Source organism: Anolis carolinensis, chromosome 5, assembly GCF_035594765.1.
Source record: "Anolis carolinensis isolate JA03-04 chromosome 5, rAnoCar3.1.pri, whole genome shotgun sequence".
Taxonomy (NCBI): Eukaryota; Metazoa; Chordata; class Lepidosauria; order Squamata; family Dactyloidae; genus Anolis; species Anolis carolinensis.
This window is the reverse complement of record NC_085845.1, coordinates 67,602,717-67,664,686: the sequence shown is the minus strand read 5'-3', so window position 1 is coordinate 67,664,686 and position 61,970 is coordinate 67,602,717. Positions and strand designations below refer to the sequence as shown.

Here is a 61,970-nt window from a genome sequence, read left to right as displayed (position 1 = left end):
GACGTTGGTTGACCTATTAATTGCAAGCAATGTGGAAGTCAGCTCTCCGAACAGGCTTCCAGGTGTGACATAGAATCAAAGAAACATAGAGTTGAAAGAGATCGCAAGAACCATCCAGACATGTAGGAATACACTATCAAAGCACTCCTGGCAGATGGCTATCCAATCTGTTTAAAACCTCTAAAGAAGGACACATGCCAAATCCATGACAAAAAATAAACTAGGAAAAAGCAACCATATTGGAAAACAATAGATAATTGAGTTAATCAGAAACAGCTGTTAAAGAGAGTAAAAAAAAATGAACATAAGCAGCATCTAGACAGCAGCATCTTGTAGATATGGGAATAAGTGCAGCTTTATGAAATTCCCTTCATGTATCCAAATTTGGGGGTTCCTCTCCTGTGCAATAGTCAGGGATCACACAGATTCCTTAAGCTGGAAAGATCAGCTTTTTGATACAGTCGTTTTCCAACTCTAATTTGTGAACAGAAATAACAGCTTAAAAAGGGGGCAGATTCAGTTTTCTTCATTCTTCAATGAAAAGTCCTCTACTACAAAACAAAACATGACACTGCAACTTAGCAGAAGTTGTTGCATCAAAGAATAAGAGATCCAAAAAGGTTAAAAGGTAAAGGTTTTCCCCTGACATTAAGTCCAGTCATGACCGACTCTGGGGGTTGGCGCTCATCTCCATTTCTAAGCCGAAGAGCCGCCGTTGTCCATAGACACCTCCAAGGTCATGTGGCTGGCATGACTGCGTGGAGCGCTGTTACCTTCCCGCTGGAGCGGTACCTATTGATCTACTCACATTTGCATGTTTTCGAACTGCTAGGTTGACAGGAGCTGGGGCTAACAGCAGGCGCTCATTCCTCTCCCGGGATTTGAACCTGGGAAGTTTTGGTCTGCAAGTTCAGCAGCTCAGCGCTTTAACACACTGTGCCACCAGGGCCCCCCAAAAAAGTACGTACTTTTCTATTAAACTAAGCATTAGCATTAAAAAACAACAAATGGCACCAATTCCTAAGACAGCCAATGTGGCATAGTGGATTGTGTGTTGGAATAGGACACTGGGAGACCAGGGTTCATATCCCCCTCTCCAGAAATGGAAATCCACTTGGTGACCTTGGGCAAGTCATATCCTCTCAGCCTCAAGAGGAAGGCAATGGTAAAAAAAACACCCAACTGAATAAAGTGCGCCAAGAAAGCTCCATAATAGATTTAACTTGGGGTTTCCATAAACCAGAAATAATTTGAAGGCATACAGCAACAATAACCAACCAACTTCTACTAGACAATTTGGAAATAAACCACTGTCTTTCTGTTCTTCTCAATGATTTTCCCCCTGCAACAAATGATTGGTAAAAGAAAAGCGGGACACTCAGATACAGAATGCTTAAGCCACACATTTTAATACTGGTACTTCATTCCCCCTGATGTTAAAATTCCTGTCACATATAAACCAGTCCTTTTGTCTTCTGGTAAATGTTATGAGGAAACTTGAAATCTCCTCCTAGAGACAGATGGGTTTCTCTGGAATGACCTGGCATGGAATTGTGAACCTGCAAGCAACAAAAACAATTCATCAATACTGCGAATCTACTGTACACATCAATGGGGGCAGAGGGGAGAAATGACCTATGTCTGAAGTTTATGAATGGATTCAGATTTAGCCGCAATTCCCCACTTGCAAAATCTGAATAATATTGTCATATATAATAGGGAATTGGTGCAATTGTGGATACCCATCCTGTGGATATAGAGATCATACTGCACTGGGCATCATGATCTGCACTGGGCAGCTACACAGATGTAACTGATGGGAGCATGAAATTTGTGCTGATGTCCTTAAAATCTACTTTATATATCAGCATGTCTATTATTTTTCAGCACAATGTCAGATAAATAAAGTTATAGAAGGAATTGACTGGCTGATTAATTTCTGAGAGAGAAGAACAATTTTTATTTCATACACATTTCACTCAGCAGTTGAGGATATACTTGGAATATAAAATATTGCAGCATGATATGAGCAGTCATGCTTCACAGACACATGACTGAGTTTATCAAATCTTAAAATAGTAACAAGCAGTCTGTGCAGAGAAATGGGAGGAGAAAAGGGTTCTTTGTTGTTGCTTTCCATTGACAAGGGAGACCTCTGTTGGTTTTTCAGTAGTAATGCAAAAACTATAAATATGGTGTGAAAACAAAATTCTAGACAGGACAATCCTATGGAATGTTGCTCTTGGAAAACAAGTTAGTTACTCCCCAAAGGATGGATTACAAACTAAAGGTATCCATGCATAGTCAATTCATCAAGAAACCTTCATGTTGCTCTATATATCAGTGAAAAATACCAAGTATTTCAAATATAAAGAGATGAAGACACACATCAAGTCTTAAAGAATAAACTGAAATCCTATCTGCTAATCTGCCTTTTTTAATACAGAAGGAATTTAGCTAAAGTTGTTTTGTGCCCCTTGGTCTTTGGGCTCTCTGTAGATACTGCAGCAAAATGAGAGTAAAAACAAAAATGTCACCACTCCAATGTTTTTTTCTTCCGTTTCTAGCAATGCAGAGACTAAAGCCTTGGAAATAATTCATACCTAGATTGTATTCACTTGGTAACTTGGCCTACCCCTTTACTATAGATGCCTAAACCACCTTTCTAAATGCTCAAAACTATTTAGTCACTCTAATACTAGAAATTTGCTAAAAGAATGAAAATTTCATTTGAGTGACAAATGTCTTATTTAGAGGGGGGATGCTTTTATTCTGCCTCCTCCGGAGTGACCCTTCTATCCTTAGCCCACCCAATTCTCACATAAATGCCAAAACAACAAAGCTCCATTTTGTGTAAATTGGTATTTTGCCCTATAACCATCTTTTTAACTCCCTCAATAAAGAAGAGATCTTACCTGCCAACACCCCTTGACCAGTCCACAAGTGGTTAGCAAAATCCATAGACGTCAATGATCTTTTATGCGGGGTATCTGACTGAAAAAGATAACACTTTTATCAATTACAGGCTTTGCCCATCCTATAAACGACATTCACATGTCACAGCAGATGCATTGCAATGTCTATATTAACACATAATCAGCTTGTTCTGGCAGTTAGGAGGAATATGCCAGCGTTTAGTTTTCACCTTCCCCTGATATTGCTTTGAATTGTCAATGCATACTAGGGATGGAAATCTAAGCTCTCACAAGCAAGAACAATAACTACAACAAAAACTCCAGCATACTTCATCCTATTGGGTAAGGTTACAGGAGTCTTATTTTGCAAATTGTTTTTTTTTTTTGGCACATTCGGACTTCTAAAGATTTTTTTCCTAAAGGTATTCCTGCACAAAAAGATTGTACACAAAATTAATGTATCTTGCACAAAATTTTGTGTGTGTGTGTAAAAATGCTTTGTAAAAAATTTACAGAAAGAATTCTGAAACACAAAGAATATCTAAAACACTATGTAACAAAATTTGAAAAATTTTCTGTTCCTGATTTGAAAGTGTTATTCCTGTTTAATTGTGTGGTATTTACTTTTAAAGTAGTTGTTTTACTCCAGAAACTTTGTTTTTGTGGCTGCCACAGACTGTCTTGAATTGGTTGAGATTCTTTATCAGATATTAATTGAAAAACTACAGCAAAATGTGCTGTAGGATGTCCTGTAAAAATTATTTTTGCATTTTAATGAACTTTTTCCATGTTTTTATGATAAAGCTAATTAGAAAATGACGTTTATAACCCGGGAACAAAAGTCATGTCACATAGTGTAATTAATAGGTGTGTGTGTTAAATATGGAGATAAAATTTTAGAGATCGGGCCAGTGAAAAACTGATAAGCTCTGAGCAGAGGTTTTGGTTTGATGGAGGCAGAGAGTATGGAAAGAGATCAGCAAGTTCACATTAAGCTTGCTTGCTATATACTAAATCTGCATGGATTATACAGGCCAACAAAAAAAATCATGCTGTCTTGGTTTTTAGGCCTGTTTTTGGGTTTATCTGGGGCACTAATTCAGAAAATTGCATTGGACCGCATTAGCTTTAGGCTCTTGGGTTTGTTTTTTTTTCTATGGGTGAGCAGGTAAAGAATAGTATGTGGCATATGTTCTGTATCTAAAAAACTAGAGCTGACTGGGGAAATCTGGTGCCATTTTTGGAATCAGCAGGTCAAATAGGTCTAACAGTGTTATATTTTCTATATCTCCATCTATTTTCATTTAATAACAACAACAACAACAACAACAATAATAATAGTACTAATACCCACTTCTCCTGATGACTTGAGGCAGGGTACAACAAAGTCAAAAACATATGAACATAAAATATACACAATAAATTACACAGATAAAAAACACACACACATACACAATTGCACCAAACAAAGATACAAAATTGACATACAGGCCATCCCCGAGTTATAAACATTGAACATGTAAATGATTCCTAGTAAAGAGCAGGGTGAAACTATCCCAAAAAGGAGCATCAAAGAGTAGCCAAGGCTACTTTTTCTTGGGAGAAAAACATCCAATGTGTAGTCTTCCCAATTTGTAGTCAAAAAGGAAAAGGGCAATAGCTGGATCATCCATTAGTGACCATATTAATATCAGTGGCAATCTGGAAAAATGTAACATCCAACTCATGCTTATAAAGTTTCCGTAACCTCTTAACTGATAGTAATTTTATACAATTTCACAGAGAGTGCACAGAAAAATTTATTTCACTCTATGCTTAACTCTCTCACATGCTTAACTCTCTTACAAACTATCAGATACATACCCGGAAAGTATGTGTAGTATTTGGTCTTGAAAACTGATCTATGATGACAGTACGCTCTCTAAGTGGCCGCTGTTCCATGGTATCAGGTACAGCACTTGATATTCTGCTATGAGGAAATCTTCCTTTATGCTAGGGAGAGAAGGTTGAATGGATGAAAAGAACAAACTCAGAACTTGAAAAACATTACTCTTTCCAATTCAAGCAAGACAATTTTTACTTTCTAGTTCATCTTTTTATTGCCCACCCCTCCAAATAATTTTGTTAATATAAGAGTTTCTAAAATTGCTTCAACTTTACCAAATGAGCTTCGTTTTAATTTATTTGAAGATAGTGCACATTATACTATAAAGAGACAAACATAACTGCATGATATCATCTTTAGGACTAAAAATGTTTTTTTTTTCTATTAAGCTGTGTAAGCTGGACACAATGAACTTTTTGTGGATCTTTTGTAAACACATGAAAACACCAAGGATAACTGGACAGATGTAATGCAAAAAAAGTCAGGCTATATACGAGCAGAAAAATAAACATGAAAAACGAAAAATGCAACTAGAGCAGAAATAAAACTCTTAGAAATAAAAGGGAACAGAGCATAATGAACAAACTGAAAGGCAAAATACAGAAGTGTCATGCAGCTGTAAATCATAACAAGTCCTTTGACATGATACAAGAATATAGTTTTTGCTAAAGAAATTGGCCTTCCAGGGGCTCTGTTTATTTTGTTTATTTTTTTCAAGAAGTAATTTTTATTTGAAAAGAAGAAATATAATAGAACAATTATAACAGTATGTAACAAAATTTGATAAGGAATTCCATTCCTGGTTTGAAAGTGTTATTTCCTGTTTAATTATGCAGTACCTACTTTGAAAATAGTTGTTATACTCCAGAAACTTTGTTTTTCTGGCTGCCACAAACTATGTTGAATTGGTTGAGACTCTTATTAGATAGTAACTGGAGAACTATAGCAAAATGTGCTGCAGGATGTCCCACAAAAACAAAGTTTTGGAGTTCAGTACACGTTCCCCATGTTTGTATGATAGAACCAATTAGGAAATGACATGTATAATCCAGGGGAAAAATAGTGTTACATAATGTAATGGAGCAAACAAACAAGTTTTTGGAACATGTAATACTAAAAATCACAAAACAATATTCTACAGAACTCCAGAACTCCAACCAAATACCTATTAAAAATAAATCAACGTAAAAAAATGAAACACACATATACATACAAAAACAAAACTAACAAAAAGACAGATCTACAAACCTACCACTCATTATCTGTTGCCTTTTACCCTATATTAGTCTCCTTCTTTTAAATGACATATAATCACATTTCTATTTCTAATAGCACTGTTTAAAATCTGTCAATGTCTTTACAGAACTAAATATTTGATATATACAACATGCATAAGAACTTCAGCTGCACAACAACCCAGTCATTTAGAGTAGAGTGAGAAATTGCAAGTCCGAGTAGACTACTCAGCCTTGATGGAATCAGAAACGAACCAAGATACCCCACATGTAGGCCCAAGCCTCTATCCATCACAATGCTCTGAGTTTCTCAATTTCAACCAACAATTATAACAGTACTTGTAAATATGTATCTAAATATCTTACAAAGCCTAGCCGGGTTCCAGGGACTGAAAGGTATGGATCAATTGCATCTGCATTTATTGGTGGCAACTTGTTCCGTGTTGTAGGTGGAAGTGGAGAAGACAAGCGATCTAGGGCAGTGCTCCTGTAGGACAGTAAAGTGGATATATAAAATTATACAGATTTCAATTTCTTTAATCACTACAAGAGCTATTCTTAATCTAATATAATGCATGGACAATACTAAAACTCCTACTACATAACAGCTATCCTACATTCTCCCTCCCTTCCTCCATGTGTGTGTGTGAGAGAGACAGACAGAGATAAAGAGAGGGAGAAGACATGCTTTTAAAATCTTACATTCTTCCTATAGCTAGATTCTACTGCCCAGGCTTCTCCCTACAAGTGTACATTCACCAACTGGCATATAGCATTCATAAATGTAACTATTATTATAAAGATATATATACTGCTTCAACATGCCCACAATCATGCATATAATCCAGGGCTATCCAGGCATTTAAAATGCTGAGAAAGGCTGAATTTTTCCAACCTAAACTATGTCTCATTTCTGGTTTCTAAATCTTTAAGTGACATAAACATAATCCATCGTTGCATGTCAGAACAAAGAATTTCAAAATCTTTATCCCAGCTGGATAAAATTATACAGGATTTTATGCATTATCCCTTGAATTTTTGCAAAAAAAAAATCATGCAAAAGCCTTTTTAGAAAACTGTATTTTTAAAATCACAAACACAAATTTTGCAAAAAAAAGTTTTGAAGTAGTTGACCACGTTTTTCAACAGGGTGTCCTGACACATAAAAACACACTTTCTTGCAGAGGCCAAGAAAATTTTGCAAGGAATTTTGACACCCCAACATACTGCTAAGGTCATACTGGCAACTCCAGTTGCTCCTGACACGGAAAAAAAAATACTGGCAAAGAACAAAAACAAATGCTCACAATTTTGTCCCCCTTAGAATTTCATCGTTATAAACACTGATGGTTTTTGAACGTAGCGGATCTGCTGCTATTGATGGCAGCCTACGATGGCCTGCTGTTTTTCTAGAGGATCCAGGCAACATTCGAGACACTGAAAGAACGCTGTTGTCATTAATTCGTCCCAGTCGATTTCGTGCAGAAAGAACACTGGAACCTATACGCTGTGGTTTGTCTTCCTGTTCATTCCTGAAAATTAAAAGCAAAATGTATAGGATTGAACCCTATCGTATAAAATATTATTTCCATTCTCCCACAAAAGAATATGCAGCTCTAATTTTTATATATATATATATATATATATATATATATATATACACACACACACACACACACACACACACACACACACACACCCTGTTTCCCCTAAAATAAGACATCCCCAGAAAATAAGACCTAGTAGAGGTTTTTGCTGAATTGCTAAATATAAGGCCTCCCCCGAAAGTAAAACCTAGCAGTTTTTGTTTGAGAGCATGCTCACCAAAGAGAACACCGGAGCATGTAGGACCAGTAAGTGTACCTACCATAGATTGATGTACATGGAAATAATAGTAGTAACAAGAAATGCTTGATAGGATTTACAGTTTGCCTGGTTATGCTGGTTTGTGATGACAACTACTGTACAGTATATAATAAATGTTCTTTTTTTTTTTGTTTAACAATAAATGTGAATTCTTCTTCATGGAAAACTAAGACATCCCCTGAAAATAAGACCTAGCGCATCTTTGGGAGCAAAAATTAATATATTTTCGGGGAAACACAGTATATGAAACTATCCAACAACAAAAATGAGGAAACAGCACTGGAGAGTGGTGCCTTTAAAATGTTCTGATGCAAACCTTCCTAATATAGGGGTCTCACTGGTGGCTTTTAGAAGATGCATTATAGATGAAAAGAAATCCAAAATATTTTATACCCCTGATTCCATTGCCTACAACATATCTTTGTAAGTCAGGGTTTTCATTAAAAGAAGGAACATTATTTGGATGTCAAAGATTATGTATATAGTAACTTTTCAAACACCCTATCACAATTTTAATGTTTGAAACAAGTCAAATAGGAGTAGCCTTCTCAATGAGATATGTTTTTGTGCAGAACTGAAATTTATTTATATTATATTTGTACAACCTAGATTCACTTCATTCCTTTCCTAACCCTGGGCATCATCTTTTGCATGGCATAATGAGACAAATATATAATTCCTAATGAAGATTATTTCTATGATCTATCTATGTAAATGAAATTAATTTCCAGTGTAATAAAATAAACTATATACAGTTTTAAGCAAAAGTATATGCCTTTTTCGTAGAAGGGTTTCAATGGTTTCTCGGATTCTTACAAGTATCTGTGACCCAAAAGAGGGTAAAAGGGCTCTGTGCTCAAGCAGGAATTAAAAATAAGTAAAGTGTGCATTGTGATACTGAAATGTAATCCCATACATCTTGGAAATACGTACTGCATCTTTTCTGCTAATCCTGAATGTCTCTGCTGTAGCGGTTTAGCTTGAATGGTCATAACACCATTTAAATCACTGTGTGAATTGCTGGGGAAACGGTGTATCTAAAAGACACAACAGAAGAAAATCAAAATTTTTACATGGTCACTTACAAACATGTCTGAGGGCTAAAAATGAATGGCTTAAAATTGAAAATTTATGGAGGATGGCCCATTGGATATGCTGAAGGATATTTCCTATATTCATTTCATGTATTCATTAGCATATGATAACCATGTAGACTTTTCAGCAAATGACTGTATTTTATATAATTTGTTAGAAATTAAGCAGAAAAGGTTTGGTTTCTTCTTGAAGTCAAAGCCACTGGTTTTATTTTTAAAAAGAGTTGAAACAAAATATATTATTGCAAAGGGCAAATGAAAATGGGTTTCTGTCTATGCAGGTGAGGCCCCTTCTACACTGCCATATAAAATCCAGATTACATTAGAGCCTCACTTTCCCAACATAAACGGGCAGGCAGAATGTTGGATAAGTGAATATGTTGAATAATAAGGAGGAATTAAGGAAAAGCCTATTAAACATCAAATTAGGTTATGATTTTACAAATTAAGCACCAAAACATCATGTTATACAACAAATTTGACAGAAAAAGCAGTTCAATATGCAGTAATGCTATGTAGTAATTACTGTATTTATGAATTTAGCACCAAAATACCACGATGTTTTGAAAAGATTGACTACAAAAATGTGTTGGATAATCCAGAACATTGGTTAAGTGAGTGTTGGATAAATGAGACTCTACTGTATATGCTTTGAACTGGATTATATGGCAGTACAGAGTCATATAATACAGTTCAAAGCAGATAATGTGAATTATCTGTTTGATAATTTGTATTATATGGCAGTGTACAATCCCTAAATGGATGGCCCTAGGGGGTCCCTTGCAATTCATTAGGGGAAGCATAATAGTTTAGAGGCTGATGACCATCTGTGAGGAGAGTCTTGATGGTGCCCTTCAGCCTGGAAGAAGGGGGTTGGACTAGATGGCCCTTGGGGATCCTCTCCAACTCCAGTAATGAAAATGTAGATGTGGTTAATGCTGGTTTCAATTGGTTAATATGAGAGACATTCAAGAAGATAGCTGTTGGGATTTTTAAAAAACCAAAAAGCAGTAGATGGATGAATATTTCTGAAAATTGTTGGGGGGGGGGATGATCCCCTGTTTTCTTGTGTCATTGTATAGAAAATTGAAAGAGCTAGATCTTGTAGTTTTTTTTTAAAAAAAACGTTGTTTATAAAAACTTTGAAAATTCCCCAAAACTCAGTGGATAAGTGAAACATTCTGAAATTTGGTGGGCTAACAGTGGTAAATGTGTTCTAACACTGTAGCAGGTTTTATCCCAATAGCTGTAAAACTGCTCCATTACTATAACAAAAAGGAAACAAAATTTCGTTACTCTTGTTATAGTAATAAAATTTTCACTAATGATACTTTAGAAACACTTTAGATACAAAACGCCAGCTCCCCAGTTTTGTAATGACTTTTGAAAAAAAATTATTGATTGCATATGCCTAAATTGGCTAGTCAGAAAGAATTTTACCTGGGCTGGAGCAAAATGAAGGCCAAAAGATAAGCTTCGAGTTTCTGATCCTCTTGATGGAGGTACACTTGATGTATCCACTGCAACACGGGAAACTGATAGATGTGGCAACTTATTTCCAATAACCTTCCGTTTCTCTAATTGCTTGCCATGCTCTAAACCATAATTTAAAATAAATATAAAACAGGCATACATGATCTATTCTAGATTAAATATTGTAATTACTATAATATGCTTATTCAGACTGATGATAACATGCCAAGTTTATTCCAGCATGGTGGAGACATAATACTAGATCGCTGCTTATTATGATTTCCAAATCAGAATTAACCCAGAGAATGTGGAGCAATTTCTCCTTTCTTTTCCTTTCTATCACTAACCATTGTTTCATGAACCAAGACAATATTTATTTAATATTTAATGGATATTATAGTCCTTAGCATTAGGATTCAACTGGACTATATTCATAAAGCAATCATACCCATGTTTTCTTGACTGTGTATACATTAGCATAGGCTATTTATGAATATCTAAAATATGCTTAAAATCTCATTAGACCAAAGAAAGAGATCACATTTAAAAAGTATCCCAGTATAATTTTTAATAGGGATTCAAAAGCTTTACCTCACATTCCCAGTCTCTCACAGTGTCTCTCATAGAATCTCATACAGTTGGAAGAGATCACAAGGGCCATCCAGTTCAACCCCACTGTGGCAGAAAACACAATCAAAGCACCCGCAACAAATGGTCATCCTGCCTCTGCTTAAAAACCGCCAAGAAGTGAACTCCACCACCTGTCAGTCTAATGAGGCTTGCCAAGAGACTGGGAAAGTCTGGCTAGATATATAAACCCTCATAAATATGGTGCTGGGTGAAAACCAAAGGTGTAGACCTGAAAGGCTGTCTGTACTGCTTACTCTATCTGGTATTTGTTGGTGGTCTCCCATTCATTGTGCTTAGCTTTCAAGATCAGAAAAGATCTGGTGCCTTTAGGACATATAGGCTACAATTAGATTTCCTAAGTGTTACCTGTGAGAGAGGATTCCCAGTATTTTCTTATTAATTCTTCCAGTACTTGGATTACATTGCTCCATACACGATCAAAGAGTTCAGCGTCCACAGCGTCTTTGATACAGGCATTGGGGGACACAGGAGGAATGCCATGTTTAATTCTCCTCTGAGCAAGCTGAGAATTCTTTTGCTCCAAACTCTCATCACCCCTAATGATTGAAACAAATTAAAATTTGCCAAACTATGGATGTGAAAATAATCTATTTAAATCACATCTTTAGCATGGATAACAGATCCTTCTGATATTGGTCAGTGGTCAAGCCACCATGTACAAAAAGGCAAGCACATTCATGCATTCTTTCTGGCCATCCTGTACACTCTTTCCTCACTATTAAAAATTGCCTAGCTGGTGAAGGCAGATAATTGGCAGTGGAGAAATATGGGTAGAATAACTCTTAATAGATTGCACAAAGCATGGCCATCACTTCATGCAGGTCTGGCTGTCAATTGTCTAAAAGTGTTCTCCCTTGGGCCCTTCTACATTGCCATATAATCCAGATTATCAAAGCAGATAATCCAAATTGCCGTGCTGCTGAACTGCTGAGCTGCTGAACCAAAAGGTCGGTGGTTCGAATCCGGGGAGCGAGATCAGCTCCCGCTGCTAGCCCCACTTCTGCCAACCTAACAGTTCGAAAGCATGCAAATATGAGATCAATAGGTACAGCTTCATCGAGAAGGTAATGGCAGTCCATGCAGCCATGCCGACCACATGACCTCGGAGGTGTCTGTGGACAACGGAGGCTCTTCAGCTTAGAAATGGAAATGAGCACCAACCCAGACATGACTGAACTTAGTATCAGGGAAAAACCTTTACTTTTACTATTCTTATACTTGGCTATTCTGATTCTAGTTACTTAAGGCTGGATCTACACTGCCCTATATCCCAGGATCTGATCCCAGATAATCTTCTTGTCTCATATTTTCTGGCAGTGTAGACTCATATAATTCTGTTCAATGCAGATAATCTGGGATCAGATCCTAGGATATAGTGTACATTCAGCCTCTATGTGCAATGGCAATTTTTTGTATCAAAGTTCAGGCACATTATTTAAAGACATATACCTATTTGCTTTTACTTTGGTTACTGTTGATATTTTACATCAGACTCTAATATATGAGACCCCTTATTATATGTTCACAATTTCAGCTATCCATGGTTGAAAAACACATCCCCCCACATGTTACTGGGCCTCTAAGGGCCCTTCCACACAGCTATATAACCCAGAATATCAAGGCAGATAATCAACAATATCTGTTTTGAACTATGTATTGTCCGAGTCCTGAGTCAAAGGAGATGCGGGATTTTATACAGTTGTGTGGAAAGTGCCTAAGACTGGATAGACACTGCCCTTTATCCCAGGATCTGATCCCAGATTATCTGTTTATCCCACATTATCTGGCAGCGTAGACTCATATAATCCACTTCAAGCAGATAATCTGGGATTAGATTCTGGGATATAGGGCAGTGTAAATCCAGCCAGAGTGAGCAACTCTTAGATGGAGGATGTCATCCTTTCTAATACTATCATAATCACTAATAATTAAGACCATAAGAAATTGAACATTTACAGTTCCTTGTTGTCAAAGGCAAGATACTCTTCAATTTTCCCTTCTGCATCATATATTTCTTCTTCCAAAAATGAATAAGCAGATGCCTCAGATGAACAAATCCCTGGTAATTCAGAGCTGAAGGCCTTGTGCACTGGAAAAGTTGCAGGAACCAGTTTAGATCCTGAGATGCATAACCTAGAGACAGTAATTTGAAAACACAAGAAAAAAGGGGGGTAACAAGCTATTAAAGTAATATCCTTATCATAAGTTATGAATTCTATGAGAGAAAGCAAATCATATAGCATTTTCCAATAAAAGGAAACAGGAAATCAAATCTAGATAAATAAAAATATAACGTCCATTTGTGGGGACCTCATATCTCCCAAACTAATTACCCAATTGCTATGAAATTTGGACACAATGTAGCATTTGAACTGGCAAATGTTTTCAGGTATTCACATACCTACAATCACAAATCTGTCACACCTGAGACAGATAAAACCATGCCCCTTAGCAACAGCCAATCAGTCTCCTCCTCCCTTAGTAATGGTCAAGCAGTCCCCTCCTCCCTTAACAACCGTCGTAGCAGAAGGCTCCTCCCTTAGCAAAGGTGCTAGTGAAGGCCAAGCAGTCTCCTCCCTTTAGCAACCGGCGTGTGTGGGGCCGCAAGGGACGGCTAGGCCTGCCTACTCACCACTCAGTTCAGCTTGGCAAATTACAGAAAGCCGAGGCTCTGTGGCCTAGCCATGGAAAAGAGTGATACTGAGAGTGAAAATCCTTATTGTGGGCCCCAGCGAGGTGAGTGAGAGATATCACTATTTATTATATTATTATGATTGTATTGAATTATTATTATATTTTATTATTATACTGATTATATTACATCATAATATCTTATTATAACTGTATTATAGTATAATTATATAAAATAATTATATAATAATATCTGTGGAAAGTCCAGGATGGAAGAAAGCATTCTTTTCTGCTTGAGGCAAGTGTGAATGTTGCAATTGGGCAACTTCATTGCCATAGAATAGCCTTGCAGCCTTGTTTCATGTCTGGAATTCCTGTTTTCTGGGTGGTGTTTTGATTTTAGAATACTGGTAGCAGATTTTCAACAATAGGGAGGAAGAGGCACTGGGGTCACTCCCTGGGAGGGGCCTATGGCCTCTCCCAGCAGTAAAATAACACGGTTCGCTATCCTTTCTTTCCCATTAAACCAGACTGGGCCACAGTAATGTGTGGCCAGGTACAGCTTGTACAAAATAAAAATAATGTTTGGAGGAGAAGATAAATTAGGATGAGCAGATTCTTAAGGTAATTTAAACCAAAGAAAACATGTGGTTTTTTTTTAAAAAAAAACAAGAACAACAACAACAACAGGTTGATGGGGGTAATTTCACTATAAAATGACAACATACTCTTTCATACTGCTGATTTCACTCAGGCTGGGTAAGGATCTGGAGTACAGAGAGTTGGGATTTCTGCTCTGATAATGCTGGAAGCCCTCATCTTTGGGGAAAAGAAGCTGCTTTCCCAAGATTCTGAAAAAAAAACCAATGTGTGGTTGCTAAAGAAAATATAAAATGAAAATATGCAATCATTACAGCTGAACCAAAGGTGCTAAAAGTTTAAACCGCACATGTATTTGACCAAAATGTTAGATGGGAGACAATGTTGATTACCAAGTACTGACACTTTTCCTAAGATTTCTGGTCAAGCTGTTATCCCAAAAATGAGTTAAACACATTCTAAATGGAAATATCTTTAGAAAATTGACACAATCCACCCCTTGCATGTACAGGTATGACTTTGGGGATTTGAATATTCATGGTTTTGATTAAAATGCTCTCTCTAGAAATGTCTAGCTGCTCCAGTGTGACTCTATGGCCAACATCCAGTGGAGATTCCGACACAAGTCTTTTCTCAAAGTGTTTCACTTTCCCAAAAATCCTGTGCCCTTAATCCCTGTGAATGTGAAGGTAATAGTAGCAGCAGCAGCAGCAGCAGCAGCAACAACAACAACAATAATATAATACATAGAATACTGCAGATAAAATAAACCATGTATTCTTGCCTTAAGTGAAGTGATCTGTTGGTCCAGTCTTTGCATTCTGCCTTTAGATTCTCAGTTTCTGAACTCACTTTCCCTTCAAACAGCATTTCATCCACATTGCAAAACAACTGATGAACTCTTTGGGTATTTGCTTTATCAAATTCCTAAGGACATTAAAAAAGGCTTTCAAATAAAACTTCTTCACATCCTGAAATTGAATAGAATTTAAATTGGAAAGTAAAAATATAAAAAAGTTAAATATCTTTGCTTAGTCATTAATCAATCAGAATCAGAAGAAGATAGCAATTTAGCCCCCTTCTGCACTACCATATAATCCAAATTGTCAAATCAGATAATCCACACTGCTTTATGAGTCCACACTGCCATATAATTCAGGTCAAAACAGCTACTATAGATTTTATATAGCAGTGCCGAAGGGGCCTTAGATGTGCAACTACAAAGGAACTAAACAACATTCTCAAGTGTAAACATTTAACATTCTCTTGGATAGTAAACTGACATTAAAACAGAGTTCTCAGTACAACCATAAGAGCCATCTCTTGGTTTAAGCTAACATGTAAGGGGAAAGTGCATCACTGCAATCTTCATTCCCCGCTTACTAAACCATCTCCAACAGGGACTCGGAGCGGCTTACATGGGGAGCAAGCCCAATCAATCACATTTAACAACAAAAAGTCATCAGTTATACAAGAAGCATCATAATAAAAACAATTTAAACAGATCATAATTAAAAAACATCATTAAGACACAATAATAAAATGATTAAGTCATCACATGCCAGTAAATCAAAATAGACATACATGAAAGGAATACAAAAGGGAAGATGAATCTAGGTGGAAATCAGATATAAAGTGACCAAGGAAGTTTCAATATAGATAAGGGCCAGGTATAACAGACTTGTTTAGTCATAAGCACGACCAAACATCCATGTTTTTAACTGTTTCCGAGAGACGGCGAGGGTCAGTGCTAACCTAATCTCCATGGGGAGGGAATTCCAGAGCCAGGGAGCGACCACAGAGAAGGCCCTCTCCCGTGTCCCCACCAACCGCATTTGCGAAGGGGGAGGAAGCCAGACAAGGGCCTCCTCAGAAGATCTAAGAGATCGCACAGGTTCATAGGGGAAGATGGGTCACAAAGATAGGCCAGTCCTGAACCGTAATACTGTACAAACTACATTTAACCCTGCACATCACTCTAAATAGATAATTGGGAAACACTACATAGGTGGAAAACTAGATTCCGATGCATTCGAGTCCAAAAGCTGATGACATTATTTGACAATCGTTGTAATACTGATTTTTAAAAATATAGTACAAGCAAACACACACAAACAGGCAAAAACACTGACATTTTCGATTAAGGCTTTTTAGATCCCCTGAAGAGAAGACACACAACATCTATTTAAAAACAGTGACTTACATCATCTCTCCAGGAGTAAACAGAACTTCTTTCTGTAGATGGGCCAGTGGTACAACTCCGGATCCCTGACCAAGAATTGTTCAAGTCTGTAGGTGTTGTTTGCCCACTGGACAAAAGTGATGAAACAGAAGCACTGTGCACATAAACCAAATGAAAATGCTGTTTTACATGCTGGGTAATTGAATTAAATACAGTCCTCTGCCATGCCAAAGGATACTACTACTACTACTACTACTACTAATAATAATAATAATAATAATAATAATTAATAATAATAATAATACTTTATTTTTATACCCTGCCTCCATCTCCCCAAAGGGACTCGGGGTGGCTTACATGAGGCCAAGCCCAGATAAAACAGCAACCAACATACAGTAACATCAGAAAATACAAACAAAAAGTAAATTAACATTTTAAACATAATAATAATAATAAACATATATGTATAAAAGACAAAAAAGATAAAAAACATGGATTTGGCCCCCAAGTAGATAAAATAAAATGTACTGGGTAAAGTGCAGTGAGTGAAAATTGTAAATGAGGTAGATATTTAAGTGCTATCGTCAAATAGAAGAGCAGCTTGACTGAGGGAATCATGTGACTATAGTACACTAATAGGGCAAGATAAAGTGCAACCAATGAGATGGGAGATGGGGAGTTCACTCCCCAAAAGCCTGTTGGAAGAGCCAAGTTTTTAGGCTCTTCCTAAATATTGCCAGGGTTGGGGCTAGCCTAATCTCCCTGGGGAGCGAGTTCCAGAGCCGGGGCCACCACCGAGAAAGCCCTCTTCCTCGTCCCCACCAGCAGCCCTTGTGGCGGTGGTGGAAGCAAGAGGAGGGCCTCCCCTGACGAACGAAGAGATTGTGTAGGTTCATAGGATGATTTACGGTCACAAAGGATGACACTTTTTTGTTGAACAAGCCCTATATGCCTGAAGAGGTGCTATAACAGTTGATACTGGTAACACAAGAAACTGATTTATACTGCCTGATTATCATCAGTTATGTGAAAGCTTGGGAAAAAGGCTAGCAAAAAATGAAAAACCTTTTTTTCTTTCCTGAAATGTACCAAGTAAAACCTATCTCTCTCCCAGCCTCTCTTTCTCGCCTCATTCACACACACAATTAGTAATTAGTGGACATGTTCTGACTTAACCTGTCAGTAAGAATGGTATGAGGAGAAATCACCTGAGGCCCCTTCTACACTGTCATATAAAATCCAGATTATCTGATTTGAACTGGATTATATGGCAGTGGAAATTCATATAACCCAGTTCAAAGCAGATAATGTGGATTATCTCCTTTGATAATCTGGATTATATTGCAGTGTAGAAGGGCTCTGAGTGACTGCTTCCTCCTGCATCTTTGAATACATCTACACTGTTAATATACTGGTTCATTATAACGGAATCCTAGGGATTGTTGTTTTTACAAGGTCTTCTCTGCCAAAGGATGCTGATGCCTCACCAAACTACAAATTCCACGATTTCATGGCATTGAGCCATGGCAGATACAGTGGTGTACATCTGCATTAATAATACAGTGTAGACAAATCCTTTGTGGGGTGCTGCGTAGCCAATGTGGATCAGATCATTGTTCAATAAATGTGATTTTAACAGTTATTAATACGTACAAAGTATAGTTGTCAATGGCTTCCTGTACACTTTTGGTAAATGGTGCTGGAAGGCCATCTTCATCGCTCTCTTGCAAGCACCGCTCTGAGGATACTTTAGCCAAGCCTTTTCTGTAGGAAGAAGGAAAGGGAGGAGAATGAAAACAGATGCAATTGGTTCCTTTATCTTATATTCCACTCCGATGTTCTCTCTCCACCATCTAGATATATAAAATTTCCAAAGAATTTTGAAGCCACTTGGAAAATAATCCCAGTTTTTCTCATTTCCCCACTGTCCTCCAATTTTCCCTAAATGTCAACCAATAAACAATGTCAAATTTCAGGGTTGTTGTGTGTCTTTCGGGCTGTGTGGCCATGTTCCAGAAGCATTCTCTCCTGACGTTTCGCCCACATCTATGGCAGGCATCCTCAGAGGTTGTGAGGTATGGAGAAAACTAAGCAAAGAGGTAAATATATATCTGTGGAAAGTCTAGGGTGAGAGAGGTCAGTGTGAATGTGTGTAGTTAATCACTTTAATTAGCATTGAAAAGCTTATCTGCTGTCTTCTTCCTGCCTCTGGGGCATCCTTTGTTTAGAGTCGTTAACTGCCCTAGGTTGATTCATGTCTGGAAATCCTCTGTTTTTAGAGTATTGCTTTTTATTTACTGTTCTGATTCTTGAGTTTTTTAATACTGGTAGCCAGATTTTGTTCATTTTCATGGTTTCTTCCTTTCTGTTGAAGTTGTCCACATGCTTGTGGATTTCAATGGCTTCTCTGTGTAGTCTGACAAATGTCAAATTTGTTGTACGGCAGTCAGAGACCAAAGTAAAAGAAACATGTAAGGATTTTGTGGAAGTTTATAGCAACAGATGGTTGTATATTCTACTTAAATCTGCAAGAAAACCTGCCTTAGGTGTTCTGTTTAAATACACTCAAATCTGATTTAACTATCGTGTATGTGAGACTTTCTACCATGTTAGTAATTTGAGACTGTTTTCATATTTATATGTACTAGCATATGCAATTGAGGGCTTGATTTAAACATTAGCCTATCTGACAACACCTTTAAATTGAGATTTATACTATAATATCACTAGATATTATTTCACCCGATGGTGCATCAGATTAAACCACTGAGCTGTTGAGCTTGCTGACCGAAAAGTCAGTGGTTTGAATCTGGGGAGCAAGGTGAGCTCCCGCTGTTAGCCCCATCTTCTGCCAACCTATCAGTTCGAAAACATGCAAATGTGAGTAAATCAACAGGTACTGTTCTGGCAGAAAGGTGATGGCGCTCTATGCAGTCATGCCAGCCACATGACCTTGGAGGTGTCTATGGACAACACCGGCTCTTTGGCTTAGAAATGGAGATGAGCACCAACTCGCAGAGTCGGACACAACTAGACTTATGATCAGCAACTACCTTTTCTAGAGTAGTACTTGTAGCATGTAGTACTTAGAGAATCATTATCATGGTTCAGGTGAATTTTCATTCAAGCAAAAATATTCCTATTTTTGAAAAATAGCAAACCGTTTACAAAAACCTTTTATGATCATACATTTTCCAAAACAATATGCACTGGTATAATCATATAGTCTAGAATTTTTAGTCAAAAAGTCAAACCTAAAACCATGAATCAACTTGTTCATGGGTGTACATTAACTCTTATTTTAAATCCCCTTCTCCGAGGCCCCTTCCACATAGCTGAATAAAATCTCAGTGTTTCTATTTAGATGTATTAGAATGCAGATAGCCATCTGTACCCATGGGTTCTGTATTCACATGTTCAACCAAGCTGGTTTCCAAAATATTATTGGGAATTTTTTTTTTTAAAAAAAAAGCCAAACACTGAGCACTACCCTAATGTGTAGGAACCTTAAGATCATCCGGGGAGGCCCTGCTCTCGATCCCACCGGCCTCACAAGCACGGCTGGTGGGGCCGAGAGACAGGGCCTTCTCAGTGGTGGCTCCTCGGCTGTGGAACTCCTTCCCCAGTGACGTCCGGCAGGCTCCATCCCTTTTGAGGTTCAGGAAGAAGCTGAAGACCTGGCTATGCGCGCAAGTGTTTAATGAATGAACTCAGTAGGCATTGACATGGATCGGATTAAGGCTTTTGCACAAGGTCTGATGGATGATTGGTATATATATTTGGTGTTGCATTGTTTTAAATTTTTATATATTGTATTTTACTATGTTATTTAATTATTTTAACTGTTTTATTCTTATTTTATTGTATTATGATGTACTGGTAGTGATCCTATCAGTTGTGTAAGCCGCCCTGAGTCCCCTCGGGGAGAAGGGCGGGGTAGAAATATTGGAAATAAATAAATAAATAGGTCAGTGGTTCTCAACCTGGGGTGCCCAGATGTTTTTGGCCTACAACTCCCAGAAATCCCAGCCAGTTTACCAGCTGTTAGGCTTTCTGGAAATTGAAACATCTGGGGACTCTAGGTTGAGAACCACTGGTGTAGGTGTAATCTGAGTTGTTCACTATTTTATTTACATGATGTTATTTTACCATGCCATTGTAAACAAAGGAACTTGAGCATCCACACAGTAATTCAGCAAACTGAAAGATAGAACAAGTCCTTATAAGAGGTACGAACACATACATAAATGGTAATAATGAAGTGTATGGGGGACACAACATACGGTATTTCATAAAAACCTTTCATTTATATTTTTCAAAATCTCTGATTTGTAAGATAAGACATTTCCAAGATTTCCCGTTACGTTTGCACAACACACTTGCACACTGCAGCCAACACACTAATATATTGCAACACAAAGTTTGGAAAGCTCTGCGTTAGGAGATACCAATGCTTACAGATCCTTAAAGGCTTCACATTAAACATGTTCAGTTTTATATGCAAACCCTGTTTCTCACTTCAAAACACTTGCAGAGTTATTCGTTTTCCAGAAAGGCAGAAATCCCAGAAGCTTCCAGACAAATAACAAGTGACAGTGAGAAATGTAGGAAACTTCTACACAAACAATGCAAGCCCAAGCTGGTGATCTAGATGCCAGATCGGGCCTACATGGTATCTGCAACGGAACTTCCTCAACCGCCTCAGCGACAGCCACACTGAACATGATTTGGTGACACTTGACAAACATCCTACAGATTCCCCTCACTCCTGCATCATGTCTGTCCCCAGCCGTGACATAACACCTACCTCTTTTCCTTGGTGCTCTGGCTGACATCAGCCAGAGCTTCACCGTGCTAAGAGAACTGGGAAGGGGAAAAGGTCCCTTACTGTTTCCCTCACTCAGTACATAGGTACTTGAGAAGAAGGTAGGTGGCATATCACAGCTGGGGACAACCACATTAAGGGGAGAGGTCACACAGGATTACCATTTGTGTCCCTGAGTTGACCAAGCTGGGGGAATATGGGATGAAAGTGATGACAATTATGACTGGTTCCACTGGGATTTGGGATTTCTCCCAACTTAGCTTAACCCAGTAAAAGGCTATGTTAAGGTGGTCTTACTCCTGATTAAGCTGGGTGGATCCTGTGTGACACTGTTGTGGGGCTTATCCAATAGAACACCAACCTAAGTGATCAGTGTAGATGCACTTATTGTTACTATGGCTACAAACATAGGTTATTAAATTTGACTGTCTTACCTTCTTTGTCTCGGCTTCCCAAAAAGAACTGCAATTATCCTTAAACATATGCAAAATATTTTCAATAAAACACTATCTGATATAGATTATTTTTATGCAAAGAGAAGTATTAAATCCTATTCATTTTATCATATTTACATGTTTACATTATGTTTTTTAAAGGGAAGAAACATTTTTGCTATTCAACCTACGTGCACCCATTCATTAACCATTTTTGAAAAATCATGGAAAAGACTGGAAAATGAAATAAATATTTAAATTATCATCCTCCCCTATACATTGCATACGTAATTTTTTAAGTATCTGAAACAGGGGAAGCCCAGTAATCAATATTAAAGGTGAGAAAGTCTAGACCCTCAGATATCGCTCAAGTATAATTCCCATTATCCCTGAAGATTAACCAAGGTGATTAGCATCGACACAAGTTGGAATCCAATGCCATCTAGTGGGTTAGTTTCCTATGCTTTACATCACCACACACATTTTCCACCCCATTACTTATTTGTTGTATTTTTCAAGTTTAATCCTATGCATCTCCTATGTCTTCTACTTCTAAATTAACAAACCTTATAATACTTAAAATAAATTGCTTTTCTTAAACATATTGTGAAATCTATCGAGTAAATTATACTGACAAAATTATACTTCCTTGTGCTACCCATGAGATAAAAATCTAAGCTGTTTTTGTTCTGTAAAGTACAAGTTTGCTTATTCATTTACCCATAACATAGTTACTGATTAATAGGTCCTTCTAGCTGACATTGAATGAAAAGTGCAGCTGATGTTTCCTTATAAAAGATACATACTCCTGAAGAATAATAGCACTTGAAATTATAATTTTAACCTTTGCCATAACATAATCTTTCTTTGTAATAGCTCTATGGGGTCCTTACAGCTCTCAAGTATAGAAAAAGAAATACAACATCTCCCATGTGGATAGACAACCACTCTCAGGACACTTATTTAAATCATACAGAATTTTTAAAATTAGTATCTGTCTACTGGGATGGCTCATCCTATTAAAAGATGTTTCCACATGTGACATGGTACATTAGATTCAGAAAGCCTTTTTAAAGTACTATATGTACTAGAAACAAACAATGATTGCCTTGCATGAGTAAAATTGCATTTAACATAATTTAGTGTCTTTTTCACATTCTATATTTGAACTTCCACACATACACGTACAGAGAAGCAGGATTTTTATACTTAAGTACACTATTTCCATAGCCCACCCTGAGTGATAGTTGTGGGGAAAAGATAGTGAGACAGTAACAATAACAAGACCTATCCATACAAATGCTGGATTTTTACCAGAATGTAATATAATTTGCATAGCTGCCTTGAGTCCCAGTTTTGGCAGGGCATGAAGATCATAATCATAACCATCATCCATTATCCATCGAGTCACAACCTCAGCCTTGGCAGATGCCACATAATTATCCACCAATAATCTTCCCCCCAATACCCCACTCCCACCACAAGCATAATGCATAAGCACGCTGTATCTTAAGGCTAAGATTTATGTTCTATGTACACACAGGTGGGTTAGTGAATGCTGACAATATACCTATCCACTGACACTACACTCACCCACTCACCCACTCACTCAATGCAGACCTAATTTGAATTACCTGGCATGCTGACATCTTAGTCTCACTGTCACTTCTGACTTACCCCAAGATGATCAGCTCTGGTTCTTTCTCTCTCTGCTGAGGTTGGGAAGATACAGGCAGATGACAGGGGTACCGCACCCCACTACTGAAGCGCATGAAAAGCACGGCCTGAGAAGGCTTGCCCCTCCCTCCTCACAAGCCCGGTTCCCTCCCTCCCTTTTTCTCACATTCACGCTTACGCATTCTCTTTCATCTCTCTCCAAGAGAGTGGTATGTGCATGCATGTGTGCCTGTGTCTCAAAGCATGCTGTGCCTGTGAGAATGACTGAGTGAAAGAGAAAACGGGAGGAGGGAGAGGAGAAGGAATGGGTGGATGCAGTACTGGGGTTTCCCCAGGAGCTGTTCCAGCGTTGCTCCTGCTTCATGTTCTGTTCCTGATCTTATTCAAAAGCCAGATATAAACATATCACTGTGAAAAGCAAAACTTCAAAAGCGCTGCATTAAAAATATCACTAGAGACCAAGCATCGGCAGCTGAGCAGAATCTATTATTTCATTCCTTTTTGTGTTATTTTCCTTCATCTATATTTGACATAACCTATTGGAAATAACTGCACCCAGTCTCTGGGCAGATATCCCATTGGAAATAAATGGCAATCATAACCTTATTGAAAAGGAAAAATGATGTCCTATCTATTTGGCAAATGTGAATCTCCATAAACATGTGGAGACCACCTTTTGAAAACCACTAGTCAAGTAAAGCATAACTTTGTTAGAAGTCAACCATCTGAACAAGTGATATTCATAAGCATTCATGTAATGGCACACAGATAACTTAGCAGTTAAACTGAAGAATCATGTCTTTGAACTGCCAAGGACAAATACATGTCACTACAAAAATATATTTGGTTAACAGAGGATAGTTGTTTATTTGCAGTTATAATTGCAATTGCCCAAAATATATACAGTCCTTTGAAACCTTAGTTTAAAATATGCAAACAAAGTCTTCTTTGAAAAATAACATATATTGTTTACTCACAAAGATCTTGTATTAATTCACTATACATGACATTTCTTATTTAGGTTCAGCTACAAATAGGATGTAGTTCTTTGTGTGTGTTGAGTACACAGGGTTCTATATATGCTATTGTCATAGAACATTCAATGTACAGCCAAGGATGATAGATTCGAAATATACTAAATGCTTCAAAAAAGTCTCTAAACCAAAATATAATCAATGTGTTACCAACACACATACATTCATAGAAAGTAGAACTCTATATTCAGAGTTTGTGAGTCCAATGACCACCAGAGTTCATGTTCCACATGGAGGACTGTATAAATCACTAATTGTGAGTCCAAATCTCAACGTCCAAGTTAGTGAATCCTTTTTTAAAAATCCAATGTTTTAAACAAATCCAAGGTTTGTCATCATCTATGACCGGTTTTGACTGTGTAGTCTTCCTCGGGTGGTGGTTATGCAGGTATGGAAAACCTAGAGGAGTCAATTTTCCCATGTAACACGTTCTTCGAGTAAATAAATTCAATGTGTCAGTATCAATGACGGAGTGGACATAAACTCTCCTACAGAGGTGCTCTGCTACTGGTTTGATTCCTTAGGCAAGCACCTAAGGAATCAAACCAGTAGCAAAGCACCTTTGTAGGAGAGTTGATTATATTTTAGTTTAGAGATGTGTTTTTTGAAGCATTTAGTATATTTTGAATCTTTATCATCCTTGGCTGTACATTGAGTACGCAGGGTATCATTCTTAATCAATAGTCCATGGTCTTTAGGTATAGTTGTACTCACTGAAGTCCATAAGTCATACTTCTCTACTGAAGTCCAAGCAGACACACATCTACCTCGACTGAGATGGATAGCAGATACTAAACATAAAATGGAGTCCTGAGTCTGAACATGCTCAGTATAATCACATGTCTATAACCCCTCCCACACCAAAGAGGGACAGTCGAACTGGCAAATCAACATATACATAGAATACAGGTTAGCAAATATATACATTAACAAATAAATAGTGAAATTTGGGAAAGGCTGCTATTTCCAACAATCTAAGGCCCCTTCCACACAGCTGAATAAAATCCCACATTATCTGCTTTGAACTGGGATACAGTAGAGTCTCACTTATCCAAGCCTCTGGATAATCCAAGCCATTTTTGTAGTCAATGTTTTCAATATATCATGATATTTTGGTGCTAAATTCATAAACAGTAATTACTACTTAGCATTACTGCATATTGAACTATTTTTTTGTCAAATTTGTTGTATAACATGATGTTTTGGTACTTAATTTGTAAAATCATAACCTTATTTGATGTTTAATAGGCTTTTCCTTAATCTCTCCTTATTATCCAAGATATTCGCTTATCCAAGCTTCTGCCGGCCCGTTTAGCTTGGATAAATGAGACTCTACTGTATATGACAATGTGGATTCAGATAACCTAGTTTAAAGCAGATATGGTGGAATTTTCTGCCTTGATCTTCTGGGTTATATGGCTGTGTGGGAGGGCCCTAAGATGGCATTGTTACAGACAAAAACAAAGCAGACTCAGCATTATATTTTATTTCTTCGCATCTCTTTATTTTGAAGGCAATATGAGGAAGAATTAGAACAATGTGCAACATTATTTCACATGCTATCTCAGTATGAAAATAGTAATCATTATTAGTAATTTCCCTGGGAATCAGAATAGTGTAGTGGTCTCCATGCCTCTGGAGATCAGGCTTTGAATCCCCATTCAGGCATGCAATCAGTCATCCTTTTGCTTCATTTCTTGATCCTAAATCAATTTTTCCTACAGTCTTTGATTCTGCTTTGTATCCTATTTTTATATTCCAATCACTTAAGATTGACAAGTCCTGATTTGATAACAACTTATATCCGCATACCATAAAAGGGAAACGCTAAAGAATGTTCAAACTTTCATACAGTGGCACTTATTTCCCAGGCCAGTAAGGTAATGCTCAAAATCCTGCAAGGTAGACTCCAGCAATACATGGAGCGAGAGTTGCCATATGTACAGGCTAGGTTTAGAAAAGGCAGAGGAATGAGAGACTAAATTGCCAGTATTTGCTGGATAATGGAGGAAGCTAGGGAGTTTCAGAAAAACATCTATTTCTGCTTTATTGACTATTCTAAAGCCTTCAATTGTGTGGATCATAATAAATTGTAGCAGGTTCTTGGTGGTATGGGGATAACAAGTCACCTTGTCTGTCTCCTGAGAAATCTGTATAACAACCAAGTAGCAACAGTAAGAACAGACCACGGAACAACAGACTGGTTCAAGATTGGGAAAGGAGTATGGAGGGCTGTACACTCTCACCCTAAATGTTTAACTTGTATGCAGAACACATCATGAGATGTGCGGGGCTTGATTAATCCAAGGCTGGAGTTAAAATTGCTGGAAGAAACATTAACAACCTTAGATATGCAGATGACACCATTTTGATGGCTAAAAGCGAGGAGGAACTAAGGAGCCTTAGAACAAAGGTGAAAGAAGAAAGTGCAAACGTAGGGTTGCAGTTAAACATCCAAAAAACCAAGATGATGGCAACCAGACTGACTGATAACTGGAAAACAGAGGGAGAAAACATGGAGGCAGTGACAGACTTTGTATTTCTAGATGCAAAGATTACTACAGACGCAGACTGCAGCCAGGAATTCAGAAGATGTTTACTTCTTGGGAGGAGAGCAATGACCAATCTCAATAAAATAGTTAAGAGTAGAGACATCACACTGGCAACGAAGATCTGCATAGTTAAAGCAATGACATTCCCCCTAGTAACATATGGATGTGAGTGCTGAGGAAGGCTGAGCGAATGAAGATAGATACATTTGAACTGTGGTTTTGGAGGAAAATGTTGAGAGCGCCTTGGACCGCAAGAAGATCAAACCAGTCCATACTCCAGGAAATAAAGTCTGACTTCTCACTGGAGGGAATGATATTAAAGACAAAGATGAAATACTTTGGCAACATAATGAGAAAACAGGACAGCTTGGAGAAAACCATGATGCTGGGGAAAATTGAAGGAAAAAGGAAGAGGGGACAAACAAGGACAAGATGAATAGCTGTTATCCTTGAAGTGACTGGCTTGGCCTTGAAGGAGCTGGGGGTGGCAACGGCCAACAGGGAGCTCTGACGTGAATTGATCCATGAGATCACGAAGAGTCAGAAACAACTGAACGAATAAACAATGATTTGATACACAATCAATTTCCTCCTGAACTCTGGCACAGACTCTTCTTATGCTTCTGAACTTGAAGCATAAACTTGGATTATGATTTTATTCATGAATTTCCCCTGAAATCTTATTAATATGATTCAGCCAGACTTGGATCACATCTACACCTGAAGCCACAGCGACCACAAAACTCATGTCACCAATGTGTGCTACAGAAATGCAATAAAGAATTCAGAACTGGGGAAGGAGGAGAGACAACAGCAACAACAACAGCAACAAGAAATGTCCCAAGGGCATGGCTATGCAGCAGGGGATCAATTGGCCCCAAAACTCCATATCAATGTGCCATCACAGTTCAAGTGGTATCAAACTTCATGAATACTACAGTGGAGATGCACTTTTTGCATTGCATCTCTAGACTGTTTTTGCTACACTTCTACTTGCTAATAGCACCATCTAATTTCATCTTAGATTTTCACTTCTTGAATAAAATGCTCTTACTCAAAATGACCATTCCTGTCTGCTTGACACTGTTCACTCCAAGTACTGCAATGTTTGTATGTTACATGACTTGCTCCACTATTTGTAGTTTCCCTTGATTCATATTTCTCATGTTCCATGTTCCTATAACATGTGTTATGCGGCTTCGGACTTTTGTTTCACTTCTGAGTACATCAACCACTAAACATCCTTTCAGTTTGAGGCCAGTTGTGTCATTAGCCACATAGCTACTCATCGATCCCTTCTACGCTGACGTATAAATCCAGATGATCTGCTTTGAACTGGATTATATGGCAGCGTAGACTCATATAATCCAGTTCAAAGCATACTGTGTGGATTATCTGCTTTGATAATATGGATTATATGACAGTGTAGAAGAGGCCACAGTTGTCCACTGCTGTATCTCAATGGCTTGTTGACTCCCATCTAACCTGGGAGTTTAATCTACTGGCACTATTTCTTTCATTTTGGGTTGTTTCATCATAAGGTTTTCATGGTTTTTATTTATTTCGTGTCAAAAGCATTGCATAATAAATAAGTTTAAAAGTGATAAAATAAAGGAATCACAAACAGCTGAATAGTTTTGGACCAAAAGCAGGCAACAGCAATTGCATTGTCTGTAGCTTTAAACAACTCCTCCTCCGTGCATGAGGCAGAGCATTGTGGGCAAGCATACATATGAGTTGTTGTTTGTTCAGCTCCACAGTCACACAAGGTGGAGGATTCCTCCAGGTAGTGCCAGGTTGTCTTTTGATCTGCTCATTCCGCTTCTCAGTCTGTTTAGGGACTTCCAAATTGCCCATTCTTGGTTTGCCCCTAGAGGCAGACCCTCATGGGGGGCTATCCAGTTGGGATTGCCTGGTTTAGCTGCCCAGAGGGACACCCTTGCTGCTGCTGGGGGAACATCAAGAGGAGTGGTGGTTCTCATGAAGCCCTTTCTTGATTTGAGTCTGGTGGGAGGAGGCTGATAGTCATGCAGTGGGTGGCTTTCACAATGTTTGACCTTATTTCTCTCACAGTTAGCAGCAACTTCCCGTCACACATCAGGAGGGGCAATGCCAGCTAGTTTATAAAGTTTATCAACAGGTGTAGGTTTAAGGCATCCTGTGATTATTCTACATGTTTCGTTCAGTGTTATGTCCACCTGCTTCGCGTGGGCAGACTTGTGGCAAACAGGACAGGCATACTCTGCAGTTGAGAAAGACAAGGCCAGGGCTGATGTTCTTATTACTTGTGGATCTGCACCCCATGCACTGCCAGTCAGTTTCCGCAGGATGTTATTGCGTGCAGCTATTTTGTGCTTGGTGTTCATGCAATGTTTCCTATATGTTAGTGTTTGGTCTAAGGTGACACCAAGATAGTTAGGATGGAAACAATGTTCGAGCTCTTGGCCTTCCCACCAAGTAACTTTCAGTTTCCTGTTGGCTTCACGGTTACATAGGTGGAAAGCACACACTTGTGTCTTGGCAGGGTTAGGCTTCAGGTGGTTCTCTTTGTAGTAGCTGGAGAGATCTTTTAAGGCATTCGTGAGCTGGTTTTCAACTGTTTCAAAATCTTTTGCTTGTGTTGTAAGGCCAAGGTCATCAGCATATATAAAGCTCTTTGTGAGTAGTGGTTGTGGCTGATCGTTCGTGAAGATATTAAACAAGGTCAGTGCAAGAACGCTTCCTTGGGGTAAACCATTCTTTTACTTTCTCTATCTACTTTTCCTGCCCTGAAACTCCACATAGAAGCTGTGGTTTTCCAGGAGGATCTGGGCAGTTTTTGTAAAGTCAAAGTAATATGGTAGACTTTATGCAGCATTTTTCTATGTTGCACCGTGTCACAGGCTGCTGTAAGGTCCACAAAAACTGTTCCCGTGATGCAGCCTTTCTCATAGCCTTCCTCAATATGCTCAGTCAGATGAAGAATTTGACCTGTACAGTTTTTCCCTGGTCTGAAACCTGCTTGTTGTGCAATAAGCTTAGGTTTTCATGGTAAAAGGGATCATCCACCAATTTTACCTCACATGACTGCTTTGAACATTTTGAACATTTAGTCTGGATCCTGAGCAAAAATCCATCTGACATGGGACACCTTTGTCAACATTGTCTTTTGCCTCACATGAGCATGCAATTATACCACAATGGAAAGACAGTGCCAAGCTAAGAAATATTTGCTGTACTGCCTTTTTTTAAAAAAAATAGACTCTGGATTGTTAGGTGGGTATTATTATTATTCAAAAGAGTACATTATTCTTTCATTACCAGCATAAAACTTACTATTTTTCTTGTGTGTGTGTGTGTGTGTGTGTGAAACCCTAGATTTAATAAATCAATCTGTTTTTTCATAGAGATATCTAGTGTTAATAACAGCTTAACATGGAAAAATGAAAAGGGTAGCATGTACAATAATGTTATATTTAACAGGGGGAACACATATACATTAAAACCTGGTCATTATTATGTAAAGAATGCAAAAGAAAACATATTTTTCATTGTCCTAGTGAGATAGCAAAGTACTACCACTATGTGTCACTGTTTGTTTATTATGTGTGTGTGTGCATTCAAGTTGCTCGCCAATTTATGGTAATTTCTCAGGGCTTTCTTAGGCAAGGAATTGTTGTCCCAGTTCTGAAATTAATGTTAGATGGTTAAAAAGCTTTCTCACAGTGGCTACGAAGACTATAATCATTCTATCCTCCCTCCTCGTTTGGACCAATAAAAAAATCTCACAAAACAATCCCATTTTAATGGAAAATTTAACAAAATCTCCCATTTATCTATCTAAAACAGTCATAAATATGGATTACAAACTATACAAAGAAGGATTTTTTTTGTCTTAGGTAATGGGGTTTGGTACACAAAATAAAAAACCACAAAGATGAAGGCCTGATTCAACTGTGCAATTTTCAATGTGAGTCAGCTCAAAATTGTTGTTCTGTGATTTGTACTCCTTGAAATCAAAGGAAATGCATCTTCAGTTCCTTCATTCAGTTGCTTTTCTGAACAACCAGAAATTCACTTCAATCTGCTAAATTATATTGTGTGTGTGTGTGTGTGTTCAGGCTGTAAACAAGAGCCAGAATGATGGGCAACTCTGAAGACCAAGGTTCGATTGTCTGCTCAGCCATGGAAACCCAGAGTGACCTTGGGTGAGCCTCACACTCTCAAGCCCCTTCTACATTGCCATATAATCCAGATGATCAAATCAGATTATCCACATTATCTACTTTAAACTGGATTATACGAGTCTAAACTGCCATATAACCCAGTTCAAAGCAGATACTCTGGATTTTATATGGCAGTGTAGAAGTGGCCTCAGTACCACTAATTGTAACTGCAATCACAGTAAGAAGCTATGGTCATAAACTTTTGAATTACCTTTAAAACAAAAAGTATTATTTCCAAAATATATTATTTCATTGTGATTAGCTATAATTCAGTTCTGACCATGGCATGTTTGTTAGGAAACTAATGTGCCAGTGGAAAAATTATTGACATACATTTTGTTTATAAATAATTGATAAAACTCAAGAAAAATGCCATCAGCTTAATTAACTGTCACAAAAAGAAGACTAATTAGTGGCTTGGTAGAGGTGTTTTATTTCTTTGGGATCAGATAGGAAGCATTTGCTGCAAAAGGATCAAGTATCCCTGAAACAGTAGGGATAAAAGGTTGAATAAAAAATCTTGGAAATGGTCCATGTGCCTCTAAGGATGGATAAGAATACAGTCTTATAAAAAGGTGCAAGCTCTAGGTATCAAGAATCTCTTCATCATGTTACTGATTATGTAATGCCATGGGAACATCTGGACCTTGTTTATCATCACTCTCACTTTGCAAAGTTTGGCTGCTTGGCACTATTATCATTTCTTTTCCATATTATTTCTTTAACCCAAAGGTTCTCAAACTTTTTCAGCAGGAGACCCCTTTTTGAAGCAATTTTTTTTTTCATGAAGCCCCAAGAAATGTTTCTAAATTATAATGTACATTATATATAATGTCTGTGTTTGTGTATACACACCCATTATATATAATATTATATTACACACATTATATATTACACACATTTGTCAGGCATGGACAAACCTTTTGACAGATGGAGAACTAACCTAAAACAACATGAACGAATTCCTATGCCCCCTGTACATACCTTGTTTGCAGTGCAAAAAAAGGAAAGAAAGAACAAATCAATATTTAAAATGAAGAACAATTTAAACCAACATAAACTTAACAGTATTTCAGTGGAAGACCCCTACCACATAGGAAAAGCACCCCCAAAAGAAGGCCACCCAGCCTTTGTAATAGTAATAGGAGCAACCCTGGGGGGCCATCCAGTCCAACCCCCTTCTGCCATGCAGGAAAAGCACAATTAAAGAACCCTCTGAATGGTCACAGGAAAATAAGGTTTTGAAAGCAAGGGTTTTGGCAATGAGGAAGCCAATGGAAAAAGGCTTTTGGGGCAAGGGAGACAAGGGATGGGGAGGAGAAGGAAAAAGGAAAAGCTTGGAGAGGAGAAGGAAGAGGGGGGGAAGGGGGGAACCACAGAACCCCCAAGTATGCTTCGCAGAGCCCCAAGGGGCCCCCAGAGCACACCTTGAGAACTGCTACTTTAACCAAAAAAAGGTACCAAAGAAAGAAAGAAAACATGAAAGGAATGTTTTAAAGCAGTGGTTTCCAACCTTTTTTGACCAGGGACCACTTGAACAAAGACCACTTGAACAGAGACCACTTTAACCAGGGACCACTCTCCAACATTAGTAGCAAAAGGGTTATGAATCAGTTTTCAGTAAACTTTAGATTCAGCTTGGTTATTTGGGGTGCTGATTCAGAAAACTGCATTGGATAGACCACATCAGCTCTAGTTTCTGATACAGAACATATGCCATTCAGTAGTCACCATCTGCTCACCCATAGAAAACCATATATAGAGCTGATGTGGTCTATCCAATGCAATTTTCTGAATCAGCAAATAACCCCAGGAATAGGCCTAAAAATGAAGACACTGTGATGACCCATGGGCCTTGTAGTCCTGCTCAGGACATTGTAATTCCTGATGAAGATGAAAACTTGGGTTTTTTACCTTCCCAGTCTGAACTGGATTCCTCTCAGCCAGATCTTTCCCAGGCAGATCTGGGAACCTTGCACCTGCAAGAAAGTTGTCTCCCAGAAGTATGTCAAACAAGCCCAGAGCCTACTTCTCCCGTATTCTTGCGCCGGGAGTTTTGTAAACAACAGAGAAGTTTGGATTCAGCTTCGCGCAGGAGTGCAAGGATTGCAGCTAAGAATGTGGCCAATTAAGACTGCTTCTCGTGAGAATCTTTGGGGAGTCTCACATCTGGTCTCAGAGTTAGCTTTCGGTTCTGATTCCCAGAGAACTGCTTCGGCGGGAAAGCTAGACTCTATTTAGGTGTTTTACCCGCGTAGTAACTTCGCGGAGTCAATTCGTCAGCCTACGGAGCGAGTTGTGTCTGGACAGCGCGCTCCGGTTCAAGCCTCGCTCCTGCTCAAGCCTTGCCTTGCTATCCAGCCTTCGCCTTGCTTCCCAGCCTTTGTTTATCTACGGACTTTGCCTTGTTTCCCAGGATCAATCCTTGCCTTGTTCCACGGATTTATCAAGTTATTCCACGGACCTTGTTCTTGTTCTTAGTTACCTTGTTCCACGTTCAAGCCTTGTTTCAAGTATCAAGTTATTTCCTAGCCTCGCTCAAGTTTCATGGACTAAAGGACCTTGTCATCTCCCCTCACTTTGCTTGGCAAAGTGAGTGTTTCGGTTATTGGATTACAACTTTGGACCTTAATATTTCTTATTGGACATTGCTTTTTTGGACTAATTCTGACCTTTCCTGAAAGGTCTAATTCTGAACTATTTTCTACACTTGTTTTTATTAACTTTATATATTCCTTCAATAAAGATATTAGATAGATTCTGGCCTCTGTGTATGGTTATTGGTGCTCTGCAGCCTGGGTCGTGACAGTTTGACTCCGCCACCCTAAGCACCAATTAACCTCGGCCAGAATGTCTACCGGAGTCGTACCTGGGCCGAGCGGCCAGCCGATTACCTACACCATCGACAAGGAAGAGGTGGACCGAATCCGTGATAAGCTCAATGCACAGGATGGAGAAATAAGGGGTTTGAAGGAACGCGGAGTTCGTCTTCCGGCCATGGCGTTGCCAACCAAGTTTACCGGAGAAGCTTCTAAGGTTCATGTCTTCCGTCGCCAATGTCAAGCTTATCTGGAGGCCCGTGCTGCCGAGTTTCCCCAAGAAGACATCAAAGTGGCATGGGTTTACAGTCTTCTAGACGGGCCAGCGGCCAGCTGGGCGACGGCACTGTTCGACCAAGTCTCTCCACACCTAAGATCAGCGCAACACTTCTTGGACCACCTCAAGGAGACTTGGGGAATCGAGGACAATTTGGAGGCAGCCGGTCACAAACTCCGTCGCCTTTTCCAAGGAGACGGACCTATGTCTCAGTATATAGCCGAGTTCCGAGTGCTGGCCCACAACACCGGCTGGAACGATGTAGCCCTCAGGGGACAATTCCGGGAGGGTCTCAACATTGAAATGCTGGAAGAAATCTCCAAGGTGGATCCTCCCCAGACCCTCGAGGCACTCATTGATCAATGTTTACGGGCTGAAGTCATGATTGCCAACAGGAAACAGTGGGTTCGAGGCCAGGGCAGTAGAGCCGGGGCAAAACCCCCCGCTCCCGCCAGCGTTCAGCCACGTCCGGTGTGGAGACCCCCACCGCCAACCCCATACCCCAGAGGAGGCGAGGAGGTGCCGATGCAGTTGGGCAATGTGCGTCCCAGACTAGATGCCGCCGAGAAGGCCCGTCGTCAACGCTTAAACCTCTGCTGGTACTGCGGGAACGGGGGCCACTTCGCCAGAGAGTGCCCAGCCAAAGGGAAGCCTGCCGCCCGTCTTGCGGCGGCGTCCTCCACGGAGACGAAGGCGTCTGAGCCGACTGGCACACAGCCGGCGGGGGAAGCCAACGACCGGGTGTAGAGAGGCTCGCCAACCCGGTCAAAAAATCCATCCAAGAGCCGCCAACCGGGGTCCTGTTCCTACTCGTGGTCACATTATGGTCAGCAAAAAGGGGACCCGTCATGATCCACGCCATGATAGACTCTGGAGCTACCAACAATTTCATCGATAGAGAGTATGCCGACTCTCTGGGATTACAATATCATGATTTCAAGAATGCCCGTGTGGTGCAAGCCATAGACGGCCGTCCCCTCAAGACGGGCCCCGTAAGTCAGTGGTCGGAACCCACCAGGATGTGGATAAGGGAACATATGGAAGAGATTTCCTTCTTTGTTACCGAGGTCCCCCATTTCCCTGTGATTTTGGGAATTCCATGGCTGACTCTCCACGACCCTAACATCTCCTGGTCCAACAGAGAACTGCAGTTTGCTTCACCGTATTGCCAAAACCATTGCCTCGTAGCCAAGGTATGCCATGCCACAGACACCGAGCCCATCATCACCTTGCCAAAGAAGTACTCCGAGTATTGGGATGTATTCAATGAGAAGGAAGCCGAAAAATTACCCCCACATAGACCTTATGACTGTGCCATTGACTTGGTGGAGGGGGCCCCGATCCCGCGAGGGCATCTCTACTCCCTGACTGAACCAGAGCAAGAAGCTCTCAGGGAATTCCTAGAGACAAACCTTCGCAAGGGATTCATCAGACCCTCTCAATCCCCAGCCGCCTCCCCAGTGATGTTTGTGAAGAAGAAGTCAGGGGAACTACGCTTGGTGGTGGACTACAGAGCATTGAACAATATCACCAAGCGGAACAGCTATCCCCTGCCCTTAATCTCGGATCTACTGGATCGGCTTCGAGGAGCCAAGGTTTACACCAAGCTGGATCTTCGGGGGGCTTACAACTTAGTTCGCATCAGGGAAGGGGACGAGTGGAAGACCGCCTTCCAGACCAAATTCGGATTATTTGAGTCCCGAGTTATGAATTTCGGTTTATGCGGAGCCCCCGCAACGTTCCAGCATTTTGTCAATGACATTTTTCAGGACTATCTAGACAGGTTCTTGATAATCTACCTGGACGATTTTTTGGTGTTTTCCAGATCACAATCAGAACATGAGAACCACGTCAAAATGGTGTTACAACGATTGCGGGATCATGGACTTTATGCCAAGCTGGAAAAATGCGCTTTTGATCTACAAGAGGTAGATTTCCTTGGTTACCGCATCTCGCCTCTAGGGCTTTCCATGGATCCAGCCAAAGTTTCAGCAGTATTGGAATGGCGGGCGCCAACTAACAAGAAAGAGGTGCAGCGTTTCTTGGGGTTCGCGAACTACTACCGCAAGTTCATTCCAGATTTTGCCCGCTGGTCCGACCCCATCACTAGCTGCATCCGTGGAAAGCAGCCTTTCCGCTGGACTGATCAAGCAGAGAAAGGGTTCCAGCAACTAAAGAAACTATTCACCTCCCAGCCAATTCTACAACACCCAAATCCTGGAACCCCTTTTGTGGTGCAAGCGGACGCCTCTGATGTGGCAATTGGGGCTGTACTTTTACAACCGGTGGGAGATCACCTCCACCCCTGTGCCTTTTATTCTCGTCAACTAACCACACCAGAGAGGAATTACACCATTTGGGAAAAAGAACTACTGGCCATAAAGGCAGCCTTTGAAACTTGGAGACATTGGCTAGAAGGGGCCAAATTTCCCATTGAAGTCCACACTGATCATCGTAATCTAGAACATCTAAGAACTGCCCGCAAACTAAATCAGAGGCAGCAACGTTGGGCTTTATTCTTTGAACGTTTCAACTTCCAGATCCATTATGTGACCCCAGCCCAAACCAAGCAAGCAGACGCCCTGTCACGTAAACCGGAATACGCTACAGGACGCAAGGAGACCTTTGAATCCCAACTGCTACAACCTGAGAACTTTGCCACGCTCACGGTGGGGAACACCAAATCCATTCCCATTGGTTCAACTTCCCCTACTCCAGGACCCATCTGTGCTCAAGAAATCAGGGCTAGTCAGCAAGCAGATGCCTGGGCGCAGGACCAACTTCGCCAAGGTCTGCATTTTCCCTTTTCGCTTAAAGATGGGCTGCTCTGCTATAGAAATCATGTTTATATCCCACCCGGACCGGGCAGGGAAAAAACGCTTCGTCTGTGTCATGACTGCAAACCAGCAGGACACTTCGGACTATTTAAAACTATGCATTTGATCCTAAGGGATTTTTGGTGGCCCAAGATCCGCAAGGATGTGGAAAAATATGTCAACACCTGCCCAGTATGCCAGCGCTCCAAGATACGAAGGGAGAAGCCCTCAGGGCTTCTACACCCCCTTCCTACCCCATCTCGCCCATGGGAAATAATTTCCGCGGATTTCATCACTGACCTACCACCTTCCTGTGGATTCACCACGATCTTAGTGGTGGTGGACCTATTCACCAAGTTAGCCCATTTCATTCCCTGCGAAGGTCTCCCCACGGCCAAGGAAACTGCGGATCTATTTCTTCAACATGTTTTCAGACTACATGGATTGCCCAAGAGTTTAGTCACAGACCGTGGATCTCAATTCACCTCTCGTTTTTGGAAGGCACTACAAAAACTATTGGGCATAGACTCTCGCTTATCTTCAGCTCATCATCCCCAAACAGATGGGCAAACGGAGCGCACCAATGCCACTTTGGAGCAGTATCTTCGCTGTTATGTAAACTATCAACAGGACAATTGGGCTTCTCTGTTACCACTGTCTGAGTTTGCCTACAACAATGGAGTTCAAGCTTCTACAAAAGAAACGCCGTTCTTTGCAAACTACGGCTTCCATCCACGTTTCTTCCCCCCTGTCATTGAAACTTCAGAGGTTCCCGCAGCAGAGGATTGGCTGCAGGAACTCACAGCGGTGCAACAACTTTTGCTCCAGCAACTGGATCAAGCCAAGGAGGACTATAAACGCCACGCTGACAAACATCGCCAGCCGGGCCCCGAAATCAAGGTAGGAGATCGGGTTTTCCTGTCCACTCGCTTTCTGCCCTCCCACCGCCCTTGCCGGAAGTTAGATGCCCGTTTCATTGGTCCCTATCCAGTGGTGGCGCAATTAAACCCCGTGACTTTCAAACTCCAACTTCCGCGTTCAATGCGCATTCACCCAGTGTTTCACCGTTCCCTGCTCCTTCCGGCGGATGGTGTGCGACCTGATACAGACCAACCGGCCCCCCCTCCTGTTTTGATGAATGGGGAGGAGGAGTTCGAGGTTGAGGACATTTTGGATTCTCGCTTTCACCGCCGCCGCCTACAATATCTCATTGACTGGGTGGGTTTTGGCCCTGAGGAACGCTCTTGGGAAGACGCCTCCACAGTCCATGCTCCTGATCTAACCCGTCGCTTTCATCAGACCTATCCCACCAAACCACGACCTCGCGCCTCGGGGAGAGGGCCCCAGTTTGGGAGGGGCCTTGAGGAGGGGGATAGTGTGATGACCCATGGGCCTTGTAGTCCTGCTCAGGACATTGTAATTCCTGATGAAGATGAAAACTTGGGTTTTTTACCTTCCCAGTCTGAACTGGATTCCTCTCAGCCAGATCTTTCCCAGGCAGATCTGGGAACCTTGCACCTGCAAGAAAGTTGTCTCCCAGAAGTATGTCAAACAAGCCCAGAGCCTACTTCTCCCGTATTCTTGCGCCGGGAGTTTTGTAAACAACAGAGAAGTTTGGATTCAGCTTCGCGCAGGAGTGCAAGGATTGCAGCTAAGAATGTGGCCAATTAAGACTGCTTCTCGTGAGAATCTTTGGGGAGTCTCACATCTGGTCTCAGAGTTAGCTTTCGGTTCTGATTCCCAGAGAACTGCTTCGGCGGGAAAGCTAGACTCTATTTAGGTGTTTTACCCGCGTAGTAACTTCGCGGAGTCAATTCGTCAGCCTACGGAGCGAGTTGTGTCTGGACAGCGCGCTCCGGTTCAAGCCTCGCTCCTGCTCAAGCCTTGCCTTGCTATCCAGCCTTCGCCTTGCTTCCCAGCCTTTGTTTATCTACGGACTTTGCCTTGTTTCCCAGGATCAATCCTTGCCTTGTTCCACGGATTTATCAAGTTATTCCACGGACCTTGTTCTTGTTCTTAGTTACCTTGTTCCACGTTCAAGCCTTGTTTCAAGTATCAAGTTATTTCCTAGCCTCGCTCAAGTTTCATGGACTAAAGGACCTTGTCATCTCCCCTCACTTTGCTTGGCAAAGTGAGTGTTTCGGTTATTGGATTACAACTTTGGACCTTAATATTTCTTATTGGACATTGCTTTTTTGGACTAATTCTGACCTTTCCTGAAAGGTCTAATTCTGAACTATTTTCTACACTTGTTTTTATTAACTTTATATATTCCTTCAATAAAGATATTAGATAGATTCTGGCCTCTGTGTATGGTTATTGGTGCTCTGCAGCCTGGGTCGTGACAGACACCGAGAAAAAAAAGTGGTCGGGCTGTGTTATTATCCATTGATTTTGTTAACACTCGTGTTAAAAAAAAGAAAGAAGGGGAGGTGGCTGAGGTTGAAAAAAAATACAAAAAGCAGAGTGCAAGACCCAAGAAACTGTCTTTTACGGCTTTAACTACTACTACTACTACTACTACTACTACTACTACTACTTGGGGGACTAAACAGGGTCTTACAAAGGCTGTTTTTCCATTACAACTGATTTGTGGCAATGGGAGCTAATAATAATTACTTTAGGGGACTCCCCTCTCTCTCTTTCACGAGCTGTTGGGTGAGTATTCTCCACCCTGGTCTGGGAAACCTCCCAAGGCCAAGAAAGAGCTTGTGAGTGCAAACAGCCTTTCTTCCTTCTCTCTCTCTCTCTCTCTCTCTCTCTCTCTCTCTCTCTCTCTCGCCGCTGGGTGAGTCTTCTCTGGAGAAAGCACAGGCAAGGGCAACACGTTGGCATCTCCTTCCTTCCTTCTCTCCCTCTCCTTCTCTCTCTTGCACACCACCAATGGCGGCACCCTCTCCCTTTCGGCACATGCGCAGTTGCAATTTCCTCACATGTCTTGCAGATTTTATTTTAGATCTCGCGGCCCACCCGTGGTCTCATGGCCCACCTGGCCCATGGGTTGGGAAACACTGTTTTGAAGATTTAGAATTTTTTAAAAGGTTCAACACATTTCAGCATTTATTAAAAAATAAATTCCATGGAACAACCACATAGAGGAAATTTTGCGTAAGTAAACACATTTTGAATCTCCTTAGAACCATCAGAAAGTGACTTTCAAAATGCATCCAGGAATTACATTTTATTTTATGGATTTCCATTTTGACAGTCAAATCTATTCTCCATTCTTTTATCTCCTTTCCTGTTCACACAGGCTTTATAACTGCCAGCCACCTTCCCTGTTGTAGGCAAGCACACACAGCTACGATAAAATCAGCTAGAGGAAAATCCCATTCTTTCTCAACTCAAGCTTGATTGTCTTATTTACTGCATAAACACTCCTGCAACCTGATAATGAAAGTCTTCCTCCAGTTCTCCTCCATCATCCTCTCAGAACTAAAGGTGTTTAAAAAGAAAACTCAAAATACCCTTCTATCTAAACAGAGGACACGGAGGAAAAAGGGAGCAGGACAGGTAGAAACAGAACTTTCCTTTAAAAGGAGTTATTTTGCAAAAGCTGTGTGTACTGAAGAGTGCCTATAGTTCTATTAAAAGCTTGTGGAACAAACTAAATTTCACTATCTATCATACATGAGGTTAGATGTTTTAAATAAAACAGTACAGTACATGAAAAACAAACAAATGTATTAGGAACTAAATATTTATGGATCAGACTTTATGAATTATAATTTTAAACATGGTTAGATTGGAGGTCAAAGCTTAATCACTCAAGAAGGCCATCTATTAAATAGGAAAAATAATTTGAATGTATCAAGAGAAAGAGGTGAGATAGAAGCTATTTATTAAAGGCATGTGGGCACCCCTAAGCATTTTCAATGGTACTTTGTCATTCCACACTGGAAAGTGTGGTTCTATAATTACATTCCTTTAAAATGTCAGAGATAACTCCTGAACAAATCCGCATAGGTGAACAAAACTACAATATAGTGGATTAGCACTGACATCATCTTGTGTCTCTGTAAAAACTTAATGAAATATTATTTTCATTGCAAACTAAATAGCGTGGAAGAAACGCCATCTTCATAGCCATCCCGAGAAAATTTTAAAACAGATCATTTTAAGATATTAGTCTTCAATATTGGATAACTAGAAAGATGTTTCTTGTTCTTGTTAATAAAGCAGGTGTAATAAGAGGTCTTGCTAAGTTTTCTTAAGTGAATTTAAGATGCCCTTACAAAGAACAAGTATATTATCTATCTTCCATTTCCATCCCTGCAATCATGAATGAAAGCAAGAATACAATTTCAATCTCACTGCTATTGTCAAGAGAGGTCTTGGTGTATATTATACAATTTTTATCAGCACTCTTCTTTTTTTCAAGCCTCTGGGGTCAAGTTCTAATCATTCACGAGCTTCTCCTCCTTGAAAAAGAGGAATTTCAGTGCTTCACGAGGCAAAATACATTTATTGTATGCAGTCTATCCTTCAGGGACTACAACTGGCCCTTTATATCCCATGGTTCAACCATCCATGCTTGAAAACATTTTTTTAAAATCCAAAAAGCAAACCTTGATTTTATACAAGAGACACTAATTACTAAGCCATTGTATTTAATGGGGTTTGAGCATCTATGGATTTGGGTATCCATGAGACGTCCTGGAAAAAGTACAACAAGAGCTGGTCAAATTACAACAGCAATATGTATTATTTTTGACAAATGAGCTGAAAAGGAAAATTATGGACAATAGGCAATTCTGGCTGGAGCCAGCCAATCACAGCTATGGAGAAAAAAGCTATAAAACTGAGGCTTGTCTCTGCCATAAGGGAAATAGGGGAAAGATGGCCTAGAAACGTTAAAAAGGTGTAAGATAGAATAGTCAGTCATTGTGGGGGGAAACTGAATAAGGTTTTGGGGAGCTGTGAATGATTAAATAGTTCATCTGTTAGTGTATTATCAAATAACCCCCTACTTGTTCTTTTTTTTAAAATGTGTCTGACTGTTCTTGTTAAGTTTTGATAGTGAGCCTGGTCATGCTTATCACAGTGAACCCAAAGATCAACACATCCACTGTTTCACCTAAGGATCATTTTAACGCCCAGCTATCCAATCTAGGGATTTTGAGCATGAAATGGACAAGATCAGCGACAGGAGCCCAAGGGTTGGAACGGCGGGTTCAACCTGGAGAGGGAATCTGAGTTGAAGTGTCTGTGTCACTTTATGCCAGATCACAGAGTACATTAGCAGAATGTTATAAAGGAAGAAAAATGCTTATTTCCACAATCTTCCAGGCAGAGTGAAAGGAATTTATCTCTTCTCCATATGGTACATATTCCCCTTATCTGTAGTGCATATAATTCATATAACTACAAGAAAAAGAAGGGGAAAGAGTGTTCTTTCTTAATTCTGGGAGTTTTAAAAAAGCAGAAATCTCATTTATGTGATTTCTCCAAAAGACAGAGAATATACCCTCCTTTCCAACTCCTCTCTTGTTAAAAGACTACCATAAAGAGATGCCAGTGGAAATCATAAATAATGGCTGGCATTTAAGCTAAGTCACATTTCTGGATTCTGGTTAGCAACCAGACCAAGGAGGCAGAGCTGTTGCATTTATTACCAAATCCAAAAGAAGTATCTACAAAGGGAACTATAGAGTAACCAATGCCTCTGCTGTACAGATCAAACAAATCACAAGAGCAACATTGCTATATTTCTACCTATATTTACAAATATAGATATGTAAAACACATCGTAATCACATAAAGTACTCCCATGGTCCTTCTAGAATTTCTTTGCAAGTGCCTTTCACTTATAACATCTTACAGTGCTCTTCAAATAAGATTGAATGATTGTCTAAATAATAATATAAGACAAAATTTATGGTTTTCAGTTTTTCTTAGCTTCTCAGATGACAAAAACTGGCAAACATGTAGCTGAGTACGTATGATTCAGCAGTATTCTTCTCACTTTAGGTAAAATATAAATGTTTAGTATGCCTTTTCCCAAATACTTGGGGGCCAAAAGTGATCTGTATTTGGAATTTTGGAATAGTTGCATATACATAATGGGCTTTCTTGGAGATGGGGCCCAAGTCTAAATGCATTTATTTATGCTTCATGTGTACTTTACATACATAGCCTGAAGGTAATTTATACACAATATTTTAATTATGAAATAAAGTTTGTATATTTGCAATTTTACTTCTACAAAACTAAGATTATCATATACTCAGATTTCATATGTCTACCCCTAGATACAATCTCCATGCTTGCAAAGTCATTAATAAATTATTTTATGTTGATAAAGCAATAAAGAAAGTTTAGATTTGGCACGAGAATAGAAATTTCCCTCACATTTTCAGTTACCTTGCAGAAAATGGGGAGGGCATGGTGTTTTTTCCTCCTGCAAGGTTTCTTGAAATTTTGTATCTTTTGTCCTGAATTTGCATTCAAAAGTGTAGTGTGTAACACACAAAGAAATCACCAGTATGCTACCACCAGCAATTTAAGTTTTAGATTAAATTTCTGCAGCCAACAGCAGACCTGACAGGTATACTGGACATAATGGCTTGGTATGAAAAAAAATCAAATTCAAATGAAGATGTTGAATAATTCAATGGAAGGAAGGAACCCTGCCAATTTAAGACTAGAGTTAAAACTATCTCAAATTGACTCTCGCTTCACAAAGAGATGGAAACTGGAAACTTAATATCAATGCCTTCACAGATGTATCACTTTTATAAGCAATAGCACTTTCAAATTTACAAGCAGAGATATTTTTCTGGGACTCGTTTTAACTAAAGTGACACTATTCTGTCCTTCAAAACAAGTTTAATACTTTTATTTTCAAATATACATTAATATCTAATTACCTGGTTACTTTTTAAAAATGAATTTAATAATGAGCAGGTTTTCATAACCAGATAAGGAGACACAGCCAACGCATCACTGATTAACAACTGAAGTAAATAGCATATTCTGGAGACTAGGTAAACTTGAATTGGAACTCAGGACAAGGAGGATTGCCATGATAAATATTTTATTAGGGTTTTTTCTTCTAAAAGCTTAAGTGGAATTGTCTAATTAAAAAAATGCTAATGTGAAAGTATAGCCTTTCTTTTTCCAAGAGGCATATCTTATTCCTTCTTATGTATCTTTCTCTTTTTGAGGGACGGACAATATAAGTTAACCGTATATCTTTTTAATATGAATAAAAAGCTTGGATTGCTTTTTTTTTAAAAAATGGGAATTTAAATAGGAGTATAACAGCAAGAGGAATGTATGACAAAAAAAGATATCACAAGGATGTTTTTGCTAAACCTAGATAAGCATTCAGCGAGATGTATTTCAATTTTATGTTGAGAAGCTTACACTTTTTTTAAAAGCCAAGAAAGAATACCTTGCTTTCTTCCTGCCTTACTTTAAACAGACGTGTACCTGCCTGGATAATCAAAACAAATATCATGAGGAATTCCGTTCCCAATTGCTATTCCTCTCATAACAAAACTCTTAAATACCTACTTAGTACATCGCCAGCATCCATAATCTTGCAGATAAGTAGACTAGTGTAATTCCAAATGAAAGATGATCCTATCGACTTAAATGTCTTGACAACAAAACACAAAGATAAGTCTGAGGACCATTGTAGTTTTAGACAAAACTGGATTTAAACTTTTTATACACACTCAATAGCCTGGATCTTGTGTCAAACAAGGCTCAAGAGCTATTACTGCTGGCCACACTGAAATATGTTAAATGCTTGCTTGATCTGTTTTACAGCCCCAAACCATGGACTCCTAGTACAATTATTATGGAAGCATGGCAAATTACCATAAATTGTCTCTCAGAATGTCTGCATTCATCTATGTTTTTTAAATTGCTTTCCAGAAAAAGGAAAGATTTAAATGAAACAAATATATCTACATTACATTAAAACATGGCTCGGTTTTAATACATGTGACCCACGATCACATAAAAATTCCCAGAACTTAAGTTTGATGGAGGGTTGGGAAATTCTTGATCCCTAACACAAACCTAAACTCTTTCCTCTTGTTTATGTTGTTAGAGAACTCAAATACTCACAATCATTTGCGTGATCAATGATATATGATATTTAATTCCTGTTTTTCCAGAAGCATGAAATCAGACTTAGTGGACATGTTTTAATCATTCTTAAGAGTGTTAGGAGGCAACTTGTGATAGCAGTCTTTGCTTGTGCTTTGCACAGTATGACCCCTGTATCTGTGGGGAATAAATTTTCGATATACTCTCGTGAGCTATATAAGATAAGACTACAGTATTTTAGAGATAAAGTTCAGCACTTTGGATAGCTCTTTGAAATCAGATTAAAATCTGGAGTAAATTCACCTCCTCACTAACATGAAACCTGCAACTGTTCTGCTGTCAGCCTTTTCTACTTTACAAGATTGAACTAAAAGTACTTCTTGATAACTCTGCCATATCTCTCAGACATTACTTGCAGTTGATACTAAAATGCTCATAGTGCAGAGGTGCCCATACTACAGACTCAATAAATTAATTATATACATATCCTGTTTGGAATGTGACTGGACTCTATGCAGAGTTATTTTTCCATGGTTAGTAGGTAGCACCGCAGGCAATGACAGAACAGACTGCTCTTTTAGATCAATTCAAATGTTCTATCCAGATTAGCTTCCTGTTTCTAGCAGTAGCCAGATACACAACTTTCTGGAACTCACTAACAGGATATACAGGCAATAACCACTTTTTGTCCCTACACTTGTCAGCACAACACTTCATGAAGGTACAATTATAACTCACAGTCATATATGCCTGGTAATGTAATGGGGCTCAGCATTCAAACACAAAACATAAGTGTATCGGCACACTCTTCAGGAGGATCTTATTCCCTATAAAGATGTCTTTTTTGCATGCAGTGTATAAAAAGGCAGCAAGGTAATTTTTAAAAACTAAATGTATATCCGAATAGATAATAGTCCTTTGTTTTAATTTACAAATGTGGGGAAACTCAAACTGCAAACATAACCACTCATGAAAAATGTGGGCATCTTCAAACATTAACAGCATTTTTGACCCTCAAGATCTACATATGTGAATGCTATTGATATGTAATAGACAGTTGGAGAGAAGACTTTTTATATTAAACCTACATTCTAGCCAATAACTGAAAGATTATTAAAAGGATTTCCAAAATAGTAAAGACTAAGCTTTACTCTTCTGAATTATCTCCTACATAAAATGCATAAAATAAATTGCTCAACCCAAAGAATGTTGTGTTTTTTAAGGTATCTTATAAGGTATCTAATCTGCAAGTTTTGCTTATATGTAGATTTACATGCATTATTCATTTCACATATTTAAAAGAATAATTTTGTGAGACATGAAAAGGTTGATTTTTCACCTGTATATTATGCATGTTTATTTACAAGTCAATTTTACATTGAAGTCTACTCCAGAAATCTGCATCCTTAAGAATCTTGCATCCTGTGTGAGCTGTCAACAAAATTGCTCCAGAACCATTCATTATAAGGGAGAAGACCTTGTGCTTACAATCTGAAGAGCTAATTCTCTGCTGCTCTAGACATTGAGCGCCCCACACAGCCATACAACCCAGAATATCAAAGCAGAAAATCTCACAATATCTGCTTTGAACTGGGTTATCTGAGTCCACACTGCCATATATTCCAGTTCAAAGCAGATGTGGTATTTTATTCAGCTGTGTGGAAGAGGCCTAACACACAATGGAGCAATGGATTCAAATGGCAGGAAAAGAGATTCCACATACTGCAGTTGAATAAATTCCCACATTATCTGCTTTGAATTGGAATATATGGCTGTGTGGACTCAGATGACCCAGCTCAAAGAAGATATTGTGGAATATCTGCCTTGATCTTCTGGGTTATATGGCTGTGTGGAAGGGCCCCAAGACGTTTTCTGGCTAGCAGTATTTTTTTTTAAAAAAAAAAACTCCAAATCCAGCACAGTAAATAAAGAATAATACTCAGAAAGCAGAGTAATTCCAGACTCTTGCTGTTGGAGGCAAGTGTGAATGTTGTAATTAATCACCTTGATTAGCGTTGAAACGGGAATTCCAAATATTAAACAATAAGGGCCAGCTAACACCTCCCAACAAAGGATTCCCCCAGGCAGGGAGCAGCCAGGCTTTAAAGCTGCTAGGCCATTCAATGTTAACCAAGATGGCCAATTGAAACATTCACCCTTGCCTCTAACAGACAAGAGTTTTTTTCTCCCACCCTGGATATTCCACAGATATATAAACCCCACTTGACTAGTTTCCAATATATCTCACAACCTCTGAGGATGCCTGCCATAGATGCAGGTGAAACGTCAGGAGATAATGCTTTTGGAACATGGCCCTAGAGGCCAGAAACCTTACAGCAACCCAGTGATTCCAGTTATGAAAGGTTTCAAAAACACAATACTGGTATGTTTCCTAGGATGATAAGCCAATAGTGAGAAGTTTGCTAGGACAATAAGTAAATACTGAGTCTTTTAGGATGATAAGCCAATAGTGAGAAGCTTCCTAGGATAATAAGACAATCCTAAGCCTTTTGGGACAGTAATTCAATACTAAGATGTTTCCTAGGATAAGCCAATAGTGAGACGCTTCCTAGGATAATAATCCAATAGTGAGAAGTTTTTTAGGATGATAAACCAATAATGATGTGTTTCCTAGGATAATAAGCCAACAGTGAGACGTTTCCTAGGATAATACAGTAGAGTCTCATTTATCCATGCCTCGCTTATCCAAGCTTCTGGATAATCCAAGCCATTTTTGTAGTCAATGTTTTCAATATATCATGATATTTTGGTGCTAAATTCGTAAATACAGTAATTACAACATAACATTACTGCGTATTGAACTACATGATGTTTTGGTGCTTAATTTGTAAAATCATAACCTAATTTGATGTTTAATAGGCTTTTCCTTAATCCCTCCTTATTATCCAAGATATTCGCTTATCCAAGCTTCTGCCTGCCCGTTTAGTTTGGATAAGTGAGACTCTACTGTAATCCAATACTGAGATGTTTCCCTAGAATGATAAGTCACTATGGTAAAGGTAAAGGTTTTCCCCTGACTTTAAGACTAGTCGTGTCGGACTCTGGGAGTTGGTGCTCAAATCCATTTCTAAGCTGAAGAGTCCGCATTGTCCGCAGACACCTACAAGGTCATTTGGCCGCCATGTCTGCATGGAGTGCAGTTATCTTCCCGCCGGAGCGGTACCTATTGATCTACTCACATTTGCATGTTTTCGAACTGCAAGGTTGGTAGAAACTGGGGCTAACAGCGGGAGCTCACCCCGCCCCCCGGATTCGAAACGCCGACCGAAAATTTCGGTCAGCAAGTTCAGCAGCTGAGAGGCTTTCCAACCCTGAGGCGCGTTTCCCTCAGCGCGCTCCTTGCCTGGGCGCGGGGCCTTCCTCCTCGGGGGCGCCTTCCTCGCCGATGTCGGGCAGCGTCAGGAAGGGCGGCGGCGGCTTTCCCGGCGGGGCGGCCCACCCGGCGGGCTCCCTGGAGGGCAAGCGGGGCGCCCGACCCGCCGAAGGAGCCATGGCTGGCGGCGGCGGCGGAGGAGGGCTGGAGGAAGAGGGCTTGAAGAGCTTGGCCAAGACGGAGCCCAGGTCGAGCACGGCCACCTTCATGGTCCCGAAGCGCCTTCGGACTTCCCTGGTGAGGCGAGAAGTGCGAAAGGAAGGCGAGGGCGGCCCTGCTTTCGGGGCCTGCCCTCTTGCCTCCTCCGAGGGGCGGCGGGAGGGAGGCGGTTGCTAAGCCAAACAAAAACGGAGCCAGCCGCAGGCGAGTAATTGGGCAACGGGCGGCAGGAGGAGAAGCAGCAGAAGCAGCGCCTCTCTTTCTCTCAAGAGGAATGTTTACCCTCAGAACCAAACACACTTAGCATTGCCAGGCATGGACAAACTTGGTCCCCTCCCTCCAGGTGTTTTGGACTTCAACTCCTACTATTCCTCACAGCCTCAGGCCCCTTCTTCCCCCCCCCCCCCCCTCAGCCGTTTCCTTGAGAAAAGGAAAAGGAAGGTTCCTGAGACTGTGAGGAATAGTGGAAGTCCAAAACACCTCAAGTTTGCTTATGCCTCATCTAAATTCTATATGGTAGCGTAGAAGGTACCTCAGTAGGAAGTCAATGTTGTCTCAGGCTGGATCTACACATCCCTATGTGATCTCAGATTATAGTAGAATCTCACGTATCCAAGATAAAGGGGCCGGCAGAACATTGGATAAGTGAAAATGTTGGGTAATGAGGGATTAAGAAAAAACCCTATTAAATATAACATTACATTATGATTTTACAAATTATGCACCAAAACATCATGTTTTACAACAAACTGACAGAAAAGGCAGTTCAATACACAATAATGTTATGTACTAATTACTGTATTTACAAATTTAGCACCAAAACATTGCAACATTTACTACAAAAAAATTGACTACTCAAAGGCAGACATTGGATAAATGAAGTTTGAATAACTGAGACTCTACTGTATTTTCTTATCCCAGATTATGTGGCAGTGCAGACTCATAATCAAAACAGATAATCAAGGATCCCATCCCGGGATATAGGGCAGTGGAGATCCAGCCTCCGGCCACTTCTGCACTACGATATAAAAGCCAGATTATCTCCTTAGAACTGGATTATGTGGCATTGTAGACACATATAATACAGTTCAAAGTGGATAATCTGGGGTCGCATCCTAGGATATAGGGCAGTGTAAATCCAGACTCAAGCCCTTCTACATTGCCATATAGTCCAAATGATTAAATCGGATAATCCAGATGATCTGCTTTGAACTGGATTATGTGAGTCTACACTGCCATTAAATCCTGTTCAAAGCATATAATCTGGATTTTACATATCACTGTAGAAGGGACCTTAGCAGGAAGGAAATGTGCCTCCAGCTGGATCTACACATCCTTATGTGATCTCAGGTTATCTGGCAGTACACTTATGTAATCCTATTCAAAGCAAATAATCAGGGATCGTATCCTGGGATATAGGGCAGTATAGACCCAGCCTCAGGCCCCATCTACAGTGCCATATAAAATCCAGATTATCCGCTTTGAACTGGATTACGTGGCAGTGTAGACTCATATAACCCAGTTCAAAGGAGATAATCGGGGATCACATCCTGGGATATAGGGCAGTGTAGATCCAGCCTTAGACCCCATCTACACTGCCATATAAAATCCCTAGATTATCTGGCAGTACAAACTCATATAATCCAGTTCAAATCAGATAATGTGGATTATCTGTTTTGATAATCTGGGGGCCCTTTCACACAGCTGAATAAAATCCCACATTTTCTGCTTTGAACAGAAATATATGGCAGTGTGGACTCGAATAACCCAATTCAAAGCAGATATTGTGGGATTTTCTGGCTTGATATTCTGGGTTATATGGCTATGTGGGAAGAGCCCTGAATTGTATGGCAGTGTAGAAGGGGCCTCAGTGGATGATTTGGGATCATTTTGAATACATTTCGCTTTTTCACTATATGCCATCAGTCTTTAGATTGGAGCTGTGAGTTAAAACATGTTTCAGGTTGGGTGAAGAAAGCTAGTGGCGCTCCATTTCTTCCTAGTTTTGTTTTACCCTTTAGAGATCTTTTCAATAGCCTTTCCTTTGAGGCCCCTTCAACATTGCCACACAATCCAGACTATCAAACGAGATAATCTGGATTTTATACAGCTGTGTGGAAGGGGTCTTGCATATACAGTAGGAGGCCTTCAGCATCCACCGGTCAAGAGTTTTCAAAACTGTTTCCGCAACACATTAGTATGTTGGCTGCAGTGTGTAGGTATGTCGCATGAATGTAAAGAGAGACCTAGAAATCTATGCTGCCATATTATTCATATTATCAGAGTAGATGATCTACATCTGTTTTGAACTGGATTATATGAGTCTACACTGTCATATAATCAAGTTCAAAGCAGATTATCTGGATTTTATAAGACACTGTAGAAGGGCCCCGAGTCTATGTGAAATAAACAGTACCAACTTGCATGCATTTTATGCGCCATACTAATCAACATTGGAGTCTGGAGAACAGGTGGAAATTAATGTGAAAAGGCCCTGTGACTTTACCCCAATTTTGCCTGTCCTGATCACCCTTCATCAAGTTGGCCACGCAACGTCGTTTCTCCTTTTTTATCTCTAGTAATTATCATCATCATTATCATTATTGGAAAGCTGTCTCTTGATCCCTTTCTTTGATACAATTTATGTATGTCTCTGTATCTCTCATAAGAGGTTGTTTTAACCTAAAGTTTGCTAATACAATTGAATTACAATGTTCTAGGGTTTTGTTCCAGGAGCATCCATGGATAACAAAATCCATGGATGCTCAAGTCCCTTTATTAATTTACAATAGCACAGTAAAATTATTCTCTTTATATAAAATGGCAAACAGCACAAATGACTACCAGGAAGGGCCTGAGAAACTGAAATGGGAAAAATATTTTCAAACCATAATTGAATCTGTGAATACAGAACCTGTGGATATGGAGGGACAATTGTACACATATCTGAATCTGAATTGTACACATATCTGAATCTGGAAATAACCCATACCAATAAGTTCAACAAGCAAACTAAAGCATAGTTCTCACAAAAGGCAGGTCAGAAAGTCAACATGTTTGAACGTATTGTGTTCTTTCTTACATTTTTTGAAATTCATGCTATCGATAGAAAATCTCTTTTAACCCGCTGTGCCGCATATTATTCTATGGGAAGGAATATTTTGATATAAAGGAACATTTAAGTATGTGGACCCTTAGCCTGAAATGCAAAACACATTGCATCAACTGAGTTAATCACCTACTTAGTAAATACATTATTGTGGCATGTAAAGCACTTGAAGGGATCAATTTGGCAAACATAGTTCCTAGTGGGCCTTATCATCATGATTTAGCTAAGTACCTTTATCAGAGAACCGAGATTGACTTCAACCTGTTTCTATGTTTACCACTGGTTTTTATAGGCAAGGATTATAAAGGTGGAAAGCAACTTAATGCCACACAATCTTTTTATGGCAGTATTCTGACGGGCAATGCATGCTGATCTCTTCTTCTAGGATCTCCTAGAGGTTCAAAATGCTGCCTTTGACCATTACATGGCTGTGTTGGGGTGAGGAAGGCAGAAAAACAAGTGATTCTCTAGAAGGGCAAAACTTAATCAGTATTCATTCTCCCCTCTAGGGATGAGTTCAGTAAATAATGAGATCTGCAGATAAAACAGCGATGTTAACATCTTCATAACTCTGTTTCAATTTGTGTCGTTCATTTGTGGCCATTAATTTAGTCTTAAAGTTCAGATGCAACCCTGACTGTTGTACCCTTCAGTTTCATCAGTTGTCCTAAGCCTTTGCTGTTTTCTTCTATAAAACATTGCCAGAATAGCTTACATCAATGAGGTTTTTCCCTCCAGTTTTCCCACCCCCTTCCTCTGCTTTCAAGTCTGCTTGAAAATTGGGTTTGTACTTCTGGCTTGCACTGTCTGTATATTTAGCCAGTCTTGCAGAGAGAGATGTACAGAAAGGAAAATGCATCTGGCAATATATTTGTACCACTTTGAGCCACTTGGTGTTTTTTTTCACTTAGGAAAAGCTTTAAGGGTGATCCAAAAGAGTTGAGGTTCTACTTTCCCCATCCCAGTGACAGAATGTGCATTTGTAAATCTGATGAGTAATTTTGCATGGCAAACAAGGTTAAAAAAAAGCACTAGCCATATAAATCTGAATTAAGTTTGCATCTTTTTATTTGATTTTCACTTGTCAATTGCTATTGTTGAATTAGGACTTCATCGGGTGGGTTTAGGGCTCCATGTTTATGCGCTTTGGAAATGGAATCCCTCAGGAGCCTCACGGAGGCCATCAAATGACGTAAGGTCACCTCTGGTGGGGCTCCATGGAGCTTCGTTTCCACAGCACATGGAAATGCAGCCCTACACCCATCTTCAGGAGTCGGGTGTTACCTGACTCCAGAGGAAGAAAAGTGGGGGAAAGATGGGCATCTACACGAAAAGGACATGGGATAGCTGGTCATCTCATGGAAGGGAAGGGAATAAGACGGTTCCCTCCTCTTTACCCTGTTTTAATCCTGCTCGTAGGATGAAGTCCTTAGACTCAACACAACACTGTACTAATCACCTTAATGTGAGAAAAACAAAATTTTACATTCGTGTCAAATGCCTATGTTTTCATCTACCAAACAGCTAGGTGTGGCCTGCATATAGCAAAATCTATCTCCATATTTTACTATTTGGAGCGAGCCTGGAGATCTTTATAATGAATTACTACAATGAGTACTTTGTATTGCCAGCCTTCTTGCGGTTAAGGACATAAGATTCTTGTGAAAGAGTAAATTACTATTTGTTTTTTATCTAATAGAACACCTCTCTAGGAATTTCTAGCTCTTCCAGCACAAATCGTATGGCCAGCTTCCACTGGAAGTTGACCAGAATCCTAATGGAGGACCTTGAGATTCCTAGAAAGGTTTTGTTTCTAGGAATCTCTTTGTTCTTCAGTATGACTGGAAGAAGTTAATCTTAAGGGTCATACTGGAGGAGCTAGAGAGTCCTAGAGAGAATATTTTAAATCTAATTCATGAATAATCAGGCCTGTCAAAACCTCAAATGTGGAAGGACAACTGTGCAAAAGTCTGTATTTGTCTGGCCATTCATATTGCCCACCTACATCATCAGCAGAGAGTAAAATAATGTACTCTACATAAAAGAGGTCTTTGGACACACTCACTATACAATTGAAGCCTAGTTCTCCGTGAAGCCAACTGTTTCTTCTACACATATAATTCCATCTCGAATTTTAAAAATTCTTTATGAAGTGTTAACTAGAGTATCCATAACACATTTCACTAAGATAGCTGAATTTTTGAAAGCTTTTGAAAATCATGAATTCAATATATTCATGGTATTTTAAAGAAGATTTGCAATACAGCACTGGAGAGACCTGTTGTCAAGAAAGAAAACTAGAATTTCCCTTGAGCCCCCAGAAATTAGTCGAAAGGTTCTTTAGATGACATGCTATTTGTTTTACTTGAATAGAGGGACATACAGGAGGATCTGTTAGCTTGTCTTTAAATAGGGAAAGTGTAATTTACCTGTGGAGAAACCTGTCATTACCACCTCGAAGCCTCCTCAGCTTTCATGGCTTAAACTAGACAGGAGAATTTGTCACTTAGACTGAAAAGAAGATCAGAAAGATGAGATGAAAGCATCACAATGAAGATAATCCAATTCCTGTAATTAAGGAATCATCACATACCAGTTCCTCTGTAAACAAGACAGTTTATTTTTACTTTGAAAATTCCCTTTGTAACCTTTCACCTATGCAAAAATTAGAAATGCTTGCTATATTTAGCTCTTCCCCCCAATGGTATTTTAAAATTACAGCACTAAAATACATACGTTTAAAAGTTCAATACCATCCAAATAGACATATCCCCATACATACATAATTTTGCATAATATTTCATATACAGTTGTGGCAAAAGTCTACATTCCTCCAAACCAAATCCTACACTTTGAGATTAATATAGATTCAAATATACAACACTTCATTTGAATAGAAAGTACAAAAATATACAGATGTGCATTAGTAAAAAAAAAAAACCAATGATTGTTTCATGTCTGGAATTCCCCTGTTTCAATGCTAATCAAAGTGATTAATAATAACATTCACACTTGCCTCCAACAGACAAGAGTTCTTTCTCCCACCCTGAACCTTCTACTGATATATAAGCCTCCCTTTTAATATGTTTTTAGCATTATACCTGCAATAAAAACTTGGAATACTGATTGCAATTTATCTTTTCATACCATATAGTTTTTATAGTATTTCAGCCACAGAATTAAAAATGTGAAATAGTTTGCTATAATCCTTTAAATAACAATAACAATAAAATCATAATATCCTGCTGCTCGTCTGAAGTGCTATTTTTAACTGCTGGTAAAATGCATTTACGTGGTCTTTCTGAACTGGCCATTCCAAGATACAGCAAGATTTGAACATTGCTCTTCTCAAACAAAGTGCATGATTCAATTTGTAATCTGGAATATCATCTCGAAAAATTAATACGATGGAATCCCGACTTTGTTCAATGGCTTGCTGTATGGCATGATGCACTTTGAACCTAAAAAAACAAAAACAAAGAGACTAAGATCAATTTTTAATATTTTGATTACACGTATACATTTTGATTACACGTATACATTTTTAACTCCAAGTTTTTGTCTCCATTCATGACCCATCTGGCTCATGATGAGTCAAAGATGGAATATAGAAAATTTTCATATATTGATTCACCAACCAAATAAAAACTTACATAATGTATTTTGACTTAGCTTCATGACTTATTACTGCTGCATCTAACAACATTCCTTTCTTTTTGTGTGTTTGGTTTATTTTACTGTTGCTGATCCATCAGCACCTGATCTAGGGTTATTTCTGATTTCAAACTATAGATTCTTTATATCCAGCCAAACGGGGAATCACATAATAATATGGTTGTCACAATGCTACATAGCCAATCCAATTTGGTTATATAACAAAATATTAAGTCATTTTAATTTATGACATATTAATGAGATATTAATGTCATCCCAATTCAAGCATTAATAATTTATGGACAATATTATAATTCTTCTATTTCCTGAATAACAGTGTTAAGACTGTTCATCTTGGAAGAGTTTAAAAGCTTATGAGAATCCCAAAGAAATGCTTGCTAATATTTCAGGACTTTGTGTCTGTTTGCTCTGCAGACTTGCAAAGGGACTCACAGATGAATGGAATTCACAAAAGCCTGGCAAATATCAGTATATTGATCATAATTACTATATTTTACTAGACTTTTGAACCTGTTTTAATGTTTCTGATAATCTATTGTTTCAAGCTGCCTTTGATCAACTGTTGGGAGAAAGGGCGAATAAAATAAAATAAAACCCTGCTTGCAAACAGGAACGACAACTTCTACAAGAATGCCTGCTCAAATGCTGAACACCATTAGTGATCAAAACCCATTGGTCTGTAACTAAAAACATTCATGCTCTTTGGAGCACAATCCAAGGCCTATTGTAATGTAACTTCAATTTCTATCGGCTTAGATATAATTCAGGATTTCAAAAAGTATGGATTTTAATTTGGATCTCTGTTAGCATTTGAAAAGACACTAAGCAAGTTCAAGTAAAGGTTTCCCCTTGGCATTAAATCTAGCCGAGTCCAACTCTGGGGAATGGTGCTTATCTTCATTTCTAAACCGAAGAGCCAGCGTTGTTCATAAACACCTCCTAGGTCATGTGGCCAGCATGATTGATCTACTCACATTTACATGTTTTTGAACTGCTAGGTTGGCAGAAGCTGTGGGAGCTTACCCCGCCCCACAAATTCAAACTCCTGACCTTCCGGTTCGAATTACTTATGTAAAAACTTAGTGCCCAGAACTTTCCAGAACAAAAGGCTAATAATGTCATTGGCATTATTCAGAACATGCAAAGGGAGATCTCATAACAGTTTAGCTACTGAATCTAAAGATTTCTATTTTTCACAATAATAAATCATCAGATATTTTAAATTCTTTTGCACATAATACTTTGAATTGCTTGGCAGGGAACAATGGGAGTTTATAAGGTGAAAATTGTTTGAACCTTGAAGTTAAGATATGCCCCCCCCCCCAAAAAAAAAAGTAGTTACTGGAATGTTTTCAACTTACCTTCTGCACCAGGGATCTTTCAAGAGATGCTCAGTTACAACGAATATAATCTTCCTGCTCCTTTTTATGCTATCAACGATGGCTTCAAATTCAGAAATTCCAGCTTCAAAATCCCGCTCCTCTAAACAAAACCTAATTACTGGTTCATTATTTTCTTCAAGAGGAATAAAGTTCTTAGACACCCAATTCTTATCCTTTCTGGAATGAATGATGTAGGCATCATAATCAAACCACTGCTGTGGCCTGTCTATTTCTCTTTGGCCAAGGACTCGGTTAACAGTCACACTCCAAAAAAACTTTATTCTCCATCCTTGAAAGTGGATAAGTAGGACTACCGAGATGAAGATCAGTAGTATAGATATGCTCACAGTAAAGAATAGTAGAAATGGGGCACTATCACATGGTGAGATATCAAACTCAGCTACCATTTTACCATGGTATTTAGGAGGAGTGTTACATCGATAAGAATTCAGCCCCGGAACATATACTTTGCTACTATTAAGCCAGTGAACAAACCAAGCTATACTGTCACAAGTGCAATCAAATGGGTTGAGCCCTATATTTACTTCTTTCAGATGTGTGAAAACCTTACTGAACACTTGTTCATCCACACTTGTGATGAGGTTCTTCTCAAGGGACAAAAAGCTCAGCGATGTCAGTTCATCAAACACAAACTCCGGAAGCAAGTTAAACATGTTGTCTCTCAGATTCAAGCTTCTTAACAGAGGTAATCCGTGAAAAGCCTCATTTGGAACCTCATCAAAGCCGTTTGATTCTAGATCCAGCAGGCGTAGGTTTTGAAGACCTCTTAAGAACAGAACGGGGCCGCCCGGGTTGGCATGCTTCCAAAATCGGGCCAAATTATTATGCTGCAGATCAAGTATTTCAAGCTGGTGGAGTCCATCAAAAACATCATCTCCCATGTTGGCAATATTATTGTTAGCAACATCCAGGATTGTCAAATTACTTAACTTACGGAATGGCGAGGGAGAAAATTTAAGATTACTGCAACGTACCCTTCTCAGCCTTAGGGTTCTAAGACTAGGAATGGCACTGAAAGATTCACTGGTCAAATTCACTTGATAATTGTAAGATAAATAGAGAGTCTCAATCTTATTAAGACCTTGGAATTCCTGGCCTGTAAGTTTTTGCCTGATGCCATTCAACCCTAAATCCAGAGATTTCAGTTGCCCGAGCCATGAAAAGGCTCCAGACTTGATGGAAGTGATTCCACTTTTTGTAAGGTTAAGAAACTGCAGTGAAGAATTAGCAAGTGATGAAAATGTTGTACTTGTTACTGAGCTTATACTACACAGGCTTAAACTCAAGTTTTTTAAGTTGTCTAAACCTTTAAAGGTGTTTGAGGTAATCTCTAGAAATTTATTACTGTCCAATATAAGATCCTCTAAATGTTTCAGCCATTGCAAAGCAGAGTCAATTTTTCTGACATGAGCATTTTCCAAATTTAAATAATTCACATTGGAGAGCCCGTATAAGGAGTGAGGAAACAGATGTGTAATATTATTATTCATTAGATTCAAATTCTCTAACTGTGTAAAATAGACAAGAGAGTCATTTTCAATCACAGATAAGTCATTATCCGAGAGATCTAAAATGGTGAGGTTGGTATTATGCATTCCACTGAAGGTTGAGCTGGAAATCCGTGAAAGCTGCACCTGCCTCATTGAGAGATTCTGAATTCTTGTTCCAGACAATTCTGAAGAAAGTTTCGTTACACCATCTTGACCCAGTGGGATATTGTTCATGACAAGACCATATATATTTCCAATAGCACGGAAACAGTCTGAGTAAAACTAGAAAGCCAAAGAAAATATTTTTAACTGTTGCTCCTGTACATAGCAAGTGCTTCTTGGTATTCTTAGGTAGAGAACAACAGGTTTGTGGGAGTGGATCTAGTAATTTTACAGACTGGAGGATAATGGGAATGACATTATTCATATTAGCCCATTCTCTACAGCAACTTACCCCAACTCATTAACTTTCAATTGTAATGGGTTACAAGTCCTGTCATTTCTAGCAAGCAAAATTAGTGTAACCATAGAAGGGCACCATCTTGGGGAAGACTTCTCTAAGTCATTGTAATGCCAGTGACTGGGGCACTGCAACTCAAGTCATCACCTGAAGCAATGGTGAAGCATTATAAAAACTGCTACACCAGTCTGCCTTATGTGCAATAAGAGAATGGGTTGGATCCAGACACATGAAAGCTGACAGAAGCTCCTCAAGGTAGCATGTTCTTATGCCCTTCAAATATCAGGGTCCGCGGTTAAGGGAAAGGTCTGTGGCCTAAGAGGCCGATGGGACATGAAAGAATATTCAGGTTTAGCAAATGACAACCTGTGTGATTTCCTAGGGTTAGATGTAGAACCTGATGATAACATTACCTAGAAATTGGAGCTCCTGGTGGCGCAATGGGTTAAACTCTTGTGCCTGCAGGACTGCTGACTAACAGGTTGGCGATTCAAATCTGGGGAGAGGGGGGAAGCGCCCTCTGTCAGCTCCAGCTCGTCATGCAAGGACATGAGAGAAGTCTCCCATAGGGTGGTAAAATATCAAACATCGAGTTCCCTGGGCAATGTCCTTGCAGACGGCCAATTCTCTCAAACCAGAAATGACTTGCAGTTTTTCAAGTCACTCCTAACATGAAAAAAAATTACCTAGAAATGTACATTCATCAAGAACAGTATGATCCCTATCTCTGTGGGGGATACAATACAAACATGCTTATTTCTGATAATAGTGGACCACATTCAAATGAGTAACTCCCTAATATTTCTAGGTCCTCCAGTACGAGTCTGTAGCCAACATTCAGTGGAGGTACACCATAGAATTGTGAGAACCTAGTAAAGGGTTCTCAAACATGTAAAGCCGCAGAGCCCTTTTGGAAGAAAAAGTTTTTTGTGGAGTCCCAAGAAGTTTTTATATATTATATATAATGTATCAGGCATGAAAAACTTTTTGACCCAGGAGCTGCACTGCATTTTAAAATTTGACAGATGGGCCGGGCCACAGGCAGATGGATGGAGAGTGTGTAAACTAACTGAAAAAAACAGTGAACACATTCCTATGAACACTTCAACATATCTTGTTTGTAGTGTGAAAGAAGAAAAGTACTATACAATACCTCCTAGGAGCCCTATTCAGAGTTCTACACGATTTTACCCTCTGAATGTTTAGTTATTATTATTGTCCTGGTTTTAATTCTGTCGATGTGTTTTTATTGTTTTATGTAGTTATAGTGTTTTTAAATGATTGTTCTGTGTTTTAACTTGTGTTTTTGGGCTTGTCTCCATGTGAGCTGCCCTGAGTCTCTTCGGGGAGTGGAAGTGGGTTAGAAAAATAAAGTTGGTATTACAGTGTATTATTATTATGCAGTATTTAAAATGAGGAACAATTTTAACCAATAAAAACTTAACAGTATTTCAGTGGAAGACTCCAGCATTTGTAACAACAACAACAACAACAACAGGAGCAAGCCCTTCCATTCCCAGGAAGAGGACGAGGAGGAGCAAGGCTTTGCAATCCAGGCTGGACTTTGCAAGGCATTCCCAGCGACTAGGTCCAGGCATGTCTCGGTGAGGTAAGGAAGAGTGGTGGGCCCTGGGCCTCTAAAATATGCCCCTCGGCAGCTATAGTATCATGACACAGCTCTCCTGCCTAGAACTGGTGGTAGCAGGGCCACCGCCCACAGGTTTCCCCTCCGGGCCACCGCCATACGCAGAGCCTTGGGGAGAGCCTGGATCTCAAAGAAGGAGGAGGAGGAAAGGGGAAGAGAAGCAGCATGGCAGCAGCACCACGCACCCTTGGAGCAGGAGGAGAGAAGCACAGAGCCCCTCAGCATGCTTTGCAGAACCCCAAGGGCTCCATGGAGCACACTTTAAGAATTGATGACCTAGAGTGTACATTTTTTTAAAGACATTGGTAAGTGAAACCACAGATAACAGTTCCACAAATATGAGGGCTATACTGTACCTCCTACATAGTCACATACAGTAGAGTCTCACTTATCCAACGTAAACGGGCCAGCAGAATGTTGGATAAGCGAATATGTTGGATAATAAGGAGAGATTAAGGAAAAGCCAATTAAACATCAAATTAGGTTATGATTTTACAAATTAAGCACCAAAACTTATACAACAAATTTGACAGAAAAAGTAGTTCAATACACAGTAATGCTATGTGGTAATTACTGTATTTACGAATTTAGCACCAAAATATCACGATGTATTGAAAACATTGACTACAAAAATGCATTGGATAATCCAGAACGTTGGATAAGCGAGTGTTGGATAAGTAAGACTCTACTGTATAACTGTGGTTCTGTGAAAGCAGTGTTGCCTTTAAAATAAAATGGTATTCAGTCAAGCTTCCAGTCATACAGAAAATGACATGACAGCTCTGTTAATATTGTCTTCATCTACAAAGGACTTCATTACACAGGACAATATTATAGCATGTGTACTGTCAATTCAAATAAAACAATGTCCATTTACCAGGACTGCTAACCTGGCTGAATACTGCTTACCTCTTTTAGAGGGTTTGTTGACAAGTCCAGCTTGTTTAATGAAGAATTACTAAGAAAGTACAGGTCTTCTTTCTTTAATTCAGTAATTTTATTCTGAGATACCATAAGCTCTTGTAGACTCTCTAACTGTTGCTCAGATCCCAATTTTATAGACTTTAGTCCATTATGAGAAACATCCAGGAACTGCAAATTCTAAGAAAAAAAGTCAGGAAAAGGTAACAAAGTACTGTATATGCGTTGTAAGCTGAATCTTAAAAGTACAGCAGTACACAGTTATTGGAATGGGTTAGCAAAGCCTTTCAGATTATATCAGATTTGGTCAGTTAAAGGAAAACACCACTATTATACGTAGTTTCTAAGGGTCCTTCCAGACAGGCCCTATATCCCAGGATCCGATCCCAGGGATAAACGAAAAACTTGGGATCAGATTCTGGGATACAGGGCCTGTCTGGAAGGGCCCTAAGTGTAAATAATCATTCTTAAAACCATTGCAA

General features: G+C 39.4%; 2 protein-coding genes across 4 annotated transcripts in view; both read right to left on the bottom strand.

Annotated features, from left to right (window-relative positions):
• Positions 1 to 1,383: 1,383 nt before the first annotated feature.
• Positions 1,384 to 48,951, bottom strand: fam149a (family with sequence similarity 149 member A). 2 transcript variants are annotated; one of them, XM_016994045.2, is made up of 14 exons: positions 48,597 to 48,951; positions 18,186 to 18,296; positions 16,554 to 16,686; positions 15,135 to 15,277; positions 14,479 to 14,601; positions 13,076 to 13,252; positions 11,465 to 11,655; positions 10,436 to 10,590; positions 8,835 to 8,938; positions 7,343 to 7,567; positions 6,402 to 6,522; positions 4,779 to 4,907; positions 2,916 to 2,994; positions 1,384 to 1,559 (listed from the first exon to the last, which is right to left on the bottom strand). In XM_016994045.2, exons 1-14 carry the CDS (start codon positions 48,833 to 48,835, stop codon positions 1,486 to 1,488), a joined length of 2,004 nt encoding a protein of 667 aa, XP_016849534.1. In that variant the 5' UTR covers positions 48,836 to 48,951; the 3' UTR covers positions 1,384 to 1,485. The 2 variants fall into 2 exon arrangements, with proteins under 2 accessions (XP_016849534.1, XP_016849535.1); XM_016994046.2 differs by lacking the exon at positions 48,597 to 48,951 and adding an exon at positions 23,469 to 23,751.
• A 5,539-nt stretch (positions 48,952 to 54,490) lies between these two features.
• The window catches only part of tlr3 (toll like receptor 3), a 13,460-nt gene continuing 5,980 nt past the window's right edge, over positions 54,491 to 61,970 (bottom strand). Inside the window, exons 3-5 of one of the 2 annotated variants that reach the window (XM_003221602.4) lie at positions 61,477 to 61,668; positions 56,931 to 58,744; positions 54,491 to 55,355 (exon numbers count right to left, since the gene is read on the bottom strand). In XM_003221602.4, the coding sequence (XP_003221650.3) occupies positions 55,127 to 55,355; positions 56,931 to 58,744; positions 61,477 to 61,668 (2,235 nt within the window). In that variant the 3' untranslated portion in view covers positions 54,491 to 55,126. The remainder of the gene's footprint in view (positions 55,356 to 56,930; positions 58,745 to 61,476; positions 61,669 to 61,970) is intronic. The other variant, XM_008111754.3, reaches the window with a different exon arrangement.

Coding starts and splice junctions, on each gene's coding strand:
- fam149a (XM_016994045.2), bottom strand. CDS start 48,835: ATGAAGGTGGCCGTGCTCGACCTGGGCTCCGTCTTGGCCAAGCTCTTC. Junction 11,656..13,075: donor GCCTTTGACAACAAGGAACT/GTAAATGTTCAA, acceptor TTCAATCATTAG/GGGTGATGAGAGTTTGGAGC. Junction 10,591..11,464: donor CTGGGAATCCTCTCTCACAG/GTAACACTTAGG, acceptor ATTATGGTTTAG/AGCATGGCAAGCAATTAGAG.